The sequence below is a fragment of the Poecilia reticulata genome, linkage group LG11 (assembly GCF_000633615.1).
Source record: "Poecilia reticulata strain Guanapo linkage group LG11, Guppy_female_1.0+MT, whole genome shotgun sequence".
Lineage (NCBI taxonomy): Eukaryota > Metazoa > Chordata > Actinopteri > Cyprinodontiformes > Poeciliidae > Poecilia > Poecilia reticulata.
Window position 1 is genome coordinate 20,783,546 of NC_024341.1, and position 69,349 is coordinate 20,852,894.

Here is a 69,349-nt window from a genome sequence, read left to right on the forward strand (position 1 = left end):
AATTATGCAAAAATTTACTGTCATTTTTGTGTTGCATCCCGTGTAAAATGTGTGGAAATTGAAATATTTCTTTCATTTTCATGCATTTATCAAATGCATCTGGCATTTTGTTCCATATGTAGACATCACATCTTCATGTTTGGTCTCTCACTCTGCACATAATGTTCTGCAAACGTGAAGAAAAAAAAAATCTATCTGCTTTTGTAACAAAAATGAGAACCGTCTCTGTGATAAGTGGCAGAGAAGGACAATATTGTTTAATTTGATTTCTGCAATAAGAACTCGATGTTTTCATCATGACTGCACAAGTTAAAACGGCAAACCTGGACGTGCATGATGTGTGACAATGCAAAACTACATATTGGCTGCAGGGTTTATAAAGCATGACTAAACATATAGACATACAGCCAGTGTTTTAGTTTACTTTCTGCACGTTTCACAGTTGACGCTCTTTGCTTGCACAAGTGCACACTGCCACCAATTGTTGCAGAGCTGCTACTGCCTCATTTGGGCTGCTTCCTGTCACATCTGAGAAAAAAGATGTCACTCAATAATCAGAAATAAACGTCGGAAAAGAAGCTGGCAGCACAAGCATTTCTTCCGCTGCTCGCTCCTTTTCTAAGACCCGAGCAGGCCTCCAACCTTTCTGTCTTTTGTGTTCCTCTTTTCTTTATTTACAGACCAAGGATGCTGCACAAAACAAAATGGTGGGGCAGCAAAGCGCTTCCACATCATCAGGGTCATCTCTGGGCTCAATGGATCGACACAATGCAGCACGTCATCGGCACAAAACCCCACGCCAGCACTGGCTCGTCGACCTTCACCCCCCGTGGATTCAGACCATGAAACGGGCTCGTCGGTGATGGTGAGCTCATGCGGCTCTGTGCCGGGCCGAGCTCTGTCGGGCTTTGGGGTGCTCTTCATCAATGGAACTCCAACATGACTCATCTGTACTGAACACCCACCTCCTATCCTCGCAGTGCGAAGCCAGCCTTTGTGGTGCTGAGAGTGTCTCATCCAGCACTTGAGAGACGAGCACCCTCCGTATATAATTTGTATTGCTTCAAACGTCAGTGAAATGACATCAGACAGAGGTACAAATCTGTGAAAAGAAACAGAAGGTTGTTTTTCCACTTATCTGCGTTAGATTTGAAGTAATTCGTACCGTGTGAATAGGAAAGGCTTAATCACCTTCACAGTGGTCCGGAAGCTGAGCTATTGCTTGGACAAAAGAAAGAAGTGGCAAGAACTTCTTTGTTTTGCCTTAGATGTAAATATTATTTTCAAATTAAATCTCTGTGCAAACTAAGAAGGAATGTACAATTATGAAAACATCCAGAAATTGTGTCCATCAGGAAAGAATAGTGCCTTGCTAAAGTATTCATACTTCTAGGTTGTGTGTTTTTTTTTTTTACATGTTCCCACTTTTTTAATGTCTTCTGCTGTATGCATGACAGCAATTTTCTTTAAGGCCTTACATGTTTAATCCATTGTATTTAGACCTTGACTTTGACTAAGCCATTCTAAGACTTTGGAAATTATCTAAACTATTCCATTGTAGTTCTGGTTGTATCTTTACTGCTGTCTTTCTCAAAGGTTCTATCAGGTTTTCCTCCAGTATTCAGTATCGTCCATCTTCCCTGCTCCTTTACAGAGGAAGGTAGACTTTAGCTATCTAAAAAATTGACAGTCAGTGGCTAGTTTTACATTTTGCCACATTAAATCCATACATTTGGTTAAATGATGTTTGGACTTTAGGAGACAGCCCACTGCAAAATGGTACATGTTTTTGAAGCAGAAGGAAAGGCATGAATGATTTTTTTAAAGGTTTTGCAACAACAAAAAAATCTTTACAGTGCAGCGCATTTGCACTGTAGAATTAAAGTAGGGTTCTTTAATAAAACAATATCACGAGTTTTCTCTCTGAGCGTTGTTCAATCAAAAAGAATGTGCCACAACTAGAAACAACTTTAAAAGCTGCAAAACAGGTTGTTCAGCCAATGGCAGGGCAACACAGAGACACACAGAACAAACAACCATGCATACACACACTTAGATGTTAGAATAATTTACAGAGACCAATTAGCCTAACAGTTCTGTTTTTTGGACTGTGTGAGGAAGACGCAGTGCGCATGCATGGGGACAGCATGCAAACTCCTTGCAGGTCGGGATTTGACCCCATGACCTTCTTGTTTAACAAAACAACAGGTAACTACCAACTATACCACCATGCAGTCCGCAATAAACCCAATGAAATACAATTACATTTATGAAAAGTTCAAGGGGCATAATTATTTTTTTCTGCGGTATTTATTTTCTTGATGGTCCATGTTGTTATGGTCACATTTTCCTGCAAGGCGCTATGTTATCATGCTGTTCATTATATGCAATATAATGAAAGTTGGATGTGAAGCGAAAAATAACTTGAGTTTGGAAAAAACCTGATTGTTTTTGGCCAAATTCGTTAACATCATACATCCATCAACAAAGCAGCGTTGTTTATTTTTATTCTTTTCATTAAAGCACAAGTAAGCACATTTAAATGTGTGCAACTGCTCTCCAATACACAAATCTTTGCAACATTTTCAACATGAATTCCTCCACTGTAGTTCTCCCCCTCGCTATGCGGTGGCAGCGCTGAGCACACGCTCCTCTCTCAGCTGGAGTTTCTCCACGCCCAGTTTGGAGACGTTTACTTCAAATTTCCGCTTTTCTCACCCGAAGTTGTTGTTGTTGGGTTAGAAGGTGGCCCAGGTTTCGCGTCTTTCGAGGCGGAATTTAGTTGTGTCCGACAGGTAATGGCGCGACTGTTTCTGAGGGGAAGCCTGCAGAGGTGCATCGCCACCCAGATCAGGATGTCATCTGACCAGGTAAATGGTTGGGGGACTTGTTCCATGAGGTTAGCATTAGCTCTCCTAGTTTATCTGTCACTCGCACACAACAAAGTCAGTTTCCTGCTTTGACACTTACTTTACRCTGTACTTCTTATATTAGTTACGTTATGGGTGTTTAAAGTAGCTTCTTTTTTTTTTCTTCTTCTTCTTCTTTTTAACATGGATTTCACTTTTTAGCCAGTGCGTTAAAACAAATTACTTTTGCATAAAAACATAAAATGAAATTGCTTATTATTCTTTAAGATTAACGTTCTTGTATCCATTACTCCAGTCCTGTTTGCCCAGCAATCGATCGTTGCACCTTTCGTAGAGAAAGTACWATCAAGTTTTCTCACACTGTGTTTAAACACCCACTTTGGTCAACAATCGACACAAGTCTGTTTGCGTATTACAACTAAATATAGTAAAACYAACAAAAGTAAAGGCTGCGTGCACGGCTTTGGTTTRGCCTCCCCATCTCTGACAGACATTTCAGCACCCCCTCCCCCTGCCCCCCGCAAATGTACACAGTCTGATTTAATACTGGGCAGTATTGCATGTTCAAATCTTCTGCAGTCAGGTGTATTTAAAATGATGCATTTGAAGGAAAAATAAATGATCAAAGGGAAAATGTGCAGTTTTAAAAACTGGATTTCCTGTGTTGCATCATGCTGGACTGCGGATTTAGACACAAGAGTGGTGAGTTTTCATGTCGAGGCGTTACCGTAACTACCCGAATACAGACGCGCTTTATATGTGATGACTTTTGCTTTGATCCAGTAAATATGGTTATTGATCCGAGTATGTGGGAAGGGAAATAAAATGCACGCTGTTGCGTTTACTCAGACATGAATCTTAAGATTGGGGGAGAGAGGGAAGTGCTTAAGAATCAAGTTGGACTTTGACCAAATAAGTCACACTTTGAACACGTGTGCAGCAAACATAGGAGGTAATCCACCAAGACAGAAAAGCCATGACTGGAGCACATCTGACTGTGCAGAACGGTTCTGTATGCATGCACACTGCATATAAAATAGCAGCGCTCCTCCTGTCTGCAGACGTGACAAGCTAAAGGTTGTGAAAAGTCCACCTGTCTCCTTGACCTTCATGATTTCGGCCCTCAGGAGAGGCCAGCATATGTTGCACTCAGTCTGAAAGACCTTTAATGCTTTGTCCGCTGTTGTCAATTCAAATAGTGCACGGAAATGCAAAATGACCACAAAAAAAAAAAAAAAAGATTGATCTGGTTAGTTTAACAAGAAATATTAATTGGTGTCTGGGATTATAGATTTAACAATAAGATCTACTAAAACAATTTATAGATGCAGACTTTATTCTTGTTCATGCTACATTTTGTTTGCCTAAGTATTTGGATTCTTTTTACTTAAGTTTTACACCAAATTACAATAAATGTTATTTCAAGGCACTGCACAGAAACAAATGGGTTCAATTAATCAGAATCCAAATGAATCAATCCTGTCCGTCCCTACATAATCAGTAATCATTAAACTATAAATTTGATTTATTAAATCTCATATGCACAAGGTATGGGAAGGTGGTATTTGTAAACGCTCTCACCAATTCAAGCCAACTGAGGACTTGAAGCAGTTGAGCAAAAACTGGGTCAGTGAGTTACGCTTTTGTGTTCACAGTTCACAAGAAGCAGCTGCAGGTGGGAGCTATTCTTCACCATAATCTGTTTTTTTTTTTTTTTTTTTTTTCAGGTTTCTTTTGGTTAATAATAGAGAAAGAAGGTCAGCTTTTCTTTTTAAACCAGAGAGGAGAATTTCTTTTTTTTTCATCAATGTTTTGATGTAAAGTTGGATAAGAGTCACAAAATACCTAAAGCAGGGGTGCCCAAAGTTGGTCCTCGAGGGCCGGCAGCCTGCATGTTTTAGTTTTCTCCCTGGTGGTAGTAACAACCTCCTCAGCAAGTCAATGTGCTCTTTAGGCTTTCAAATGAGCCATCATTTTGATCCAGCTGCATTAAACCAGGGAGAGAACTAAAACATGCAGGATGCTGGCCCTCGAGGACCGACTTTGGGCACCCCTGACCTAAAGACAGTTTAAAAATCCACTAGAAAAATACAGAACTAAGTCTTAATCTAACTTTTAAAGGGGCAGTATTGCATAAAAATCCTCCTTTTTGAGATTTACATTGCGTTATAATGTTGTTCCCTAATCAAAAACATATGTAGAGTGTTGCTTTGATTATTTAATGCAGTGTTTCTCAACCCTGGTCCTCACCGCCCCCCCTGTCCTGCTTGTTTTAGGTATTTCCTTTCTGCCACACACCTGAATTGTATCGCTGGGTGATTAACAGGCTTCTGCAGTACTTGATGGTCATGCAATCATTTGAATCAGCTGTTCTGGAATAGAGGCGCATCTAAAACATGCAGAGCAGGGGGGCGGTGAGGACCAGCGTTGAGAAACACTGGTTTAATGTATATTTTAGAAATCCTTTTAATCTCCTGTGGCACCACCATTCAGCTGTGCAAAACGCCTGGGTGGATGTAGCTCCGCTTTCGAGACAGAGCTCCTCCTTCAAGCTGCAGTTTCCAAGCTCCCCTTCTCCATAATTTCCCCATTCAGCTCCTTCAGAAGAGCGATTAGCAAACACCTGGAAGAATTGGGCATCTGCTGAGCTCATTGTACAAACTTCTTCTCAGTGCAACGCTGATAAAAACATTGTTAAAGGATTAACAGAAAACCAATGTTGCGCTGACTTCCTGAAGGCGAAGTTTCAGAAAAAGCAGGAGTTTTTGAAGAGACAGAAACCAAATTTCAGGGCGTTWAGCTACAAAGTCAAATTTCTTAAGTCATATTTCATGTATACAGTGTTTTTATAACAAATGAAGGTAACATAGCTGCTTATAAAATGGCACTATGCCCCTAGAAAATACATAATAATGTCCCTTTAATAGAGAATACTTGAGTTTTAAAAARGTTATCCGTAACACAGTGTCAAAGTTTAAAAACTGCACTACATATAAGATTTGTTCTTTGAAAGGTAATATCAACTACTCATCTGAGAGGGACATTTTTTTTTGTAATAGAATGAAGCCCCTATGCATTGCGAGACTCAAATCATTAACAAATGATTCAACTGAATGCTTTTTGTGTCCATCAGCTTGGTGAGCTGGGCAAAGGAGCAGGAAAAGGCGGCGGAGGAGGAGGATCTGTGAGGACGGCAGGAGGCGGGTTCGGAAAGCGGGAAGCGGCAGAAGAGGAGCGGTACTTCAGGTGAGCCACTGGTTATCCTTGCGGTAACTGTGCCAGGTGAGCCTTTTGACCCCTCTGAATTTTGTTTACTTGCAGGCAGAGGGAGAGGGAGCAGATGGAGGCTCTGAGGAAGCACCACGGAGAGGAGATTGAACATCATAAAAAGGAGATTGAGCGCCTACAAAGAGAGATCGACCGCCATAAGGGCAAAATCAGAAAACTGTCGCACGACGACTGAGGCAGCGAATCCTACTCTTGATTTATTACCCGAGTCCAACCACTCGTTGAATTTCATTTGTTTCCTCTGCTGGTCAAGGCAGATCTTGTGATCCTGAGTTGTTATACTGACCTCATTCTAAGGGCTGAAACAATAAAGTGATTCATCTTCCTGAATTGTCCAGTTGTCAGCTTATTTAGTGTTCTTAGTATTGGGGGGGGGGGGAAACTCCAGCTTGTCTGGTGTGTATAGAACAGAGCTGAGCTGCATCCATTGTCTATTCCCACTTATCAAAGCTCTGGTGCACATTTCCATCAGTCATTGGTGAGAGGCTGGGTACCCTGTGGCCAGCCTATCAGAGATGCAGGATGAACTACAGAGCACACATACAATCACCACTAAGAGCCATTTAGAGAGACCAATTAACCTAACATGCATGTTTTTCAACTCGAGCAGCTGGTGAACCCCCACTTCATTACAGAGAACATGGTTGTCGTGTCTTCTTCTTCTTCTTGGTTTTTATTGGCGGTTGGCAACAAACTTTCAGTAGCATTACCGCCACTTACTGATATGGAGTGTGGTTCGTGATGATCTATATACTTCATACCTAATCCCTATAATATTTCTGACTAAACATACACTCACACACACACCTACTTGTATAACTTTACTTTTATATAGCTAATATACCTCTCTTCATTATTCTTTGCACATTCACAACCATCTTACTCTACTCAGATTCTATGAAATATCTTTGTTTTTTTAAGAAACTGAATAATTATTTGAATATGTCTACTCCCCAAATCCCTCCTCCAAAAATCTGATAAATTAAACCTTTCTTTAATACGTTCACACTCATGCATGTTGACACTCATGTCAACATGCACCTTCTCTCATCTTCATATTTATAACACTCTAAAATAACACGCTCTATTGTTTCAAATTTCTCACAATAATCACACTTTCCAGTTTTATGCTTTTGTATTTTAAAAAGTGAATAATTAAGCCCTGTATGTCCAAACCTTAACCATATTATTCTGTCCTCCTTCCAGTTTCTTCTTTCCTTTCTTTTCCTTTCTACAAACTTTGGAATTTTATAAAACCATCTTCGTGTTAAACCTTCATCCCACCTTCTCTGCCATATTTTCATCAACTCCTCATTGATTTTACTTTTCCCTTCAGATTTACTTGTCCTAACAGTAAAACTAATAGGATTATGTATTGCCTTCTTTGCCGTTTTATCAGCCCGAGAACATGGTCTTATAATGAAACCCAGCTTTTAGCTTTTCCACAACTTTATCTGTCCTGTCTGCTGTATTCCTTCGTCTTTCTGAAGTTGTTTGTTTGCTATGGTTCAGTTTAGTTGTTCATAAAGCAACTGTATTTGTACTGAGATTAAATTACAGATTTTACTAATTAGGTGATTTGCTGTGTTTTTTGTTTTGTTTGTTTTTTAAGGGATACAAGAGTAAAGGAGGCTGAATACATAAATCCATGTTTTAGATTTTTGTAGAAAATCACAATACAAATTTTTCATTTTGATAAAATTTGCTCATATTTGTCTTAGTTTAAATGTTTAATGTATAAAAAAAGTGCAAGAAAGTTTTAATGTTTACATTAAAACTTCCCAATGTTTGTAGAAGAGTGCTTTCYTTTTGACGGTTGCTGTTGCATTTAAAGGTGTTCTGTTCAATTCTTCGCCACATGAGGGCGCCTACAGTCGCTTTCGATAAAAAATCGAACCCGCCATACACTCATTGCCCTTCATCAGGTCTCGTTCAATGTCTCGCGATGGTTGGTTAGCGGCTGCGTTGTTCGGGCGAGCCGACGACGAGACCGTTGGTGTCTGGAAAATTGTCTCGTGGGTTCAACACAAACACTCGTCCTTCTGCTGATTTAGTCCGTAAGGGATTAGAAAAATTTTACGTCCTGAAGCGCGTTGTGGTTGACTGCCTGAATTTTGCCCGTAAGTTTTGCTAACTACCTGTTTTTGCGCCCTTTGTGTGTTTGGCTTGTGGACGGTGTCTCTCGGCACGGTGAGGCCTGTTAGCTTCCATACCTAGCTAGGAGGCTAGCAACTGGTCCTGCTCTTGGAGGAAGGATGGAAACATACTTGAACGATGCTAATGTGCTGAAATATGCTAAATAAATTATTCGATCGTTTGTATGTATAATCTAGGTTATCTAGTATTATCGCATAAGATGGACCTTGCATAAGAAACGTGTTCATTTAGCTTAGTAGCTGGCTTGCATGTGAAGGGGGCGGGACTGTAGGTGCCGATGGTTTCTGTGAGAGCCCGGGCTATTTTAACTCGAAACGGAAGCCATACCACGTTGCTTGCAGTTATTAAAACTATTAGAASAGTTTTCTTTACAGGTTGCTCCAACTTGCTTATTCCACACTTTTTATTATAATTAAGAAATTCCAGATTAAAATATGGATTTTTGATAATTGGGTTCTTAAGACCATAAACTGAATTTATATTATAAAAATAAATTATCTCTATTTTAAAGAAAATCATAACTTTGCTGAACCAGAATTTAAGATTATTTTTTTCTACTGCTGGCTTATTTTTATTTGTATGCATTTCTGATTCTACATTGTTTAGACCAGAATAAGATTTAATCGTTTGTCTTTTTTTTCTTGCAGAAGAATGGCTGCTGCTGAGGTGAATGGCAGCTCTGCTCCAACAAAGGAGGAAGAGGAACCCATGGATGTGACGACAACACATACAGAAAATTATCAAACTCTCCTTGATGCTGGGCTTCCTCAGAAAGTGGCTGAAAGTCTAGATAACATCTTCCAGACAGGTGGACATTTAAAACTGAACTAAAGAAGAATACAAACCGTCAAGTGTGTTTCATTTCATTGTAGCTAACATGTCTTTTTTTTTTCTTTTCTGCAGGGTTGGTGGCATATGCTGACTTGGATGAAAGGGCTATTGATGCTCTGCGAGAGTTCAATGAAGAAGGAGCTCTKACTGTCCTGCAGCAATTTAAAGAAAGTGACTTATCCCATGTTCAGGTGCCTGCTTAGTTTCAGAGTATTGCTTTAGYAGCGKTTTTTTTACTTATTGCTRTCTGTACTAATTTGTGGGGATTTTTTTTCTTGGTAGAATAAAAGTGCTTTCCTTTGTGGAGTCATGAAGACATACAGGCAGCGAGAAAAACAAGGAAGCAAGGTACAGGAGTCGACTAAAGGTCCAGATGAATCAAAAATAAAGGTATTTAGTAACTTAAGTAGGATTTATAGTGCAGAACTCCAAGAGTAAATGTTGACGTCGCATTCCCCTGCAAACACAGTTTTATTATTCTTTTGTATGTACCTTTAGGCTCTGTTGGAGCGGACAGGCTACACTCTGGATGTGACGACAGGGCAGAGGAAGTATGGCGGTCCTCCTCCTGAGAGCGTGTTCACCGGCACGCAGCCAGGGATCGGAACTGAGGTCAGTAGTTGGTCTAAAGAAATAATATCTGTATTGTAGCCATTACTGAAAGRAAAATTCTAATCAATTCAAACTTGAATTATCTATAATTAARAATACTTCTCTCTTCTGTCAGACGGATAAAGAGAAACTACAAAATCTGAAACCAACACTGTTAACCTCTGCCTTATAAAATGACCTCATCATGCATTTCAACATTAAAGCTGTAAATGTGTATTTTTGTTCTCATTCAGGTGTTTGTTGGAAAGATCCCCAGGGATTTATATGAAGATGAGCTTGTGCCACTGTTTGAGTCTGCTGGTCCCATCTGGGACCTGAGGTTAATGATGGACCCCCTATCTGGTCAGAACAGGGGTTACGCTTTCATCACTTACTGTAACAAAGATGATGCGCAAAAGGCAGTGAAGCTTGTAAGTAGTTGTTGTGCGATCAAACTGAGTGATTTTTGTCGTTCAGCTGTCACTAAACTGATGCCATTTTTTTTCCTACTAGGACGAGTAATGACCATTTATATTTCATTTCTTTTTGTTTTGGCCTATAAACGTTTTGAAAAACTGCTTTGACTCAAAATCTCCTCTACTAGATAAGATTCTACGAGATAAAATCTGATAAGATTTTGCAAATGTGTTTTTGTTTCCAGTGTGATAACCACGAAATCCGCCCTGGGAAGTACTTGGGTGTGTGTATATCTGTTGCAAACAATCGCCTGTTTGTTGGATCGATTCCAAAGAACAAGACAAGAGACAGTATATTAGAAGACTTTGGCAAAGTCACAGGTTTGTTCAGTTGCAAAGAAACAATTGTCTTTTAAAAAGCTCATAAGTTTGTGGTTTGTAATTATGTGTTACAAACCACAAACTTATCGTGTTTGTAACAAAAACTGCTTTTGAATTATGTTACAGAGGGGCTACAAGATGTGATCTTGTATCACCAGCCAGATGACAAGAAGAAGAACCGGGGCTTTTGTTTCCTCGAGTACGAAGATCACAAGTCTGCAGCTCAGGCGCGCCGCCGCCTAATGAGTGGAAAGGTCAAAGTTTGGGGGAACCCGGTCACAGTGGAGTGGGCCGACCCTGTTGCTGAGCCTGACCCAGAAGTCATGGCAAAAGTGAGCGGTTCACATTTAAAATCCATTCCCAGTCATGTGTTTTCCAGGAACTTACCGTATTTACTGTAATCGCAGGTGAAAGTGCTCTTTGTGAGAAAACTGGCTACATCTGTGACAGAGGAGCTTCTGGAGAAAACCTTCTCTCAGTTCGGGAAACTAGAACGAGTGAAAAAGCTGAAGGATTACGCTTTTGTCCATTTTGAAGATAGGGATGCTGCTGTAAAGGTTGGAAATTCTTTTCRTGTTTGAAGATTTTTTGTGTATTTGATTCTGTTTAAATTAGTAATTAGTTGTTAATGATGTTCAGGCTATGGAGGAAATGAATGGTAAAGAGCTTGGAGGGGAAGAAATCGAGATCGTCCTGGCGAAGCCGCCAGATAAGAAGAGAAAAGAGCGCCAAGCAGCCCGTCAGACCACCAGGGGTGGCGGGTGAGTCAGTGACATGATTGATAGGGCTTCAGCTAATGATTACTTCAGTAATCAATTATTCTGATGATTAATGGAATGGAATAGAAAAACTGGCAAATTCTGCAGATTTAGCATTGAAGCACTTATTTTATACAATACTAGAAATGCATTAAAATAAATCAAGTCCTTTTTTAAAAAAACAAAAAAACATTTTATTGCCTAAAATGCAATAGCATTGCTTCCATGTATGCCAACCGGGTGAAACCAAAACTGCCACTTGAGTTCTGAGTAAACCATATTTACAGACAAAGCAGTTTTTTGTTGTTGTTTTTATCTTTAATGCCCAACATAAAACTTTATCATTTTGACTTAATTTCTGCTCTGAGAGTATTTTTCTTGTAGCAAATGGTCTTTTTTTGAGTCTATCCTCCAGTTAGCAATTAAACTGAACCAGTTGATGATTAATTGTTTCAGCCCTAATGATTGGTCAGTTGTGTGACAGGTCTAATAGTTATGTCCCCCTCAGGTATGATGACTACTACTACTACCCCCCTCCTCGCATGCCACCACCGGGCCGAGGAAGGGGGCGTGGTGGCCGAGGGGGCTATGCTTATCCCCCTGATTACTATGGCTATGAGGACTACTATGATGACTACTATGGCTATGACTATCATGACTACCGTGGTGGCTATGAAGACCCTTACTACGGCTATGAAGACATGTACAGCATGAGGAGCCGTGGTACTCGCCCCACCAGGGGTGGGCCTCCGCCTCCAAGAGCCCGTGGCGCTCCTCCAACACGAGGCCGGGGCGGCTTTGCCCAGAGAGGGCCACCCCTTGGTGGCCCGCGCGGCGCTCGAGGAGGACGGGGCGCGCCCTTCCAGCCTCAGAGGGGCCGTGGTCCTCGCGGTGCCAGAGGCAATCGCGGGGGCAACGTCGGCGGAAAGAGGAAGGCCGACGTATTTAACCAGCCTGACTCCAAGCGCCGTCAGACCAACAACCAACAGAACTGGGGGTCCCAGCCCATCGCCCAGCAGCCCCTGCAGCAAGGGGCCGACTATTCCGGTAACTATGGTTACAGTAATGACACCATGGAGTTTTCACAGGATTCTTATGGGCAACAGTGGAAGTAGTTGCACCTAAAGGTATTTGGCAACAACAAAAAAAAGAGGAAAACTACAAAAGAAAAAAAAAAGGAGATTGGCCACAATTTTTTGATTGACTTTTTATTCTTCTTATTCTTCACCCCTCATGAAAAAAAAAAATCTGTATATACATATATCTCAGAAAAATGGACAGACTGCAGAATTGGCTCAAGACGATTGGCTGGAAATCCTTTTGGCTGAAGAAATGAACGTAACCGTTGTGGTCATTTCTTACTCCTGCGGTTACATTGGGACACATCTTTAAAAATAAGTACAATTTTATTGGAAATTTTTGTTCCTGGTCTTTTTAAAGCCAACAAAGAACACTGACAAAAAAGCGGACGTTCATTCTCAAAAATTTGGTTGGACATTAAATACAACACATGGCCTTGCAGGAAGTTTCTTGTCCATGCTCTCATTTCCCTTCCCCCTCTTGTACTCCTTTTAATTTGTGGTTTATTATAGTAGTTTAGGATCATGCTTGTAAATAAATGCATATGGTTAGAGCTTCGTATTCATTTCTTTTGCAGTGGTGGAGAAAAGAATCCACCAAAGGAAAAAAAAGAATAAAAGTTTTGTAATGTCCAAAGTGTACGCCTAGCATTTCTAGAGATAGATAAATTGTGTTTTCTTTCTTTTTTTAAACTGATAACATAACTTCCATGTTTTCTTTCAACTTGCCCCGTAGGAATTGGTTTGGCTTACCTTAAGAGCCATAGCAGTTTGTTCTCTGATGTTATTTGTATTTATAACTTTTACGTTTGTTCCGTTTCAATAAAACCCAGATGAGCATCAGTCCATTGTCAGAACCTCAAACTCAGTGTTGTGATTTGATCTATAACTTCGATTCTTTGATTCCAAAGAAGAATTTTCTCCCCCTCCTCCCCCCCAAGTCAAAATTTTTTCCCCCTCTAGGGAGAACCGCAAATAAACGTGAATTGCAAGAGTCCAACAGAAAAGGAGACCTTGTCTGGATTAAACAGGGTTTTAACTTCTATCCTTCAAATGTTTGTTCAGTAACACTGCTGCATTTCCTGCACACACCGTTGTTGATGGTGAAATTAACAATTCACACAAACATTCCCCAAAATTGTTCCCATTTCTCAAACTGTTCTCTTAAACCTATTGTCATCTACCTTCTCCAAATGTTTTCTTCTGCCATTCGAGACACAGGAAGAAGCAGTATTTATCCCTCTGAAGAATATGTGCTGCTTATCAGGTGTTTACATGACCTAATCACATTTTGCAGCTGCAATTCCTAACTGACTTGATGGAAAAAAAAAAAAAAAAGACTTTTCCAACAGGTTTGTATTTTCTTTAAACTCCCTAGTCGTACACATTTGTTTCAAATATGAAGTTGGTTGCAGATGAACTCATACTATGTGCACCGTAAAATAAATGAAAAGCTGAGAACAAGTTTGAGTAATGGTGAGCACTTTAAACTCAAAGTGTGACGCACACTGACTTGGAATAGATCTTCGACGTTGATTTGACTTGATCTTGTTGCTTTCAGAGAATCTATTCTCTCCTGTTAAAGATGCCACGGATCTGGCCATCTTGAGGTTCATCATCGTTTAAACATAATCTCGCTCGCAGAATGCTCCACCTGAGAGAATGTGTTAACCACGACGAATAACAATTCTCTAGCCTTTACCTGTTGGTGTCATTGTTTTGTATTTTGTTTCATGTGTCTGTCCTCTTATTCCAACCTGCCTAGGTGGAGAAGCAAAGCGAGCGGCACCACTAGAGTGAGGAACTCACCTGAACGGTACTTGAGGGTGAGCCAGCCTTGTACAGAGTACTGCCTCCTCTCCTGTAGTTGACTATAATCACTTCAAAAGCTTGAACATAAATTTAGTTCTTTATTTTTGATTTTTTTTTGTTTATATAATCAGTTATTGATATTACTGTGCAAAAAAGTTAAACACCAATTCATAATTTGTTCCAGTGCAGCTCAGACTTTCTTGCCATCTTTTAAAAGTCGTTTTGATCAACAGTTCTCCTGTCCTACCGAAGGATGCCTTGAGTTGAGAATATGCTGCTGTTTTTTTTTTTTTTGTTTGTTTTTTCTCCCTTCATTCACTTTTAGGATTACATGAACATAGACTAGTAGAGAACAAAACGATTGTCAGGATCAACAGTGTCTGAAAGTCATTAAAAAATGGGGGGGAAATCCTGCAAACATCTCAAACCTGACAGATGCTGTGTTTGGGTTGATTACCCAAGTCAAATTTTTGTCTGTCTGAAAACCTTAGGATAAGTACAGTTAGAGATACTTAAAGGTTCTTCTGGACAGTTGCAACAGAATGCATTAAGTTCCTTTTTAAAATGGGTTCTTTTCCAAGTTGGAGTAGGAAAAAAAAAAAACATTCATCCGTTGAGTTTAGGAACCTTTTTTTTTTTTTTTTGTGATTCATCAATCATTGGTCATTAATAAAAAATCAGTGAATTTTCCTTTGATCATGTCTGATATCCAAAACCACAAATGAGTCGTCATAACACAAAGAAAACAAGATATTGGTATCTTGATAAGTGTCTGTTTTTGTCTAAATGATTGGTAGAATCAAGATTGAACATGAAAAGCAAAGCAGCGAAAGCTTTATAAGACCACCAGAAAGTCCGAAGAACCATCTAAGACCAATTTAAAAGCCTACAAGAAAGTCTGGCTTCTTTGAAACAATTCTGTTTTTAAAGATTATGTACTAAAATCTTTTGCACGGTAGAGTACCTTTTTATCAAGGTTCAAAGAGGATGAGTCCAAGTTTTCCATGCTTAGGCTATTAATAGAACGTATCACCAGTATGTATTCCTTTGAATCTGCTAATGTTTTTACATTAAAACAAAAACAAGTTTGAGGACAATTTTAGGAATTAAATTGCCCTTGGTTCAAACTCTAATAAAAACCAACATCGCATAATGTCTTGGGTTTGGTAAACAATGCCACTGAAATCATGCATACATGTGTTGCATATCTTGGCTCACTGCACCAAAATCACTGCAGCTGTCTGCAAAGGCATTCTGCAAGTAGGAGGAGCTGGATATGTACCCTTCTTGGCCACTAGGGGCAGCATCATGAATGCAACGTGACTAGTGATCCCTTTCTTTGTCCGAGGCAGCTCTTAGTAGATTGAGTTAATTATCAAGTCTGTTCGAAGCAGAGAGCCTTATTATCAGTTTTTTGTGGTCATCACTGGAGAAACGGATTTAAATATTTCCGAGATTGACTGATTGCAGAACAATGGCTGCACATGAAAATRGGTGTCTTTAGCTTTCASCACCACCAGATGGCAGTATGGGGGCTGCATTAATTCACTGGTAAAAGTGGGGTGCGGGATGTGTGGGGGAATGCAACAAAAGAAGGCTAGTTGTTAATGCTGCGGTGTCCTTAAAGCACATTTTCATATCAGAACTGTGTTTTATGTTGCCTCTTGTCACCAGGCAGTAAAGGAGCTGCCCACATCCATGTGAATGAGTTCACAGAATTGGAAAGAAGTGATTGGTAAGGCTTCRTTATTAACTAATTCTCAGAAAAATGAAACGTGCCATTTAAACTGATTTTAGATGTTTGTTATAAAGGGTTTTCCTTGGAGAAATAGAATCCAAAAGGGACAACTCCTCTTTCTGCACATGATCTGRTATTGATGGTCATGCTGATTCATCAGCATCTTTCTGTCTGTGGCCATGTCTTAGTTCCAGGTCAGAGAAGCGATTTCCAGCTGGTGCAAGCCAGATCCGTTGCAGGTTTTCACCCACCTCAAGATGGATCTGACAGAGCTCCAGAGTTTTGGGTAACCAGATTTCCTTAAGGTAAGGGAGAAGGGTGAACAATCTAAAAGCACTTATTCAGAGCAAGATTTACCTTTTTATCCATGTGTACATAGAATGAAAATAAAATGTAAGCTTTAGTTTTGGAGAATGAGTCAAAATAATAACTTGAGTTTTCTTCTCTATATTTAAGGGCGAAAGGAGGACAAGCAGACCCCTCAACATRAAGAAATCTATGCTCCTTATCCAGCTTCAAAAATTACGATTGAAAGGAAAATCCATGCTTTTAATTGTACTTTATCTAAAATGTGTATTTTTTTACCTTTTTAACCTAGATCATTTTTTTAAAACAATTTTTTAAAATTTATTTTAGAACGAAAGGGGAAACGACTCCCTTCACAATAACTATTCCCAACTTCAACCTAAATTTTAATGCATGAAATAGTCTTAAGTAATCAGTTGCACCTTTTTTTTATAAAACCTTAACATGGTGAGTCTGATAAATGTTGCCTTGTAGAGAATGAAATAAAAATGAATTGTGCATCAAATTCTGTATTACCGTGTTTCAATATTTTATGTTTATAAATTAATMTTTTTTAAGACATGACTGTGACCTGATACTGGTCTTTATATATATATATATTTTTTTTTTTTTTATTTATTTTTTTTTGGCCAGTTTGGATTGTATTGGAAAGATCAAGTGTGGATGTTTTGGCTTGTATAAAGCSATTAACTGGGCCCTTTAAAAAGTTGTGAAATTCACCTTTGGTTGTGAAAACATTACAACTGAGCATCCTCTTCAGTCAGAGGTTACTTCCTGCAAGACTGACTGCTACAGGAGAGCGTTCCTTCCCACATCTCTTTGGACAAACCTTGATAAGTAACATTTAATGTCTTTTTGGGTTTCATAATTTTATTTTTTTTGGTCTATTTTGAGTTGGCACTATGTAAAAATAAACATAATGAGCATTATCAATGAGTAGCTACAGATTTGTAAATTAGGAAAAAAGGCTAAATAGACTGGTCGTCAGTACACACCCACCCATCCATCCATCCATTTTCTTGCACCCTTGTCCCTCAGTGGGGTCGGGAGGGTTGCTGGTGTCAGAACACACCGTGAAGTGTTATGGCAACTAAAACGTCTTATGAAACCAACTGCGACCTTTGGCGTTTATAAACCTAAATATTTTTTACACCAATGGAATACTTTGTTTTGGCGACGGATATATTCAACAGAATAGTTTGTCAGAAGTTCAGAAAGGACCCGTATTGAATCACAAGAAAACCCTGAACTACGAACTGCGCTGTCCCGGTCTCATCTGACGTCATCGGACATTCGACGCCTTGCCCCTGGAAGGTTTTGCGAGTCACATGACCCAATACGTCACATGTAAACCTGAGCGAAAATGGCGGCCGCTGGAGGAGAATCTTCCTCTCAGAGTGTGTCGGATGAATTATTTCAAAACTTTTATACCGAGGTATGAAATACTMAAACATTTTCAATGTTTTTGAGAAGCTTGCTGCCTTATTTGATTTCTACAAAAGTCTGTGTCGATAACGCGATTGTTCAGGTCATATTAGGCCTAGTAGGTGTGAGCATCAGCTAACGACTCATGCTAACATTTACTGATGGGTTGTTTTATCTGCAAACTACTACACATTTGTATTATTTCGTACTTGCTTACAAATACATTTTTTTTTATTACAGACTCAAAGTCCAAATTACGTAAAAAGAAAACGAATGCAATAAAAKAATATAGTAGAGCCGTCATTTAAGTGTTTCACTTTAGTTCTGTTACAAGACTTTTCTCCATAACAAACATAAACACGAACATGGTGATTTTGTTTTGTTTAAATAAATCCTGATGGTTTGTGTTGTGGACATGTTTTTCGACAGGTGAAGCAGATTGAAAAGAGGGACTCTGTGTTAACGTCTAAGCAGCAGATTGACAGGTTGCTAAGACCTGGATCATCGTACTTCAACCTCAACCCCTTTGAGGTAACAGATGTTTTCATGTTTTTACCGATTTTTTTTTTTAAGCATACGACTTATATTGTTTGTTTACACCGTAAACGTGACTAGCTATTGGTTTAATTTCAGGTATTGCAGATTGATCCAGAAGCAACAGACGAAGAGCTGAAGAAAAGATTTAGGGCGGTAAGAAAAGATTTGGGKTTTTTTAWTTKKWMMWTTTWAAWKGRMYTWAMYTKKTATAGCACTTTTCCAGTCATACTGACCGCTCAAAGTACTTGACACCAGATGGATGATCAGGTACAGACTGCGGATGAATGTTTTAACCTCCATCTCCCTCTTTTTATTGCATAGTTATCTATTTTGGTCCATCCAGACAAAAATCAGGATGACCCCGAGAGAGCACAGAAAGCTTTTGAAGGTATAAATACTCTTGTCCAGATATCGCTTGTTAAAGATTGTAGCATTATTCAGCTTTATCCTGCTGTTTGCTTTAAACGGGTTAAAGCAAACTCAGCTGTCTCATTAGCATGCGTCTGTAAAAAAACCAACCTGTTTTGGTCGGTGATGCAGCTTGACACACACAGCTATATCTTATTGTTTCCCAGTTGTGGACAAATCATACAAACTCTTACTGGAGCCTGAACAGAAGAAGCGAGCAGTTGATGTGATCCAAGCAGGAAAAGAATATGTGGAGCATATGGTGAGTGGCATCTGTCAGCTTACCTGCAGACACATTTCACCAGCTCCCTTTTTGCATCTCGTCTGTAAGTTATTGTCTGTCATTAACAGGTAAAGCAGAAAAAGAAGCAACTAAAGAAAGACGGGAAACCGCAGGATGTGGAGGAGGACGACCCTGACATGGTAAGTCAGTCAACCTCTAAGGGGATATTACCTGGTTGACCAGTTATGAATATAACAGATATTTTGTTACGCTTTTTTTTTTTGTTTCTTCCAGTTCAGACAAGCCGTGTACAAACAAACCATGAAGCTGTTTGCTGAGCTTGAAATAAAAAGGAAGGAAAGGGAAGCGAAGGATATGCATGAAAGGTAGAGAGCCATGTAATTAGAACCTGGATGTTGTCGTGTGTAGGACTGCATAAAGGTACATGTTAAATGTTCCTCTTGTGAGTTTTTTATTCTTAATAAATCCTGTTTAACCAGGAAAAGGGCAAGAGAAGAAGAAATCGAGGCAGCRGAGAAGGCAAAGCGGGAAAGAGAATGGCAGAAGAACTTTGAGGTGAGCTTTGCTGTGTTTATCCATACTGGGATCATCGAGTTGATTTTCGTATTTTCAATCATTTCATTTTGAAATTCTGCAGGAATCACGAGACGGACGCGTGGACAGCTGGAGGACCTTCCAAACCAAAGGAAAAAGAAAAGAGAAAAAGAACAGGTCTTTCCTCAAACCCCCAAAAGTTAAGATGGAGCAGAGGGAATGATGCTGGAAAACTGTCAAACTAAAGTCATTTTCTGTGAATCCCCACCTTTTTGTCTGCAGTCAGCACAGCCGCAATCTGATGCATCACATGACAGGCTCCTTATCCCGACAAATGTAGTTTTGTACTTCATTTTCTATTGTACATACTTGTGATTAGAGTTAGAGACGATGCATCTTCCATTAATGTAACAAACAAAAATGTCTTGTTTTTCGAACCCTAATAAAGCTCGATCTTCAGTCTACAAAGTTGGGAAATGTTTGTTTTGGTACTGCAAAGTTTGGACATTGCACATCTGAAACGATATGGTGAAAGTGTGTCAACTAATTTAGGATATCAGCATTTCCAGTGCTAAATGGACTATTGGAGAAAAACAAAAGCACAGTAAAGTATTTTAAAGTGTAGAGCGTAAATGTATTTGTCTAAATAAAGATGCCAAACACTCATGGTGTAGTCTTTACAGTTTATATTTAATTAGAAATACAAACATTTCTGATCTGGTTCAGATTTTAAGCTACAAACCTAAAAATCTTGGTTCATATATATATGTATATATATATATAAAAAGCTACAATTATAAACTTATCATATGATTGGCAAATGCATGAATACAGTCCAAAGACTTTTCAAGTGTACAAACATGTCAAACGACATAAGCTGTTTTCCTTCCCTCCATTACAAAACAAAATCAGTCACTTTAAACAGATTTCTGCAGCAGGTCTCCTTGGTAAGGAATCTTCCCAGAGCTGCTGACTGTCCTTAGCTGATGCACGTCACATAACTTTGCACTGCTCTCCGCCTGCAGCGGAGACTGCAGGAGACCCGGCGGCGCCTCCTGTCAGCCCGTCCAGACTGAGGCCCTGGAAGGCTCCGAAGAACGAGTCGTCCTTTGTGGCTGCCGCTTTCCTGGCTGCAGGGGTGTGCTGTTGGTAGAAAACAATCACAATCAGGATTACAACCTATTAAACAAAAAGAAAAAAAAAAGAAAGAAATGTAATTATTTACCCTTGGAAGGCAGTGGTGGCTCCTGAAGTGATTTTTCCGTACAGTTCTCTCGGCGTTCTTCTTGGCCATCATGGCCTGCTGACGTTTCCTTTGGCAAACAACACAGAGCCACATTAGGCGCGGCACATGGGCAAGCGGCTTATTCAGGTACCGTACAGCCTTATCCTCATTAAGCTCAGTCTGCCTGGCAAAGAGTCTTAGCCAGATAACAAGACAGTAACGTATGGCTGTATAAAAATAGAAGATTCTAATAATAAACATTTCCCTGTCTTCAACGTAGACCAAACTTTTTTTTTTTTTTTTTTTGCCGTACCTCTCTTTCTTCAGTTCCTCCTGGTAAACCCTGAGCCAGGAATCTGGGACCTTCTGGCTGCTGCAGGGAAGGCTTCTCCTCCGGCTGACGCTCTTCCTGCGCGTGAAGCTGAACCTGCGGACGGACTGGCTCCCCTTGCTTCTTCCTCTCTTCTTGGCGTTTTTTGTGCCGGACACGCAGCTGGTGAACTGCTTCAGCGGCGCTCCCAGCGACATGAAGGAATCCATTTTCCAGAGTCGTCGGCGTGTAGATTTAGCTCCAGACGGTCTCTGCCCGGCTTCAAAGTGARGTCTACCTGCGGGGGGAGATGAAAATGTTTAGTAACGAATCGATAAAACACACCCCGACACAATCTGTTCTAGCTTAACTGTTTTTATTTAGTTAACATCAGATTACTTCAATAAAACTAAAATCTACCGACCTGTGATGTATCCTGAGCAGTTCAGCTCTCTGTTAAATCTGTAAAAGCAGCATGTCCAGTTGATGAGCCGTTCCCCCGTTGTTCTGCTCGTTCCTCCTCTCTGTCTGGACTTAGTGACGGTTCATCTGATGACTCTGCTGGTCTTGAAGGTTTGACAGGATTATCTGAAGACGCATAAGACGTTCATCTCATTAACAGGAGTCACAAACAAATCTGCGCCGGAAAAAGACCTGTGTGTTCACAGCTGCCAAGTAAAAAGAATAAAACAATTTTATGTCTAAATGCCATTTTAAAACATTACTTCAGGAACTGTAATGTATTTAATCAATTTAGTTTAGCAAACATATATATAAAACTGACAAAACTGTGTCATTACAAGCCAGACAGGTAAAACTTTAAGACACTGAAGGACAGAAGGTGACGCTTTGATGACGCAGGAGGGATCGTCTTTTTACTCCAAAGACGTTTTCATTGACTCGAGGCATTAAGCGCCCACATCGTTACGCCGAGTGACATTTCATTCACAGGTTCATTGACTGAAGGAAATCTGTTGAACTCAAGTCTGGAAAGAAATGACGTTGTCCTCACCTCCACAAATCCTCGGCAAAAGCCGTAYAGTTCTGCTGGAGAGACAAGTCTGGCGTTATTAAAGCTTCAAAAACCCGAGCTGCAAAAGTGAAGTGAAAAGTGGAACCTGCTCACATTTTGTCTCGCTATAAGTTTCCTGGGGGTTTACGGGACACAAACACAGAGGAGAGCAAAAATTGCGATATTTCTTACCAATAAAAAACCTGAAAGGTCTGGCATGTGTTTTTATTCAGACCCTCTTAAGCCGAGATCAATAAAAAATAAACAGTTTGCACAAGAATAACAGTGGAAGAAGCTGCTCCGGTCAGATGAAACCAAAATATTTTTTCACATACATACGACCAGCATAAATGCCCAATACTGTGGAAGAAAAAGCTACAAATGAAACRTGGTAGTGGCAGTGTCAGGCTGTGGGGATACATCTTGGAAGATGGATGGAGCAAAATAAACATAAAGACAGAGAAAACAAAACGATGACACTAAATTATATTGTGAAATGATTTCGATCAAAAGATATACATCTGTTAGAGTAAAATCCAGGAATAATGGGCAGACTACCAAAGTTGGTAGAATTGTAATCCTAAAGACTGGATCTACAAATTATTGACTCTGGGGGAACTGCATAAAAAGGCATGCCACACGTTTCAGTTTTATTTGTAAATTAAAACCATGGATCATTTTCCTTCTACTTCACAATGCTCTAGTTCATTTTGGTGTCTTACATACATTAAACTTTACATAAAGAGGCTCCAAAAGGTGTGAACACTATTACAAAGCAATGTACTTTTAATGCAAAGCTAAGCTTAAAGTAAAAAAAAAAAAAAAAAGTCCAATGTAAACAAAAGCCGGAAGGCGCCATCTTTAAATATTAAGCGAGTTATAAATAAAGAGAATGTGAGAGGTTAATAGAGCAACAGGAAGATTACCAACAGATGGACCAGGTGCGCCGCCTCCTCGACTTCTGCTGCCGCTGCAGATCATCCACATTTCTTAATCCCTGGCTCATGACACGGCTGCTGAGTTTATTTTAGGAGAGGAATAAAACACAAGTTACTTCCAGAAGGACTCAACAAGACACCACTGAAATATCTACAGGTTCAGACTTAAAAAAAAAATCCTTAATATGAGCTTTGGATCAATTTTGAATTTGAAATGACTAATTACTTGTCAATAATCAATAATCYGTGATTACAGATTATTGACTTTTTTTTCCCCCATTACGTTTAAAAAGCCGTCAATAAGCAGATGGACTCTGACACAGCATTTAAAGACTGAACATTCAAACCGCCAGAGGCTCAAACTGCTCAGAGCATTGGTAACCTTTGGCAAAGAAGACTTTAATTCTACACAATAATACATATGTACAGCATTATATACGCTTTCATTTCATACAAAAAAAAACAAGTCACATTCAGGAGGATAATGTGGACTACGACCTATAATAGGAACTGGGAAAATAAATACCACCGATCGGAGCTGTGTGCTTAACCCTAATGTAGAGACTTCTCACGTGAAGTGTGGAAAAGGCAGTTTTGTTTTTTATGAGAACGACCCCCAAGAATAACGCTCAACTTAACTGTAGAGCTGAACATAAACGCATCACCCATCCTCATTCACATCAATATGCTCGATCACGCACACACACACACACACGCATACACACAAAAATAAACACTCACACTTAGAAAAACAATGCATAACAAAACAAACGGGTAAATAAGTCAGGCTACAGAGAGGCCGATGTGAGGAGTGTCCAACGACCCGCCAACTGGGTCAGCTTTCGTAGAGGGGTCAATCTAATTTTTTCTTCTTTTTTTTTTTAGACATGAAATATTAAAAGAATGCAAAGCAACGGCTCATCGACAATGTTAACAAAAACATGGGACGCATGTTTATGCTCCAGATTCCAAAGAAAGCGAATATTTTGTGTATATTTGCTCTTTTTAGAGAATTAGAAAGTTTGTGGCTGAGATACTGATTATACAGCTAGCTATCTATCTCCTTTTTACCCTTTTCCCRGACTTCGGCACTGGGRGAGATTTCTGCTTCCGAACYGATTCGTGTTTTAGAGACGGAGAGTGTCGATGGCGTCATTTTCTTCGGACAGCGGGAAGAGAGGTGTTCCCCAGTCGACAGGAAGACAGAAGCTGCATAGAGGGCTGTTTGGGTACACATCTTTCACCTTCAATTTTATTCAGCCTTGTTTCTTGGGCTGYCGATCACTAGAAAAGATTCGACTCTTCTCCAGCCTTGTACTGCTTATTTTGGTCTCTCTGCTGCAAAAAAAAATAAATAAAATAAAACATGCCACTTGTGCCGACGGGAAAGAACAGGGGAAGGTCGTGCTGGAGGAGCAGGAAGTCAAGGTGTCCATGCTGTTATCGCCCATCCCAGAATCTCCAGTCCAAGGTTAACTGAACAGTTCAGCTGCTGATCTCCACTGTCAGTCGGTCCGTGAAGAGCAAAGGTCACCGGCTGATGTCGCGGTTGCCCTCCCAGTTCTTGCTGCCGGCCGCCTCGCCGGTGCCACTGTTCTCGAAGAAAGGGTGCTTGAGGGAGTCCGACAGCGTCAGCCTCTTGGACGGCTCGTACTCCAGCATGCTTTCAATCAGGTCAAACAACTGGTGGTGCTCCTCTGCTTCGGACAGCAGGTACCGCTGGTGAGGAAGCAGAGAAACAGACGGGGGAGCAATGAAAGCGGGCAGACACGACGCCAAACGTCCCCCGTTACTTCGACGCTGCGCACTGGGGTTTTTTTTTGCAAATGCTCCCACCTACCCGCAGCGGCTTGCAGTTTTCTCTGACATATTTTCCCGCCGACGAGCTCTCGTCCCAATCTAGTCGTCCGCGATAGAAATACTTCTGCTTCCTGAGGGATGAATGTGTGTGRGCAGCTTTAGGAATGTAGACAACACGCTACATGCAACAGGAACATTAMAGGGGCAGCGTTGTGTATTTTCACTTGCTTTAAAAATGCTGCACACAGCAAATATAACACTTGACATTGTAATTTAGCACCTTGAAATTGGGCCTCTGTCTCTATAAAAACTCCTGCTCTTTCTGAAGCTCTGCTTTCAGGAAGTTATCACTTTACTCCTCTATTTAATCCTTCAACGTTTTTACCAGCTCGTATGACGAGCTCAGCTGATGCACAGTTCCGCCAGGTGTTTGCTAATTGCTGCTGGCTAGTCTGAAGGAGCCGAGTGCTGCTCTGTGAGGCAGGAGCTCAGAAGCTTGGACACCGCAGCGATGTGCACAGCTGAATGGTTGCCATGGAGATTAAAGGATTTCTCAAATATGCSCGACAGAATCAAGGCAACAGTCMGGGTATGTTTTTGATGACATGATGAAAAGCTCAATAAATGTTGATTTCACATAACACCGCCCCTTTAACGTCTCAAAAACACGTCGCATTTTTCTCACCTGGTCTTACGAATCATCCTTGAGGGCACTGGACCCAGGATTCTTTCCATCATGGCCAAATGCTCTCTGTTGTCATGAGTCTGGAGGACGGACGACAAACAAATGATGACATTTCAGGAAAATATTTTAATAGTTATGCTCTCGCAGAAATTATGCTTAAAAAAAAACAAAAAACAAAGAGTGCATTCCTTTAAGGGTGACTGGAATTTAGTTCACACAATCCACAAGATTGTTTGCTTCTACAAACTGAAAGAACGCCTGAAAGTCATGGACATTGAAATGAATCAAGTTTGCTGGAATGATCAAATGTTTACCTGGAACAAGGTGAAGCCCAAGTAGTACTCAAACAGGATGCAGCCGATACTCCAGACATCACAGGGGTGACTCCAGCCTAGTTCTAAAGTAAACAATAGAATGTATTTAAATTAAAGACAGGTGTCATATAATGAGTAATTATTGTAAATACATAAATAACTCAACATTTTATAATCATCATGTTGCCTCATTATTTAAGGTTTTCACTTCACTTTCAACAGAGAAACTATGATTGAGGTCGTAGAAGGGATTCCAAGTGATTCCTATGTTATTAAGAAAAAATCTTTGTTTTCATTTCAAACATGGAAACAACTCGGTCGCACCATGTCTGTGCATTTCCAAAAGCATTCCCACTGAGTATGTGTCTCGTGTAAACACATAAACACAGTCGCCTATTACATCAGCTCACCTAATATCACCTCGGGGGCACGGTAATGCCTCGTCGACACGATGGTGCTGTGGTGCTCGTGGTCAAAAGTGGCACTGCCAAAGTCCACGACTCGCACTGCTGTGCTTTTGACGGTTCGCTCTTCTCGTTTCTGCGAAACACGACAATTAATAAATGAGTAGACGCCCACCAAGCTTAAGATGGACATGAGCCCCACAAAAAAAAAACAATTACTCATATTTAAAATAACATTTTCTTTAAATTTATGTGATGCCATGCAGGCTCTTGTTCACCGTGTGCTCTTACCTTCTCGACGTTATACGTCATCGTGAAGTCAGAGTTGACAAACAGGATGTTTTCTGGCTTCAGATCTGTGTGTGTCAGTTTATTATCATGAAGAACTACAGAAAAAAGAGAAAGAAAAGGACGGCTTTTTTAGTATCTCAAATCTAAAAAGCATTATAAAGTTATCATTTTGTATAACAAACCCTCTTCTTCTTACGAGAGAAATGTATTCATATAGTTTATATTAAATCATTTACTTTTTTTTTTAAACACCAAATGTTAAAAAACACTCAGATAAAAATACACAGAGTAAATCATAAACATTTACATGCATAAAAAAAAACTCTAAAATATAAACTGTTGTCCTTTAATCAGTTAATAAATGAGGTCCATTTAGATAATGCATTTAGAAAAATTGTTCCACCAATTATCACCAATATTTATCCACTTACATACAGACAGAAACATTAATAATTTTTTCACTGACGTTTATGGAATAAAAAAATTTATAATAATTTAAGCAAGCAGATTGCATTCATAATCCTTTCATAATCCTTTTTTAAACAAAGTTCCTACACATTTTTCACTTAAAAAAAAAAACATTTTTTTTCTCCATTTTTAGATTTTCCAGATCTTTGAGCTTATAAATAATGTGCTTAGTTATTATGGCTGTGTTCTCTAAATCATGAACCACGTCACAGAGGAAGGCTTCTGGTTTTAAAAATACACACATCCGGTCTAAAGCTCAAATCTTTTAAAAGCAAATGTTTTGACATCTTAAAACATGGAAAAATAGAAAAGTATAATTTAGGGAGATACATCATGGCATCTAAAAAAAGAAACAGCTCCAAGTCTGTAAAAAAAAAAAAATGGTAGAAAGGATTTTTCCCATATTTTCCAGAACTGTGTGTGAATCCTGGTCAAAGATTCTCATGACAAAAAAAAAAGTGACTTACATTTCACAGCAAGACAGAGCTGGTAGGCCATGTGTCTGACTTGACCAATTGAGTAGGGTAGATAGTTGTTTTCCTTTAGGAAGTCGAAAGTGCTCAGAGCTAGCAGCTCAAAGGAGATACACATATGACCGTGGTAGTCAAACCAGTCGTACATCTGTACACACAAGCTGCAAAGCAAAGAGAACAAAACCAAAGATGCATCAGTTATTCCCCCAACACACAACTGCAAAAATAAAGCAGTTTTAAAAACGTTGAGAATTACACATCATCAAAATAGTTCCCATTAAAGATGGATGACTTCTGTCAAGTTTGTTAAATCTACCGGTAATCAAATGATAATTTCTTCATCATTGTGCTTGCCATTTTGTTAGAATTTACCGTATTTTCCGCACTATAAGGCGCACCGGATTATAAGGCATACCTTCAATGAATGGCCCATTTTAAAACTTTTTTCATATATAAAGCGCATAGAATAGACGCTTCAGTTTGGGTTGCCAATTTGTTCCATACTCTATTATTACACATCCACATTTGTAAAGAAGTGGTCCCCTAGTACTTTATATAGTAATCTGCCCCAGTCGTTGTTTCACTCACAGTGTTGGTGTTGCGATATTGTGCCCAACTGCTTTCTGGGTAACGCAGACCAACCGACACGCTGCCGCCGCAGTCTCTGTCTCTCTTCCCCTGCCCCTCCCTCCCTGGGCTTTAAATGTATTATCAAACTTTATTAACAAACCAGCGTTCTGACAACTATCCCAGCATGCACCGCGCACCTCTTCTTCTACGGGGAAAATGAAGTCGGCGGCTTCTTACCATAGTTGCTAGCTAGACCTGCTGTGGCTCAATATTGGTCCATATATAAGGCGCACTGGATTATAAGGCGCACTGTCGGCTTTTGAGGAAATTGAAGGTTTTTAGGTGCGCCTTATAGTGCGGAAAATATGGTAAATGCATTTGTGTAAAAAAAAAAAAAGAGAAAAAAATCATATTTACTTGAACACTTACAATCTGTTATCAGGATCCTTTTCATTTATCTTCTCTAAAACGTTAATCTCAAGTCGAGCTGCTTCCTTGTACTTCTCAACATTCTTGATGATTTTCAGAGCAATATGAGCTCCTCCCCTGTAAGAAAAATTATCAAAATGTGTCTTATTCAACCAGCTCCCAAATCTTCTCTGCGAGATTCTTGTCAAAATCTCTAGTTCATTTTGTTGGTACTTTAGTGCTTTATTGTAAAGTAGAAGGAAAAAGATATGCATATTTTTTTTAGACCAATAATCTTAAAAAAAAAAAAAAAAAAACTCCAACAGAATGCAAAGTAACTGTGAACACCGATTTTCAAGCCTTTATTAACAAGGCTTGATTATCAATTAGACTTTGACTAGGTCATTCTAGCACGTAACCACTCCATTTTAACTCTGTATGTTTATGAGTTACAACGTTTAATTTCCCTTTGAGATCAATAAAGTGTTTTTGAATTTAAATTGTCCCATTTCAGGTTTTCTTCCAGCACTGCTTCATCCATCTCCCCAACCACTCTGACCAGTTTCCCTGGTCAGGTTAGAGCAGCTATGTGCTTGTCCAGTACACTTATGTTGTAACACTAATGTCAAAAAAGACAATCCAGGGCTGTGAAAACTTTTTAGGGGGCACTTTCAAGACTTTTAAGTGAAAGACATGATGTAGAAACATTTTTATGTCTACGCTCTTTCCCAAATTGCCTTACAAAACTAAAACTGAATAAATAACACAGTAACAGAGGCTAAAAGCTGTTTTATTTCCTAATTACAGGGGAAAAACCCACCTGCGATGGTCAATGCAGCGCATCACCCTCCCAAAGGTGCCTTCCCCCAAAGTGCTGACAACCTCGTCTGCAACACAATGAAGACAGAAAAGGAAAAGACATGGGGAAGTGGAAAAAGAAAGAGCGACAGTATTAGACATGTGGACACAGGGAGGGAAACGTCACGTTAAAGTGCAGACAGGCGAATCTGTGCTAGCGCCCATCCCCTTCCTACAACAGCTGCCTGTTGAATCTGATTAAAATGTGCAGCATCTGTTTAATACAACAGGAGCTTTAGTGACCAATTTGCAGCTACTGAAGGTCAAAGGACATCTTTTTTTTAGATTGTGTTGGCTTCTGTTTAGGAAAAAAAAAAAGGCTAACATTTAAAATAAGATCAAAATACTCTTCTGAAAGTACTTCTAAACAAAATTACTTCTACAAAACGTTTTGACTGCGTCATTTCTAAATACAGATGTCCCGTTTAAGTTCTCCACTATAACAAAATAAATAAATTATACCGTTGCAGCGAGGAAAAACTTAGGTTACAGATCTAGACTCCGTAACTTATTATAAGCTAAATCAGAACAGACACAAAACAGCTACAAATTGGGTTCAATGTTTAGGGAAAATCAAATAACCTGTGAAACACAAAAAGATGCTCCACAGCTTAAAATCCTTCTATAAATCCCCCTAAAAAAACATTCATCGACAATTTGCAGTCCACCCTGCTGCTTCAGCTGGAGCGGAGAGCATTCTAGCAAGGCATCATCATCAGGCACTTCCATGTCATGTAAATGCTCTATGATAATACTCATATGCAGAAGGGTTACGATAGAGTAGTGGCAGTGAGTACATCTCTCTTGCAGGACGTCCCCACTCCGACAGATCAGGTGCCCTTCCTCGTCGTCCCTCACACTCAGTGCTCGTGTCCGACTGCCGCTCCGCTGTTTTCACACCCGAACCGCCATCAGCAGGTCAGAGCACGGCCGAAGGGGGCATTTCAGAGGCAGCCGTGGCATCAGGCGGCACAGGTGGATGAGGAGGGAGGAAGAGGGTGGTGGTGGTGGTGGTGGTGGTGGTAGTTGTTGTGGTTGTAGGTGGGTTTCGTGGTCATGGGGCGATTCACGTTTGACACCACGTGTAGGAGTAATATAAAAACGATAGGGATATAGTGCAAGGGAACAAGTCAAAGATCACATGTTGTCCTCTGCTCCTCTTCCCACCCTCTAAGTTTAAACCAGAGTTGCTTACAAAACAAGGAAGCAACCTGCATATCCATTCATCAACTCAAAAACACCAAGATAAGACAGTGATAAAAACCTGATGCATAACATCTGGGGCAGATTTCAGATTAAACAGCATGGAAACATTTTTAAAAACAATCCCAACATTTCACTAGAGCAGATTCTATCCCCCCCCCAACTCAAACTACAATCTCATCATCAGGTCTGATTTATCCACAAAAGAAAAGAGAGAGAAAAAAAAAGAGTAATATCAATAAATCCAACTATTAAAATCTAAATTTCTCATTGTCCTTGGCAGAACATTTTCATTTTTTTTACAGGATTTGTTTAATTAAATTCTAATAATTGCCAAAAACTGTTATTCTAATATTCCCAAAAGCAACTAGAATAAAAAAAAACATAGTTTTAACATTTTATACACATTTTAAATATTTAGCATGAATAAAATAATAAGGACAGAGTAGTCAGAGAATAGAATCTGAGTTCAAAAGTGTGTATGGATATGAAAGAGAAATTGAACTATTCCTCACAGAAATTTAACCAAAAATGAAAATGCTCTTCCAAAAAAAAGAAGAGAAAAGAAAAGAAATAAACAGAGTAACCTGTATTAGCAAAAACCAAGTAAATAAAACAAATCATAAAGAATGTAATACTTACCAAGTCCATGTGCTGTCAAGAAAAATGGTTAGAGAAAGACAGACAGAGACAGAGCAGAAAGAAACTAGAGCTGGAGGGAAAGGTTGAGGAGCTAAAGCGAGTCGTACTCACCGAGGACGAGGGGCTATAGGACCTGGTTCTACGCCGCCTTCGTTTGTGCTTACGCCTGCTGCCCTTCCGCCGGTACGAGTCGTCCCGCTCACGCTCTCTCTCGCGGCCATGTCGGTAGTCGTACATGTTCGGGGAGAAATCTCGAGGATAATAGCTTTCGGCTGCTCCGTGCGGCTCCCTGTCCCTGTCCCGCTCACGGCTCTGGTCCAATCGTCTGTATCCCTCATAGTATCTTCTGTCGAACGGCCGGTGTTCTGTTGAGCGATTGTCATAGCTGCGGCTGCACAGAGACACACAGACAAAATGCTGTGTTCTAAAAACAGAAGGAAAAAAAAAAAAAAAACAGAAGCTCATGCTATTAAACACAAGATTCACCAATCACAAATTAAGCAACACACTGACTTCCAGATTACAATTCTGTTCGACTTCAAAATCTCTTCAGGAACTAACATTAGATTATTTTACTTTCTCCATAAACAAAGTCTTTACACATGCTACATTGTTAAAAGATTCATGTAAGTGTTTTTTAACTTTAAAAAAAGCCTGTCATAATGAATTATTTAGTTTTGAACCCGAGGAGGTAACCCCGTCTACAGAGAGCAGTCTGTGTTACACAGCTCTGCAGTTAAGTAGGATTTCACAAAAATCTCAGAACATTATTAAAAGCTGACATTTCAGAAGTGCAGAAGTAAACCTATACTTCCCTCTGTATATTCCCTGTAAAGTAAACAGAACCTTAAAATTTCTAAAATATTCCCATAAATCTGGACTCTTCAAAGGACAAAACAAAATAACTTTGCTGCAAAATTATTTCCCTCAAAGTTGCTGTAAAATGATTTTAATTTGCCATAAAGTTATTTACAGAAAAGTTAAATAACTTTGCTGTAAATAAAGTTACAGTTTAAGGAACAATAAATATGCCGGCTTTAAAATAGCTTCCCCTCCAGCCGCTTTTTACACATCGTGCACTTCCTCTAACATTTTTAAAATCACCCACTGATACTGAAAGTAGTTTAGTTCTGCTCCCACAAGGAGTCTTGTTATCACCCCGACACGCTGCTGATCAAAATTAAGATTGCGTTTCTAATTTCCGACCACATTCAGGGTCGGTCGAAGATGAAACCGAGCGATTCTGGTCACCGTCTCACTCCTCCTTTACAGCAGAACACGCTGAACACGTTTTCCACAATGCAGCTCGTACCTCCTTGAGCGTAGATAGCTTCCTTCTTGTCGGTGCCCTCGTCCCCTTCTGTCACGATCTCTGTCACTGCTGGTGGAGTTAGTGGGTGTCCTTCTGTGTCGATATCTTCGTCCTCTGTCTCTGTATCTGTCTGGATAGCTGGTTCGACTATCTCTGTCTGAAGATGTGTATCGTCTATTGTGAGGCATCTAGGGAGTTGATAGAAAGAAAAAAGTATTTTAAGGTAAAAAAAAAACAACACACTGACAATATGCAGCCAAGATTACACTGAGATACATTATTTAATGTCAGCATCTGAGATCTAATATTAGATCGTTGAGGGATGCTGGACATTTCGCCACTTTGTTACTTCCTACATTTACAGTTTTGGTGTATTCAAACTCGCAATTTAATTAAAAAGAACACGTGTCGCTAGGTGCTCCTTTGAGAGCTGTGGATGTAAGAGTAAATGTGTACATGGGGTACTTTACTTTTAATTTCAGGTTCGTAATTTGTCAAATTTCATAAGAGTCAAGTGGCTCAAACTAGGCAGATATCTGGAAACGGTCATAATTACTAAAACTGGAGTTTCCCCATTTAGGGACAACATAGGCTTTTTCTATTCTCAAGCAGAAAATCTTCAGAAAACAGATTTATAATTACATATATAATTGATTAATAATTATTGTTACACCAAGAAAACAAACTAATATCCCATAGTTTCAGTACATTGGTTACAAGATGGCTATGGGTGGGAAACAACTGACCCACAATACCTATTGACAAAACCAATCCAGCCAAAACAACAAAGTCTTCACAAATATGCAAAACAGAAGAAGATAAGTCACTGGGTATCACTCAGTCCTGGCCTCTCATCGCTCATGTATGGTAACAATGTCATTGCAATACCACAGTTGCAAATGACTGCTTGTATCCAATATTTGGTACAATATTTCAGATGCCGTGAAGAGAAATATCTGCTTGCCAATGACTTTTGGCTGCTTGGAAGGACTTGCACACAAAGCTAATAAAGAGTGGAGAGAACATTATAAGTGCTTCACCACTGTCACCACCAATATTTAATAATAATAACATCAAAATGTCATGTTTTCCTAATATTGTGCACCACTAATTGATTGCTGGATAAAAATCCTTTAATACTGTTGGTGACGTTTTCCAAGATGGCTTGAGGCCCCCCCATTGGAGAACTTTCTAGATGCGGCCCTGAGAGGTTGCAGATTATATTATCAAATTAAATTAAACCGGATGTAAAACTGTCATTACACACTTTGTTCATAGGACTCTACTGCCAACAAGACGTCAATCGAAACCAAAGTATTACTCAAAAATGAATACAAAAACATTCCTCATGTTGAAACTTTAGTGTGTAGAATAATAGCCTAAATATTATTTTTGTCTTGGACATAATCACATCTCACAGCAAACCCACGCACCCGTCTGCAGTGCAACCTCTACCAAGTGGAAGCAGAGAGCCTTGGAGCAAAAATAGCATCTGCTGGAGAGGCATGTTGGAGCTAGACTCGCAAATATGTGGACACATGCAAAAATGCATGTATATATAACGCCGCTGCATGTTTTAAATAATTTTTTTTTTTTTACTTCATAGCTTTATACAAGTGTAAAGAGAAAACATATCCCCAATGTGTCGATTTGATATTTTAACACATATTTATGTGGACATATTTAATTAAATAGGATTCATTTTCGAATCCCTGGCTCATAAAATAACAAGAGCTTACAACCTATGTGTTTGACGTACCACACTCCAACCACGACATTTCGCTTCAATTTTATAAAAATTCAATTTGGTGCTAATAATATACGCAAGAACCATAATATAAAACATAAACACAAAACATAAGCTGGCTTATAGAGCGAAGCAGCAGCAGCCTAGGTGCTATACTAGCCACTAGCTAATGTAAATAATTTCACCGCCATCTTAGCTCCACAGCAACTAATGCTAGCGGGTGTGCTAGCGGCGGTTTAACTGGTGTGAAACTGGTTAGAAGAAGATTAAAAATAGGTATTAACCGTTTTCGCAGCGAGGCCTGTGCGTTTGTCCCATAAAAAATCCGTGGTGGCGTTTGGGTTTCTTCACTATCTTGTTGCTGGCCCGATGTTAAGCGCTACTTTGCTATCGCGTAGCCAACGTTCAGTCCAGCAAAGCAAGTTCTGGTTCAAACTGGAAAGGCTGTAACGCCTCCCTGCGCTCAGAGACAGTACTGTTCAAATATAAGCTACAAATAAGGTTTGAAAAAAAACATATCTAGTTTTAGGTCGGAGAGAATGAACAAAAATAATACTTGTTTGCAAAATGCCACAATAATGTATTCAAAATCAGAAGTTTGCATACAGTTCCACAATGTTTGGTTGCATTGTCTTTTTCCTTACACACACTTCTAACAATGGTTTGCTGAAATTCTGCCCCATTCCTCCTCAGAGAACTGGAGTAACTTGAAGACCCTTTTGCATCCAAGCTTCAGTTTTCTGGCTTATGTCTTGAAATATTGCCTCATCATGTTATTTCCTCGTGGAAATTCATTTTATGAAGTGCACCAGTTCCTCTTGCTTCAAAACAGCCAAACACCATGATGCTGCCACTCCCATACTTCACTGTTTGTATGTTTTTTTCTCAAAATATAACTGTAATTATGGCAAGGTGGTTCGCCTTTGATCTCATAGGATCAAAGAACCATCCTCCACTTGACTATGGAGTCTCCCTCAAATAATTTGGCAAATTCTAGTCAAGTCTTATGGGTTTTCTTTATCAGCAGCTTTCTCATTGCCACTCTCCCATAAAGCTTTAAATGGTGAACAACTCAGGCAATAGATGTTGTAGAGTATTGCAACTCCTTCTACTGTAGTCGTAGGTCTCCTTCTTGCACAGTGTATAACGGCGTTATGTTCCTTACAATGTTTAATGATGAATTTAACTGAACTACAGGGTATATTTGGTGCTTTAGAAATTGTTTTGTATCCATCCCTTAGCTTACACTCATCAATAACATTTTCTCTGATTTATTTGGAGTGTTCTTTAGTCTTCATGTTGCAATGGTAGCCAGGAATACTCTTTAACCATTGAATGAACTTTCCACACATAGGAGTTTTTATGCAAGTCACTTGGGACTCATTCACTGCACTGATCTCCATTCCACTTACTGCGAGACTGTTAGCAGCAACTTTCTGGACCTCTATTGATTTAGGTCAGTCACTTTAAGGGGGGGGTGAATATTTATGAAATCACTCATTCTATGTCAAATATTTTTATTATAATCATTTCGTAGAAATGTTCACTTTGACAATAAAGAAATCATTTCTTGTGAAAAATGGCAGATTTGGATTGATTTGTTAAAGCAATCACAGATAAAACATCCAAGGGGTTGAACATTTTTTACAGACCCTGTACCACACAAAAAACAAGATGGTTTTTATTTAACAATACAGACCACACAAGAAGGTTTAAAAAAAAAAAAAAAGCATTTGCAATTGAATAGAAATAACTGTCTTTTAGAAAAATAACGAGTTCTCTGCTATTTAAATGAGGTAGAACATTCAGAAGATCGATGATACTATTCCAATCTACAGACGCAGTTGTGTCACTTCGACAATGTGGTTTCAAAAATGTATTAGCTTAATGTGAATTTAGCTTCCTTAACGGCCCAAACTCTCAGATGACTCAAGAAAAGCTGCAAGTGGAACAGCCAAAGTCACATAATGCCAGAGGAATTTTGGAAAACCACTGCAGCGTTTCCACCAGGAGCTGGGAGCGCCAGCAGAAAGTACGCTGTTCCCCTTTTCAGACATGGTTTTTCTCAACCTAATGTGTTGATTTTAATGATCCTACAGAGCAAAACAAAACGAGTAACAGAATTCGGCTTATCGTAATACATCATTGCGATCAATTCCTAAGTTTGAATGATCTAAAATAAATAATTTTACCAGTGACTAACGAGGTTTCTTCGCCGATTCCGCAGCCTACTTCTTGAACATGCTGTGCCTCATAATGACCATATGTTCCAGACGCAGCGAGCCTCGGTAGAGCCACTCCTTGTGTTTATCACTCTGAAGATGGAAATGAACAGAAACATCTTGCGCTCAAAAGGAAAAACATGATCAAAAGTACTTAATAAACGTCAACTAACCTCAAAAATGACCTCAACCAAGCTGCAGTCAACAGCCGTGATCTCACACTTCTGCATGACACCTTCATAGTCAGCCTTTATAACCTGTCCAACTTTGTACTGGGTCTGCGGTGGGTAAGGCCAGTCTTTCAGATAGTCCTTCATGAAGGTCCTGTGAATTTCATCAGGAATGTCGTCTAAAGGGTTGTCCACTGTCAAAAAAGATACACAGTTTTTGTGATGGTAAGACGACAGATGCTGTGTACAAAAAAGTGAATAATTTGAGTTATACTTCAAGATTGGCACACAATTTCTATATTCAGTTGGATTTGGAAATGGTATCATAACAATATTTCATATTGCACTACAAAAACAGAACTTTATCAAGTACTTTGGTCTAGTTTCTAGTACAAATAACTTTTCAGAAAGAAATAGGAGCTTGTTTTAAGTCAGTAATTCCTTAATATTGATGAAAAAGTACTAGCTACAAGTGAAATAATGTACCAGTAGAACAACACATTATTCCCATATTATAAGTTTTAACTTCCAATATTATAGGATGTTTATTTCGGAAAATAAAATGCAGCCACATATTAATTTTTTTTCTGGACTCATATATAATATGGATTATAATATGGAAAGCAGTAGCTTTCTTTTTTTATTTTAAAGTTCATTGATATAAGGGGCTTTTGTACATTGTTCAGGTATAATTGGATCAACATTTTAAATCAATTCAAAGTAGAAGTGTGAATCTTTCACCGACTAGTGAGTCGATTTGATCCAGAAACTATTTCTAATTCAGAAACCAATTTTTCTATTCAAACCGTCTTGAGATTCAGTTTAATTTAGTTCACCAAGAGGAGGAAAAGATTGTAAAACAAATAAAACATTTATTTAAAACAATTCTATGAGGTTCCAAGCTCAGTTCACATTTAAACAAAAAATAGGTTTGTGCATGAAATTATTACTACCAGTATTAGCTTAGTTGCTTGTCTTTTTCTTAAATAAAAAAAAATATATATATATATATATCAAAGAATAATTCAAAATAACACACGGTGGGCGAGACGATGTGAGGGATACTCACAAATACGAGCCGCAAACATGCACAACTGAAGCACATTTTAAAATAGATTTGTTTTGAATTGATTCAAAATACTCAGGAGTGGGAATTACAACGCTGATTCTTTTTCTGCACCTGCAACTTCTAAAATTTTATTTAGTATCTTTTGCCAATAAGTTATTAATTTTCTTAACACAAACTTACATGGTCTGTACACCAGATGAAGCACAGGCAACCCAACGTACACGGGAGTGTGGTCATCAATATACACCAGGAACCTAGAAAAGACCAAACATTTTCATCAAATGGGTGAAGGAAATTATGTTCACTTTAAAGTAGAAGAAATTAGCTTTATATAAAGGTTTAAGTTCAGCGAAAGATTCAAACCTCATGCGATTTTTTCGGCTAGGGAGCTCGGCCATTATGCCGGGCTTGTATGCCACTTTCTCGTTTGAAATCTTGACCACCACACGACAGCCTATAGAAAGCTCGTCCAACTTTGGCATGTTGTCAAAGGCGAGGTGGTGACCGGACACAAGGATTTTACCCTTCTCCTCAAAATTGACCTTGTATTTCACCTTTCCACCTTCTGAAATGAGAAGAAACACAGCAATACACTTAAGAGACTCAAATTAAAGCTGCTTTGGACAAACCTGTTTGGGAAAAAGGAGACAATTTCTTCTACTGTCCAAAATATGTCAGAAGGAATCTTAAATTTAAACATAAAGTTTCTCACCACAGAGAAAATTATATTTTCAAGTCAGCAAACTCGGCTCCAACTCATCAAATCCTTTGTAAACAAGTGTTTTTTAGCCGGTTTTTATAGGGAGGCTGGACATGCATAAAAGCCATAAAGTCTTGCCTTTTGTTACTATTTCTGCAACTTTTCCTCGTTGCCAGCACAAATGTTGCTTCTTCGCCAGGACGTTCATGTTCACTTCGATTTCTCGTTTGGGCACGCTTGGAGGAGCAACGGTCTTTTTAAAGGACTGCTGGCTGGCAGAGAAGTCTGCAGTCAATGCAAAAGAAAAAAAAAAAAAAAAAAGGCACAAAATGTTACTAGCAAATCTAAGATATGAGAAGATTATGACAATGTACGAGAATGGTTACGTCTTCTACAACAACAATGTGTCGGAAGAAACCGACACATTGTTGTCTAAAACAGTTTAGAAATATAACATGTACAATTTTCTTCCTTAGTGTTATGCAATAATGCTGAGCATGCAAAATAAACTATTTTAATCAGTAATAAATTTAATATAAAACATAATAAAATTATATGAGTGTTTGATCAGCTCCTGGCTTACTTTTTGTCTCTGCAGGTGGTGTGAGTGTTTTGACCACACTGACTGTTTTGGACGACTCTTTTGCTGACACCGGCGTTTTGGATGGCTGTGTTGTTGATGGCGGCGTTTTGGATGGCTGTGTTGNCGGCGTTTTGGATGGCTGTGTTGTTGATGGCGGCGTTTTGGATGGCTGTGTTGACGACGTTTTGGCGGATTCAGACGTAGCGTTTCCTGTGCTGGGCTGAGCTCTCGTCTCTGTGGTTTTCCCTTGCGTTTTTGTTGCAACTGCTGCAGTGGTTCGGGATGTCTTTATTGTCTTTCTGGTGAGGGACCTCGTTAGTTTTGTAGAGAGGGACCGAAGTGCTACAGCATCTTCTTTGCCGCTTAAATCATCACTATCTGAAGTTGATGGTAAGCTCGACGATCCCGACACATCACTCTCCTTGTATTTGGGTTTTTTGACGGTAGTCGTTGATCTCTTGCTCCTCCTGGTCTCTGGTGAAGATATTCTGCTTCTTTTGGAAGCCAGATTGAGCTTTGCATGTTTTTGTCCATTTTTATTAATTTTTCTCTTCTTTTTGGATCCAGTACTAAAATCTGAGAGTGAACAGTCTGACTCACTCGCCTCTTTCTCTGGTTCCCACTGAGCATCTGACTCCGGAGAGCTTAAATTATCCTCGTTATCGCTGTCAGAGTCAGACGAAAGAGATGGGATAGCGGCAGAAATCTCAGAATCTGTAAGTTTACTCAAAACCACCACAGGTTCTTTTTCTAAAGCGACACAGAGGCTTTTTTGAACAACAACTTCCTCCTGACATTCTTCAAGTTCTGACACTGGTGACTGTGAAGTTGAGTCCCTGGAAGCTGAAGGTCTGCGAATACGATCCCCCGAAGAAACAAACACAAATGGTAAAGTACGCCCTAAAAAGTAAAAGGAAAAAAAAAGAAGGAGCAAATCAGTGGGATTCAAATCCCAGTTTCAATCTCAATTGTTTCAATCTATGAGGCGATTGATTTCTCTCTTACTGCAGCTCGTGGGTTCTTCTCCGTCCTCACCGTCTGAATCCAAGTCTGTGTACTCCCATCCCAACTGAGAGTACAGTTCCTTCACAGTGTTCTCAAATGTCACAACAGACCTAAAATATAACAGAAAATAAAATGAACAAAACAAAGAGTGCAGGAAATTACACCCTGAATATAGTTTTTAAGAAGTGAAGAGTCTCCAGTTGGTTCAGATGATGTTTTCTAATGAATATTGAGTATGCATAAAATGTCTAAACACCCTTAAAAGTTGATCACATTGGTAACATAAAATATCCATCATATTAAATGAAATTATATCTTCTATATTCACATTTTTTCCTGTATACAGACTCCAAATTGCCACAAACCAGATCACAGTAAGCATGTAGAAGATAATCCTCCACTCAGGAGAAATCAAATTTAAAGAGCAAAACAGCTACAGTTTTATGTTCACTACTATAGATTCTTGTTTTTTAATCTCCAAATAGCTCCCCTCTGCTTTCATCAATCAAAATTCAACTAGCAAAAAAACCACTAAACATCAGTATGTTAACCCCAATGAGTTCAGTAAAATTTATAGTACATGATTAATGTGCCCGTTTTTAAAAACTGTTGATTTATAATGTGTACATAGTACATTTAGTCAGTCTGAATATGGTTGTATGTTTTGTTTGTCTTCTCATGACATTGTTTTATGTGATGTTTTCCTAACAGGTTCTCGTTGGAAACGAGAATTTGATCTAAAACAACTTGCAAGGTAAGATAATGGTGAAGTAAAATTGTTAAAAAATTAAATTAGGCTGCATCAGAGACACACCAGAAAGGTTCAACTATGATATAAATCTAACAATAAGTAAAAAAAATAACAAAGTTGCTAATGCTCTAAAACAAGGGAGAAGAGGATGAGAGAAGCACTCGTCACTGCAGAATCAGCTTTGTCACCAAGTTTGTGTCCCCAGAAAATAAAATTTTATTTGTTTCACAAGATACAACAAATTAGCCAAGATCCAAAAACGTGTTCTAATTTATTCACAGTGAAAAATGTCATCAACGTCTCTGTGAGAACCTGTCTTTTAAGAGTGCAAGAATATGGCAGCAATACGAGTAAGACATAAATTGACAATACTTACTGACAGAGCTTTAAAAATCTGGTTGCCTGTGTTTGCCTTCTTTCTAGTAGAGACTGCAGCAGCCGGTATTTCATAAGAGTGCCAGCAGTGGGCAGCCTGGGTTTGTGAACCTCATCTCTGATCCAGCTTTGGAGCTCTTCTTTGCTTATCTCTCTTTCTTTTCTCTCCATCCGCACTGCAACAACTCAAGGATCACAAGAACAGAAGTGAGATAAACATGTGCTCCACACAGCTTCCCGTTTCCCTTCCTGTCCATCTTATGGGCTTCAACACAACGTTGTGCATAACTGTTAAACTGAATTGTTCATTATTCTCATTATTTAACAAATGAAAGTTGTAAAAGTACGGTATTTTCTTGCATTCATCCTGATTTACGTGGAATCAAGTCTATCCAAATGCCATCTGAAGTCACTTCATTAGTAAATAGAATTCACTGGCATGTTATTTAGTCTCAGAATAAATACAGCCGTAAACCTACACTTCCCTGAAAGCACCGACCGCACAGCGAAACACGATAGTGGCAGAATCATTCTGTGTGGATATTGTCACAGAGGAAAAAGTCGGTAGGAAGGGAGACAAAGCTAAACACAGGATAATCCAGGGAGAAAACACGGAAGAGGTTGTAAAGTATTTGAGATTGGGTTACAAGGTATAAAATTAATATTGAGTTCCAGTTTGTCATAAATGTGTTTTGCAAAGATGAATGTGGAAAATCTTTAGTTTCCAGATGGAAATGGAAATAAGATCTTTTTACAACTTTAAGGTGGGTCTCACCTCGTTTTTAGTGGTGTAATTTATCAGAGCAGCAGCTCATCAGCAGCTGAAAGGAACGGTTAGATAAACTCATTGGAAAGGCCCATAACCTACTTTACGCATTGTTCTCGCGTCGTATACGTGAAACGCTCACATGTATGACCCTGAGCGCTTTCCGTAGGCCAGCTCCAACTCAAGAGTGCCCCAGTGCAAGTAGTAGGAGACAAATGCAAGACACGTTTGTTATCTTTTTAAACTGTTTACCCTTGTGTGCATATGCACTTAACTTTATGATGTGACCCCTGCATTGATGTGACCAATGAATGATATTTATATTCGATTCGAATTAACTTCTAATAAAATGTCATTTGGGCTAAAAGCCCCAAACCTCTCCAACCAATCAAAGCGAGTCGACTGCTGTTGTATCGTAAACGAGGGATGCTGTCGACGAAACAAAGAAAACATTGCTTTATCAGATGCTGTAAATAACCGTCTGACCATCTGTATCTCTATCGAAACCTTCCATTGAGAAAAATATTTTTTTTTACGTGAGCGTACAGCTTCTAACATTTCTTGAACCAAATTTTACATCTGGCCTGAAACTATTTAAATCGCTACCCATACAAACATATGTATACAGTTACGTCATGTTAATAAGTTTCATCAACGTGGACATCTTACCAGTAAAAATATTTTTCAACAAGTCAACTGCAACTTTCTCTCTTGCTCTTTCCTCTTCGCCCCCCGCTTCTTCTTCTTTAGGGAGTAGGGAGTAAAACTAGCGCTTTTGCATGGCAAATGATGAGGTGGCGCCACCACCTGGTTGGGAATGTTCTTTTGTATAATGGCGGATCGTAAGCAACTTTAAGGTGCATACCGCCACCTACTGTATATGAGTGGAATTTCAACGGTAACGTAATAATAATGAAAGCCTCAAAACTATATTTGAGTTATTTTGCGAGGAGTACAATATTAATGTTCTTTTGGTAATTTTGGTCAGTAAAAACACTACAACCACTCACACTTTCATTAGTTTTGTTTTCTTCTAATTTCTCATTTTAGTCTAAACTTAGCAAAACCATCAATGTTTTCGTCACATTTAGTTGCATCTGCGTTATTTTTATTAATTCATTTCTAGTCTTATTGGCATTTGTTGCAGCTTTATTTTTTTTAATTTATTTTAGATAAGACTTTTAAGCATAGTGCATTATTTTTAAAAGGAGTTGGGGGTCAGGATCATTGCCAAAGTTTATCCTGCTGTATTCATCCCAAAATGTCATGATGCATGTTTGGGACCCCCCATATCAGTGGTGGAGAAAGTACTCAAAAAATGTACTTAAGTAAAAGTACAAATACACAGACAAAAATGTACTTAAGTAAAAGTCAAAGTACCACATTAACATTTTACTTAAGTAAAWGTAAAAAMGTACTGGCTTTTAAAAATACTTAAGTATTAAAAGTAAAAGTACTTGCTGAATGCATTACCTAATCACTAATATCATTAAGTGTACCGATCATATGATCATATGCCACAGATAAAGCATGTTTTTATTGTGTTTATTCTGTAACATAGTTTAGATTTAGATATATGATTCTATGCATCATAATTTCAGGGATGGAAACATCCTGTCTCCTGTCTTACATAACATGAACTTCACTTTTTTTGCCACACATTTATCTTGAAAGAAATCCAACTGGCAGAGGAGGACATGGAACCAAGGAGCCACGTAGCAGAGTTGTAGTCTGGACCACTGAACCCAAGACCAAATCAAAACCAGCACCCCGTGCTATATGACAATAAAATTTAGTGCACCTATCAAAATTGCTTCTCAAATTGATCTGAAAGATTCACTTTCCCACCTAGATATTAAATACTTAGAGCTGAAATAAATTTAATCAGTATCAATTCAAACTCTTCTTCATTCTGTTTTGCTTTCATCTCTGTGCCACAATACACAGAGGTTTCCTGCCATCCCTAAAGAAATAACGCCCTGTGCGGTTGCCCATATTGCCAATGTCAGAAATAATTGTCTGCACCATTAAACATGGCAATTAACAGCGCTCAACTATGAACACTGTCCAAGGCCCAATAAGCAAGAAGTAACCAAGCAGGAGGAGCACCGTGACTGTTCTCATCCTCCCTCCTGCTGCAACGTCTGCCACCATGACGGGTGACGAAAACAAAGAGCAATGAGCATGCTCTGTGTTCCTACGTTCTTGTTTTATTTATTCACCAATTAAATATAAAGATATTTTAATGAAATAAAATAGCTACTGCAGTGTACGCAGAGCATTACAAGAACAAAGAACGGCTCTCAGTGAGGCTTCAGTCCTATAGGACTTAGTCAAGATCCGTCCAGAAGAATCAGATCGTCCATGAATGTCATATTACAATATTGCACTTTGGTCACAGCGTTGTCCCATATCTGCGACATGACAGTCATCGCAGATGCAACATGTGTCTCAGTTAATACAGCTAGCTTTGCTAGCATCACGTCCACGGAGCTTACCTGTCCAAGTGACGTTAAAAATTGGACAAAGTCCCACCGTCTGTGAAAGCGAAGCGCTGCTGATTTTACATGTCGCCATATCTTATGATTTATGCAGCGCTTCAGTACTATTATATTACTCCCGCTCAGAGGAAACCACTGCGCATGTCTTGGAGCTCAGCGTGCGAGTAAAGGTGGAGCCGATGGGTGACAACAGACACTAAGTCACGTTATTGCTCGGATTTTACGGCGCCACCTTAAGACCCTGAACTTCACATTTTAACGGAAAAAAAACACAACGCGACTTGGATGTAACGAGTAACGCGACAGTTTGTAGAAATGTAGTAAAGTAGAAAGTACAGATACTGTAAAATGTAGTGGAGTAAAAGTAGAAAGTATCCATTATTAAATCTACTTAAGTACAGATACACGAAAATTGTACTTAAGTACAGTAACGAAGTACAAGTAACGAAGTACTTGTACCAACAAAACACTAAAGTACTTGTACTTCGTTACTTCCCACCACTGCCCCATATACAGGTAAGTTCTGGGTTGCTCCGTAACTTATTAACCAATTTTATTTCATCTGTGGCTCATTGTTTGAGTCGGATGCTACATCTGGACGTGATCGGGTGTCCAATTTTAAAAAAGTACAAGAACCTGAGAGTGGAGCCAGAACTATGACAGAAGTTTGTTGATGTTTACAAATACTCTGGGGTGTAAGGTGAAATTTGATGCCCCGTCAGATTTATTTTTGAACATTGAAGTAGATTGGTTTGATCAAGAATGGATTGATCTGAAAATAAAGAAATTCAAATCTGAAAACATCTTTATTCCCAATTTTCACCCAGCTGAGATTAAAGTCACCAGAATAGTTTTCATCAAAAAGTAAAACATGAGGCAAGTTGTGTAAGAAACTAGTTTTATTGCCAGCCTTTGAAAATTAGGATGAGTAAACAAAAATGACCAAGAACCAAAATTACAAAATATTTTAAAAGAAGAGTCACAAATGGACCAAAAAAATAATAATTATGACAACATAAACAATTAACATTCATAGTTCATTTGGGACAATTAGAGGGAAGATTGAGTAGATAACAAAAATGAAGGATGCAGGCTTTTCAGTTAAATCAGATAAAATAAGTGTCAATCAATATCTAAAAAGTGACTGTCAAATCATATTGTTACTATGCAATAAATATACTTTCAAAATAAACGCAATCACATTTGAATAAAAACACTTAGAATATTAATATTTGAGTTGCTTGCTCTTCTGTAATCTTTCACAAGGAGCTATATATAGTCTAATACAAACACTGCCTGACCAAAAAAAGTTTTGTCAACTGGATTTAACTAAGCAAATACCTTGCTGGATAATTACTGCATCTTTCTGCTGACAACACATCATTTAAGAGCGCTGATTTAATGAGTAGCTTGTTTCTTGAACTATCATAGTGAAAGATGTATCCTCTGGCTGTGGAAAACATGTCAGTCTGTTTAAGAAGGGTCAAATCGTTTGAATCAAGTGGAAAAAACAGCTAAAGAGATTACAGAAACTGCTAAAACTGGGCCAAGAACTTATTGGAAGGAGAGTGAGGAAGCATCATCTTTAAGAAGAAATGTCACCAATGACTGTGATGGGGGATATCACTTAAACATCACTGATATCAAATCAAAGAAGAAAAAAACTGTGTAACTATGGGCCATGGTTCATAGTGAAAGTAAGCATATTTTCCCATGCAAAAATTGGGACTGAACAGCTGTACCACCATAAGAAAATCACTAATCAGTCAGAAAAACTGGAGAGAAAGGCTTCAATTTGCAATAGAGCAAAAAAGACTGGACTCTGGAAGGAGGTCATATAATCTGATGAGTTCAGATTTACCCTCTTCTAGAGCGACGGGCACATCAGGGCAAGAAGAGAGGCAGGCGAAGTGACATGGCCGTCGTGCCCAGTGTGTCCTGTACAAGCCGTGAGGCAATGCTATGATCTGGAGTTGCTACTGGGGGGGTCAGGACAAAGTTGAGCAAAATTATGAGGTCAGCAGATTACCAGAATATACTGAATGACCAGATTATTCCACCAATGTTTTGTCTCTTCCCTGATGACACGGGGAATATTACAAGATGACAAGGCCAATATTCATCAAGCTGAAATTGTGAAAGACTGGTTCAGGGAGTCCCACCAAATGGTTGGACCCTCTCCATCATCAGTACAAGATATTGGCAAAAAATGAATGCAACACTGGATGGAAATAAATCTTGTGACACCGCAGAGGCTTATCGAAACAATGCAACAGCAAAAAAAAATCAAAGCTAAAGGCAGACCAACAAAACACTAAAGTGTGCGACCTTTTTATCGATGGTTACCTTTTTTTGGCCAGGTTCTTTCTCTTAAATGGTAAAGAAAATAAATGCCTTTACAACAAAACCTGAAGGAAATCCAACATGTACAAAATAATCCAATGGGGGATATCAGAAGCATGTCTCAAATCTTTTTTGGGGTTTTTCTCACCATTCATGTAGCAATAGCAACTAGTGAAAATCTACAGAACTACAAACTTCATTTGGCCTTCAGAGTAGCTCAAGAGCAGTAGAAAACTTCATAAAACGGGTTTCAACTGCCAACAACCGGATGCAAGCCTTACGTTACCAAGTTGGGTGTCGCGGTGTAAAGCGTGACTGAACTTTAGACCGACAGAAACGTGTTCTGAGTGAAGAACAATGACTCTTTATGTGGCAATCCAATGTATTGACTGCAGTGTATCTAGTGCAAAGTTTGGTGCAGAGACGATTGTGTGGTTTTCTAATAAAGCTGCAGGACATAAACACGTTTTGGACAATTTCATAATCCCAACTTTCTGGGAACGGTTTAGAGGTGGCCTCATCTCATCTTTGGGACCCTTGGGATGAATTAGAACATAGAAGTTGGACCTTCTTGCCCAACATCAGTGTTTGACCTCACAAATGGTTAAACATTCCCATAAACACGCTCCTAATCTTTGTGGAAAGACTTCCCGGAAGAGTTATTATAGGTGCCAACATCCTAAACGGAACGGATTAAGGACCGGATGTCACTCAAGTTCATAAAGGTTTAAAATCATATGAGCAAAACATTTGACAACATAGTGTAGCACTGCAATTCTGTTTGTGACCACACAAGATATACCTAAAATGATTCGTAATAGATTTAAGGATATATCTTTAATATTTCAAAAACATATTTGAGATGCTAGAATAAGGAAAGCTTAATATATTGAATTGAGACCTCTTGATTAATAGTTGGGTAATAAAATGATTGGTTAACATGAAAGAATTCCCCAGCTTTTGGAGAAACTAAGACTCAAACATCACAAGGAAAAAAGGTCAGAGTGCAATGACATCAACAGGGTAGATAAACGGAGAGCAAAGTCAGTCTGAATTGATGCATATTGTTACACCACAGGGGAAAAAAAATAAAAAATTTCACGAGCTGTTGAAGAGAAGATTGAGTGAAACTGGTTTCTACATCGAGTATCGAATCAAAAATTAACTTGTTTTGCTGCTATGCAAGCCAGCTGGCAGATTTGCGTCACTGCAGTGGGCAATGCCTGGTTTCCAGAAAGAAGGTACAACAATGTTTAAAAATTAAAAACAAACAACAAAAGAACAGTTAGCAAAGATTTTTCAACTGTATCAAGCAGAGCAATGCAGAGCCTCCACACATTGCTGCACACTGCCATTCAGCTTTCTGAAGGGCCATAAGGCTTTTCCCTCGCTCACAGGAAAAATTCAGCTGTTTTTGGAAATATTTACGTTGCATTTTTTAAATTCACGCTGCCATGAATAGTGTCCAGACGAGATCTCCAGATGACCATGTCATCAAAAATTGTTTTCAAAGTTCCAGGTACCTGGTTTCAGCTCCGAAAACATACTCTGGAATCTATGGGACTGTTTTGCATTTCAGTTTAATTAATGTAAGTACATTTGTACAATTAGGGAGCAGGGAAAATTAAAATAATTCATCGTCATGAAGAACACGGGGAAGGGTTTGCCTGGGGGGTCTCATTTCAGTCTTTTAACATAAATTTCTGTTAGGCTGAACTGTTACAAAAACAAAAATAAACAAAAAAAAAAAAAAATGACGCATCCCTCTTAGGAATTTGCATTTATCATTTCTACATCTATTTTACATATACCTGCATCTATGGATTAATCAGAGTCAGAGTCGTCCTTGGACTCTAGCTTGTTCCTCTCCTCCCACAGTCTGGCAATGTGCTCCAGTCGCACAGAGCCTCTGAAGATCCACTCCCTTCGCTGATTTTCCTGAAAGATAAAAAAATATATATACATGTTAGGAACACAAAATTAAAGGCATTGATCTAAGATACCAATATAGTTATGCGCTTGCTCGTGTTATTATAAATAAAATTTTAAAAAACTAGTGCAGAGGTGAGGATGTATAAAAAGTAAATATTAAAATTTTAATTTCAGTTTGAATATATTTTACTTTGAGCTGATTTGAGTTTCTAAGAAGGTTTAATAATCCTTCACTTCACTTCCTGTCAATTTTTCTAAGCCATTTTGCAAGATTGGAAAGACAGGCGAACATGCCATAAAAAAAATAAAAATCAGATCCTCATTGGTTAGGAACCAAAAACAAGAATACAGATACTTCTCAACACTTGTTCCATATGTACATTCAAAGCAAAAGAAAAAAAAAGTTTAAATGTAAGGTATGGGACGTAAAATTAAAAGTCTTTCTCCTTACAAATTACAAGGCTGAAAAACAAATCCTTCACAGATGAACGTCTTGCATGCGAAACTGTTTAAAGACAGGTAAAAAAAAAAAAAAAAACAATAAGCAAAAGAAGAAACACTGACCTGAAAAACAACCTGCATTAAGCTGCAGTCGATCACAACAACCTCACACATCTGCATGACTCCATTAAGCTCCACGTTAAAGCTCTGTCCAGCTCTGTACTTGTTTAAGTGAGGGTACGGCCAGTCCTTCAGGTACTGTCTCATAAAGCATTTGTGCGCTCCGTCGGGAACGTCGTCCAAAACATCTTCCACTGTTGGGAAGAGAGCAAAAGATTAAAGTGTGCATGAACAGATCCGTCTGAAGAAGATAAGGAAGCGAACTTGTACTACAATCAAAGAAACAGGTTCAATCTGTTCTTGCATGCAAAGAGGAAACTAATGTGATTATTGCATCTAATACAGTGTTAATATTGTGCACAGCAATGTTACAATATGCAATATATTCTTCATGAATTAAAAAACAAAACAAAAACAAATCTGATGATACAAGTAATGCAAGCACCTTACATTAAAATATAAAGTACGTAAAATAAGAGAATGTTTTGCATAACGTGACGAAGCTTTTGTTTTCTCCAGAGAACCAGAGCATTTGTTGCTGTGAACTTACAAGGTCTGCACACCATGTGAAACAAAGGAAGCCCGACATAAACTGGTGTGTGGTCATCCATGAACATCAGAAACCTAAAAATCCAAACAAACGAGTCAAACAAACAAAAACCACCGTCACATTTTTAAAGGTGAAGCCATGTACCGTTTGTATTTTTCCTCTTATTAAAAAAAAACAAACAAAAAAAAACACACACCTGAACTGATTTTTCCTGCTGGGCAGCTCAGCCAGTATTCCGGGTCGGAACCGGTACTTATTATTTTGACAGCGGACCACCACTCGGGCCCCGATGTAGAGCTGCTCCACCTTGGGCCTGCTGTCAAAAGCAATGTGGTGTCCGGATACGAGGCACGTCCCCTTATCTTCAAAGCTGACCTTGTACTTCAACCGCCCATCGTCTGTTAGGAGAGGAAAGTAATAAACTGATCAATTCATCAACTCGCTTAAAAAAATAAAATTAAAAAAACTTTCTGCTCGACTGCATCTCAAAAATGTCTGAAAGCTTGCTTTTATTTTTTCTCCTTACATTCTGTTGTCTGATAAAGTTGTAAAGATTTGGAGGTTGTTTTTTTTTTTGACTGAAAGCTTTTTGGATTTAAAGAAAGTGTTATTTTAGATAAATGAATAATAATGCAGGAAAACCCAGACTATTCAATAAATTAGAATATTATTGAAAAGCCCATTTGTTTTAAAAACACATTAATTAGATTAATTGCACACAGATGGATGATTGAAAGCCTTCGTTTCTGTTAGTTATGGTGATTTTTTTTCCACCAATGGCTAATAAAAACATGACATTTAAAATTGGAATATTACATCAGACAACTAAAAAAGTGATTTTAAATGAAAGTAATACTTGCTACTTTCAATATGTACTTTTAATCTGACGGCTGAGACTCGTCGGGACGAAAACTCTAATATACTCTAATTTACTGAATGTGACTGTAGTTGGTTTCGCTTTAGATCAAAAGACAATTACAAACAAAGGCACGACCCGAATATAAGGGAACACCCTCTGATGCGACACGTAAGCTGAAAGCATCAGGTTTATACATTGTAATCAGGAACAATCATCCTGATAAGGCAATAGAAGTCACTACCAAGCTCATCAGGGTCACATGAAACCCTGGCCAAATGCTACAGTCCCTGTAAGGGTCGTTGTCACCAAAGATCCTTAAAAAACCCAAAACAATGCTGAACACACACAAACCGTTTCGGTCACATGTTTCGATGTGAAGCTGCCTGGGAAGACGGGTCAAGATGTTGTCATGTTTCACACATGTGGCTCAAACCATCTGTCCTCCATGTCTAAAACGACCACATTATTATTTTTATTTGAGTGCTGACCGGTTGAGTTGGGCCATATTCATGTGTTTCTCAAACTCATAATGAGTGACCATCTTCTTCTGACTCCTTTTCACATCTCCCGACCCGGTTGGTGTCCAAAATTACTTTTTCAAAATGACTAAGTTGAAAAAGACATGGAACCACAACAGTTTTATATTTTTAAAATCAACTTTTTGAGGGTTTTTTAAATTATTATTATTTTATCTGCTCGATAAAAAAAAAACTCTTTCCTGTTCAAATATTGTTTATCTGCTTTACACACACAACAAGTCACTGAGCAAGACCATTTTAAAACATAAGAAATCAGCGTCCATTAAAAGAAAAATGTCTTTTATTTTATTTTTACAGATAAGCGTGGCTGAACATTACAGCTTTTGGGAGTTTTTTTTTTTTTTATAACTTGTGTTTTTTACTGAAGTTTGCAGATAAATGTAAAACAGATGGTACTCTATGAGGAAATAAAAATTGTTTAATTAAAACCCTAACTGCTTTAATAAGTTATAATTATATTTCAAAGAAACATATTACTTGTGATTTTGGTGTCAAGTAGATGTTAAATTAAGTAGAGGTTGGCTATACTACACACAATGGATACAAACTTGTTTATTTTGTAGGCAAATTAGTGAAATTAGAGATAATTAGGAATAACTCCACAGCACTCAAAAATAAGTGGATGCACCATATTGTAAATTTTTTTCAGTAAGATTAGGCTACTGTGATGTAACTTCTTTACACGTTTACCCTCAGATAAATGGTAAATGGACTGAACTTATTTAGCGCTTTATCCAATCATTTTTGACCACTCAAAGCGCTTTACACTAGAGTCACATTCACCCATTCACACTCACACATTTATACACCGATATGCAGCTCGGTAGGCAATTTGGGGCTAGGTGCCCAGGGGCACATCGACATGAGGCAGGAGGAAGCTGGAATCGAACCTACAACCTCACGATCGCAAGACGACTACTCTACACACAGAGCCACAGTTGCCCCACAGTTGCTCAGAGTATCGATCGGGATTTTTATTTTTATTTTTTGCATCTTACCTTTTGTAATTATTTCAACTATTTTACCACGCTGCCACCTCATAGGTCTTCTACGAGCAATAACCATCATGTCAACATTAATTTCTTCTTCGGGTAAGTCGGGGCGGATCTTGTCACGTGAGCAAAGGGAGATACCTGCTGACACACAGAGGTCGTTTTTTTTTTTAACCACAGCGGGGAAAATACAACGTACCCCAATGTTGAAGTCCTCCAGCATTTTTGCAGTATTTACTTTAACTTGGGAGAGACGCAACGTCCTCGCAGTTTTATCGTCGATCTTACCGTTGCAGTTGTGACTGGTTGTAGGCATCCTTATCAGGTCACAATTGGAGGAGTTTGAATATTTGAGTTTGCTGTTTATGACCCAGAAATCCGAATCGCTGGAGTCCTCCTCCGACTCCCACTGCGTGTCCGAATCCGAGCTGCTGAAGGACTCGTCTTCGCTGTAGAACTGCGGAGGCGTCGGGGGTCTCAGCGCGCCGATTTTATATTCGGGCAGCTTAGTCAAAACCACAACTGCGTCTTTTATGAGAGTGAGGGAGTCGCAGCCATTTTCAAACTTTGTTGCCTTGCTGGGAGTCTCGTGTGTGGAGGGAACAGAGTCCCACGGAGAATCAGGCTTATTTTCTACCAAGAAAGCAAGTCCAGGTTAAAAGCTTCAACCAGCATAAATCACAAAAACATTCTCAGCTCAGTCATTTTCAACCCAACTCATACTTGCATACTAAAGTGCGTTGACGGCGATTACCTCTTTCTTTATCAGGATTCGTTTTCCTCTTGTTTTGTTTCCTCCTCCTCCTCGACCTTGAAAGCTTCTTTGTTTTCGTCTTGGGCTTATCCACCTCCATTGCTACTGCAAACATAGCAAATAAAACAAGGGAAGGGATGTAATAATAATAGGCAAAAAAATTAAAAACAAATGTGTTTTTAACTTATTCTCAAGCTTTCTTTTAGCCACTTTTTTTTCTCCTGAACTCACAAGATATCTCTGAGATGGACCTTAAGAGGCATAAGCAGTGTTGGTCAAAAAATGTCTAACAGTTCAATGATTCGGTTTTGAATAAACTGAGATTTTAGACATATCATTCTGGACATGTGCATAATAAATGCAGGAAGTTTAGGTTTTATTTTGGTTGTAGTCATTAGTCTGCTACTGCCAGAGCCTGGATGATACTCCTGTGAAGAAGATCCAACAAAACTTAAATCCTCTCTTTCTGTTATTTCCAAAAAAAAGATCATTAGGAACCAGTAGAAATGCTAAAAACTTTACCATACTCGGTGCTTGTTTTTAAATGTTTACTGTTGACTCGGTGACTAAAAACAATCACTCCTCCACTACCGTGCTTGTCTGTGCTTTACAGAAAAATCTCTCTCCTGTGGACGTCGCTTCAGATGGTTCAGAGTAAATAAGCAACTTTACAAACCTAAATTGTCCTTCTGTGGTTTCTGAGATAATCTCTCCCCTGTGAATCTTTCCAAAACAAAAAAAATGTTTAAAATTATTCGATGGTGCAACTAGAGCAGTTTGGCCTTGCGTGGTTTTCTTGGGTTGTTCGTTCCAATAAAGACTGCCTCAAACGTTTTTCCATTTGTCAATATCCTTTTTTATAAATTATAGAATAATAAACTTTAATCTGGTTTGACAACTTTATAACCATAATGTGAAGCAACTCACAGCTGAAGTCTTCTCTCCTAAAAAATAAAATCTGGATGTTCCAGATCAGAAAATTGACACATTTTACAGATTTGTGTAAAATGAATCATTTTCCACACCCCTGTAAAATTGTCAACGAATAAAAATGCATCTGATTAGTTGTATCTGGTCGCTACTTTTACACTAAAATCCAATAAAAGCAGCACATGGATTCTCAGTTTTGGCTTCATCTGTGTATAAATCCTAACAATGTAATCTGTTCTGTGCATTTTTACACTAAATGGCGCATTTAAATGGTAAAAACAGACCTTTATTGTGTTCTGTCCCTTAGAAGTAAGTTATAGAGGATGTGTTTGGTTTCCACAATTGCTACGTCTGTCCAGTATTTTGTCAACCAACGTTCCTGTTTAGTAAACCCGTACACATCACTCGGGTGATACCATTAAAAATTCAAAATAATAAAGTTTGGAGTCGGTTGATTTGAACAAAAAATAATCGGTAAGTTGGGCAGTGCTTCACATTCACATGAAGAGGATTTAGTGAAATGTTCACCGTGAGCTCAGGAGTTGCTTCATTGTTAGCTTTAGCTTACTTGCAAAGCAAAGCGGCGCGTTTCTATTTACAACTTAAACTATTACAAAGTGACTAAACGTGCAATAGGTAAGACGTTACACCACACTTACCTTTCATGTGTTCAAGCAATCCACCTCGAAAGACAAAGGTCTTTAAAACACACACACACACGAGCAGATACGGTTGTTTTTTTTGTTTTTTTGTCGTTGAAGGTACTTTCAACCGTTGATGCTAGCAATGAAGCTAACGCAATCGACAGTAACCCTTAAAAATCAAAGGGTTGAGGAAAAGCCATCGACTGTGCAGATTTTACACAAGAATTTAACAAAGCCCCACTTTGGATACCTCCGTTGTTGTTGGTCTTCTTCCTTGTTTCGGTCGGTTATGGGTGTGATAAAGAACAAAACTGTGCGACACCGCCATCAGCTGGTATAAAAGCAGATTTAGTGTTTACTTTCAATCAATAGCATACATTTGTTTAGTTTCAAAAGGATACAGTAATGTAATAAAACAAGCTATTTGAACACGACTGGCTGACAAAAGCAGAACTCTTTTCCTAACTGTCTTTCTGTACGGAGCTCCATTAGTGCCACATATAAAGAATCTTACAGAGATAAAGAAATCTCTGACTTGTTTCTGGAAAATAAACTCGGTTTAGATTTTTTTAGTTTAGACACAATCTCATTGAAAGAAAATTTATCATCTATGATCACACCGTAAAAGAGTTGATCATCTCAATCAACATTTTTATTGTAGCAGTAACCAAGGGTAAGGATTTACTTCCAGAAAACAACATGAGCTTGTTGTTTTTTGTTTTTGAATAAAACCTGTCTGAGCTGAGTCAAATGTAGCTGAATTAGATTGAAAACAAACTGAAAAGATTTGCAAGCTTGCACAAGAGAATTTGAATAACAAATTGATGGTATCATCTGCATTAAAAAGGATGTGAAAACATGAAATAAAACTCAGCCAGATCCTAAGTGAATGTTCGTTTTTTTTTCTATGCTATAAGAAAAAAAAGCCATATGATCCTTAAAACTTTGGTTTTCAAGAGTTAACAGCATGCAGACATAAGAACAAAATATAAACTTTAGGGAAAATATAAAATATACATCCGACTAAAAACAATACACAAGACATCAATTTATTGCAGCAACCTCTACTATATATAGTAGATTTTGAAACAAGGTTGTAGAGACATCATCTATCAGCTAAGTCAAATATTTCAACTTTAAGGAGCATTCCAGATGAATTATGTGACTAAAAACCTTAAAATTCCTTCTTTTAAATATTGAAACTGTGCACTGTCAGATTTCAGGGATTGTGCACAGTGAAGATTAATTATTAAAGCCAATTTTTTTAACATTCTTTGGACAAAATTTGAGTTTAAAACGCAATTTTAAATGTTCTTAATGCTCCGTTTGCTGATCAGAGCCAAATGATCTAGAAGCTGGAAAAAGTTACATTTAAAAGTTACAAAATTAGCAACTTGAGATAAAACTACAGCTGAGAAAATGTACTGTGCTACAGAATTTGCCATTTTAATTTGATATTTGAAACCGTAAGAAACTAGAGAACAATAGTCAACTTGCCTTAGCAAGATATATGGCATGACCACATTCAGTTTGCACTGGTTTCCCGTTAGAGGGCTGGCTATATTAGACAAAACGTAATTTTTTTGTCTAATAAAAAAAATTACTTGTGGAATCTGTAATCAAGTCTAAATAGCAAAAGTAATTAGTGTAATGCCTTATTAGTGTGTAATTTAATCCTGACTCTCTTGCAATTAATGGCTTTATAAATGTATAAACATGATGACTTTCTTTAACCTTCTCAGAAAACACCACATGGAAACTAACTATTCGGCGCATTCACTCCCACAACCCTCAGAAACTTCGACGCAACCGATATTATAAACCCATTCATGAATCATTGATAAAAACTTGGGACTATAAACTCCCAAATACAACAGGATATCCGAGTCAAGTTGCGACTCTCCGTCCTTCAGTTGGTGCTCTGTGAATTATTATTACTCTCGCAAAACTACAAATATATATATATTTCAGCTTGGTGGAGTTTGAAAACACAGTTCATGCTGCAAAATCACACACAAAATCTCCCGTCAGAGTKGAAACGTGACTTCCTCCTGACTGCCTCAGTTGATCTGCTCCTCCTGGTAGGTGGAGGTGGAGATCGAGCCGTAGGGATCCACCACCGTCTGGGCGCAGCGCACCACCGTCACCAGGAGGAAGAAACAGAGCAGGAAGAGGAAGAAGAGGGCAAACCCGAGGTCCACATCCACCTCGAAGGGTGGCGCCTGGTACGCAGGCTGGTCCATGTGGGCGACGCCGAGTCTCGTCAGAGGAGCTCGCCTCTCTCACCTCAAGTCTGGGGTTATGTGCAGCTGAGATGATTGAAAAGACTTTAAAAGAAAAAAAACAACAACAACAGAGGAATAAAATTCTTCTTAATAAAAGCACAAAATGTCTTTTTCTGCCATCCTAAATTGCTACCCTGAAGTATTTTTTTTTCCTTCCAGTTTCTAATTTAGCCCCTGATCTAATCTACGTGATCAATGAGCTCGTCTAAAACARATCAGATTACTGTGTGAATGTGTCATCACTGCAACTGCATCTATCTGCTGATATAAATCCATGAAATTCAAGCAGAGAGACGAGAGAAGATCATCTTCACAGCCGAGTTCAGAGCCGTCATGTTAGAAAATAGGCTACCACCTCATCACTGTTTCACTGAGAGAAAAGTTAAAAAATAAATAAATAAATAAATAAACACCAGGCAAACTACATTTACGTCAATTAAAATCTTCAGTTTTTCGTTTTTATTTATGCGGAAGCTTACACTTAATACATGAAAAAAAAGTAAATAAATCACCTTTTCTGATTACTGCTGTCCGCATCCAGCCTGAATTAAAAGTTTTGGCAGGTTTGTAGTGTCACACAGGTGGATGCAGTTTACTTATTTAGTGACTCATGAAGGCATTTGGCTGGGAAATCAAATACAAACCATTTTTTGCAAAAAAAGAAAGAAAAAAGTTTGAATACAAGACTCATTTAAGTATCATTTCMAAGACATGGYATAATGGATAAATGAGGCCCTTTCAAGATTTTTGTCCATTTTTGTCTCTTTAAAGGGAGTATGTGTTTATATTTCAAATCTTTATGTTAGACAATGTTGGTTTTTTTTTACTTTCCTAATTCAAATATACAGCTTTAATCATGTGAAAATAATTTGACATGACATCCAACATTGTAGTTGTTCTGATAAAACTAAAGCTAGCGTCGTTTATAAAAAATATAYATTAATTTGGCCCTATAATAGGTTTCCTGAYGCAGCTATGCTTTGTTATCAACTGTTGGGTAAAACTAATCATTTTATTTGAGTGTTTTATCTAAATGTGTTCAGTTACCAAACTGTCTCTGACCAGTTATTCTTTAAGGTTCTTTCTTTTTCTATCATGTAATTTCCCACTCATCCATCTGTTCTGTTATTTCAGCACTGTTCCACTGAAGGTCATCATAATAAAAGCCAGTTCCCAAGCAGAGTTGAGCAGATCTTTGATCCCGAGCGGGTTAGAGGTTGCGGATCTCTCCCTTTGCGAAGGAAGGCATAAAAACCTCATTGGTCTGGTGTCTGGTTCTTTACAACCCCCCCAACATTAACCATCTTTAAAAGTTTTGAAAAGCCATTCGAGTTCGACTTAAACAGAAACAAAACCTGTAAATAACAAAAACGCCATTTTTTCTTTTAGTTCCAGCATCAACTCTGCAAAAAGTTTCAAAGCCGGTAACTCACCATCCTGGAAGCATCGTCATCTGGGTTTTGTTGGCCGAAGAGCCAAAAGCCCAAACCTCCCAAAAGCTGTCATAGTTAGAAGCTTATAGCATCAAAACTCTGCGTTGCTGCAAGGTTTCCTTATTAACGAGGCGACACTAGACAGTAATCTGCTACCGAAGCCTTTACCGTCCCTCCTCTTGCAATATCATTACAGGGAAAATGAGCAGCCCACAAATTAGCTCCTGCACTCAGGAGATACATGGATTCAAGATACACAAGCGTGCACTCACACCTCGCGACCTCCCCCCGGGTGTAAAGCCTTTATTAATACTTAAGCAGGAATTGAATAACGGTCTACACGGTTCACAAGTGGATCAAACACCCCCCTGCTTTTGTTCTCCTGTCGGGAGACCTTTGGTTGGACTTCACAGCGTCCTGGCTCACGCAACCGGGAGGTTTCGTTTCACAAATGTAAGAAGAAGAAGAAGAAAAAAAAAAAGACAGGAAGAGGAAATTGGGAGAAAAAAAAAAGAGGCAAAGTCAGGAGAAAGCAGGAAAACTGGACACAGAAAATCCAGAGAAACTGGAGCCGCGTTTTCAATTAAATTGCAGAGCCAGATGCTGCAGCCGGGTGGAAATTGACCCCGCTGCTTTAAAATGGAGATTGTTGCATTGAGGCGGCCTGGTGGCAGGAACAGTGTGGAGGATAAAGTGGAGCACAGGATGGTAAAGTGATCCCGCTCCATATGCAATTAGATGAGGAGGACTTCGAGCCTGCAGCCAAAATACAGTAGAGGAGGATGGGAGGAAAAAAACTAGACAGTTTTCTTTAAAAAAAAAAAAAAAAAAAAAGCTAAAACTTTCCACCAGTAATCCACTGAGAATCATAAAAAATGCAATCATGGCCAAATCTTCAATATTTTAAGCAGTATTCTTTTTACTCTAATAAATAATGTGCTTTTTTTTATTACCCCAGATTCCTCAGATTTATGCAAAGAGTCCACAATGCAGTGTTAACCAAATTCTGACTGATCCTTTTTACCTTATTAGTATTTAGGTCAGGATTTATTTAAAAAAGATAATCAATCTGCTTTTTGAAAATTTCATATTTTAAAACTATAAAACGAAGCACAAAAATCTTACTTTGTGGCAATATGACCCTGTTTTTTTGTTGTTTTTTGGGGGGTTTTTTGCACCTCAACTACTTTTAACATTATCAGAGCAGGTATATTAAAATGATTGTTTTTTTTTAACCTGAAATAACTAAACAAAAAAAAACTTGATCACATTTTGTATTTACCCAACTAGTCATATTATTTGTCTACAAAATGCAAAGAAAACACAAAGCAATCTTCAATGAAAAAAATTTTTCAGTTCAGAAATAAAGTCCATAAAAACATTTCAACATCATCTTCAGAAATAAATGCAGCAAAAACAAACGTTTTCCACACGAATTTATGTCATCCATGTTAGAAATGTACAACTCTGGGAGGATAAGAACACTTCAGCAGAAGCAAAGTTGTCAACGGAGAGCTGCGTGTGATTGGTCAAGAAGAAGATTTAGTTTTTCTAACAATTTAACAGTTGAAATGATGAAGGCACTTGCAAATAACGTCTTAGAAAGTGTAAACAACAATTTGGCGTTACGTTTTGTTTACTCACTACCATCTTTCTTTGCTCATAGCTAAACCAAAAAATTCTATCAAAACAAATGAATATTCACGTGAATAAATATTTTTWAAAAAACCTAAAAAAAAAAAAAAACGATTGAAATTATTTTTTGAACCTCCAAACAAATAATGATTTGAAATCTGAATCAAACACTGCAACTAAAATGATTCACCAGTTTTTTTCAGTCAATACTGATCGCCTAAGAACCGTAAAGTGCATCTCAAGATGACCGTGACATAAATAATAATAATAATAATGATGATAAAAAAAATAAAAACAAGTATACTAAATGGATATGCTTTGGATTACTCCGGCCAGAAAAGAATCAACATTTACTGATCGACTTAATCAAACACTTTGCTCCCAAATTGTAACGTTTTGGCCGCACTAAGAGAATTAAACGATGAAAGAAAAATGAGAAAACTTAAAAGATTTTTAAACAAAACAAACATTTAAAACAAACCATCTCTCAGAAAAGTGAGTATTTAAAGACACATTTCTCCAAAGGCACATTTCAGTTCATATGGCAAGCTAGGCACCTTCACTCGCACTATTACAATTATTATTATTTAGCAATTGTTTCGTCTTAAACCTCGCTGGAGGCGCAATGTTTAGCCGAAAAGAGCCAGAGCGAAAGAAATGCAGCAGAAACCTTTATTTTATGTTTTTTTTGTAATTGAATAAAAATTTGGACTAAAGGCAATTTATGGTCCATAGGAGGAAAAAAAAAAAAGAAAAAAAAAAAAAGAAATCACCGCCACATTTACAGTAGTGCTCATCACATCATCTCTGGCGTCAGTGCGTTTATTTAGAGCAAAAATAACTCAAGTTTTTAGGTCGACACTCGAAAGAGCGTTAATGAGCTGTGTGGGACGGGAGAAACCATCTGAAGCGCCGAGTTTCCAGGAAATATTCCCATCAAGAAAACAAAGCTGCGAGCAGGCGGACTGGCAAAGAGGAAAAACATAGAAGTGGAAATTTGTTCTGCTGCTTGGAGGCAAACGGGATCGTAACGGCTCCTTTTCTATCTTAGTGTAATCCACAGAGAGGCCGAGCCATCCCCTCGGAGCTGACTGCGTTTCCTAAAACGTAGAATACAAACGAGAGTAAATCTGAGCGTGATGCCTGCTGCATGTTCTTCAGCTTCCAGATGAGGGCGCCATTGTCACCTTTCTTTTTTGTTGTTGTCTTTAAATCACCCAGTCTCTCCCTTTCTGCCCAGTCAGTCTCTTTTCCTGTGGTTTTTGAGGGCAGAGCGACCGTTCTGCACGTGGCCGTTCTTCGGCTTGCCGCAGTCGTCTTCGTCGTCCGACTCTGTCTCCTCCTTATCGCTGCGCTCGTCCTCCACGATGTCCTGTCGCAAAAACAAACACAAAGCGGAACGGAGAACGTGTTGAATGTCGGTCGGCTGATGCGACTTTGTTGCAATGCCTTCATCAACTCACCACATCTTGTCCCCTTATTTGAAGAGTTTGACTAATTTATTCAGTTTTCAAGGCCATCATTTTACAGCTAAAAATCTGAAAAGTGTGGCGTGTTTTTGTCCAATTTGACAACAACATGCAGACTGCTGCAAAGTGAACCTAAACCCCGGATCTTTAGTAGCCTGCCACACAGGTTTTTTTTTCTTCTGTAACCATTTTCACCAATTCCAGCAGGATCTGCCAACTTCCCGCAGCATGATGCTGCCACCACCGAATTTTATCATGAGGACGGAGTTTTAAGAGTGATATGGAGGCAGGCCTGTCACAACAGCCAATTTTTATTGCGTTAAACTATGATATTAACTAACACCATATTAACATATTAATGCAAGTTCACCCCCTTAAAGATCAACAATCTTTAATTTCAAAAGAACATTTAAACTGCAACACATTTTAAATATAACAAGTAAACAAACAAATAAAACTGAAACCATAAATAAAATACATTATGAAATCTCTCCCTTTAAAACATATTAATCATTAAGTCCAGACAAGGAAAACAGTCAAAACTTATGAATGTTTTAAAATATATGAATAATGTAAAACTAATTTGTCCTTTTTAATATCATTAAACGGCTGCGTCTCTTTAAAAATGAGGCAAAGCAACACAAACGGGCTTGCAAATAAAAATTACTGCGCTCATTTTAATTTGTCGTGCGACTAACTGGTGTATTGTTCACTGTGACAGGCTTACATTCAGGATTAGTTTTCTGGCTCTCATAGTGTTTTGTATAATTTAGGTTTTTAGTTCCTTGCATGGCTTGTAACAAACTGCAAAGAGTTCTTCTTAGAGCTTCATTTCAGCAACAGCTCTCCATCTATTCCATTTCGATTAAGGCCAAAGTTCTGGATTTTCAAACAGCAGCAACAGATTCTTCCACCTGAGCCGAGGATCTCTGCGGATCCTCCAAAGTTGCCGTGCTCTTCCCTTTCTCTCTCACAAGATGCTTCATCTGTCGTCGTTTCTTTCCTAGAGTCTCTAACAAACCTCTGACATATTCACAGAACAGCTGGAGTTTCATTTTGGAGTGTCAGAGTGAAAGTTGCTACATTTTGATTTTTACGTGCAAAGAAACATGCACATTATTACAATCCCAATAAGACACTGATTTCTGTTGCTTTTTCTTACATTTCCTGGCAGGAATTTGATGACCATGCGCAGGATGAGTCCCGTCCAGAAGACGTGCAGAATCAGCAGCACCACCAGCAGCCCGTTGAAGAAGTAGAAGCCGAAGAAGGTGGAGTAGAGGGACAGCGGGTACACGCCTGTTGCATATATGATCCTGGAGAAAGAGCGAACAAAGGGGTCCATTCAGAACCGGCGTCAGTTATCCTCTGGAGCCCGTTGAGAGCGGGCCGGGAGCTCAGACAAAGAAACATTGTTTGAGGAGCAGGAAAAAACAAAACAAAAAAAACACTAAAAAGTTGTGAAAATGTCAACAAATTTATATTTCAAGTAGGGATTTGCTGCTTTAGTGTGAAGAACGTAATCGCTGGCCGATACAACATTGATAATAAGTATAAAATGGCGACTCAGTGATTCCTCCCACACTGAGCGTCTCTGTTGAACAGCTGCTTTTGTGGCAGAGTAGGAAGTGACATCCAAAGAATGAGAAAACTCACACCGACTTGTTTATGGGAGACTGAATGCTGAAGAGATAGTACAGTGAAGGAGCATTATCACTAAATCAAAAACACTAAAAAGATCGAAACGCCAATCTGTCATTCTCCTAAATGTTTCCAAACTTCCTAATGACAGGAAAATGTTCATTTTAAAAATGTAAGCATGAAAAACCAAAATAACTCAAGGAATTTGGTTAGTTGTTTCCATTTTTAAAACTAAACAACTTGGCTCACAGTGCAGAAAACAAATGAGTTTAACCTGGAACAAATATGGCGATGGTACCAAATGTGTAAATAAAAGATGCAAAAAAGAGCAAAAATATAGAAATTCAGCTCCGCAGCCAACGCTCACACATTCCTATTGAACATTACATCGAATAAACCTGCGTGTGATGCATCATGCGCGATGTTTTTCCGTTTTACCAGAAGGGGAAGATGATGAGGCGGGTGATGATGAAAACTGCAGCGAACACGGTGAAGATGAAGTTGCAGGTTTTTTTCCAGCCTGCGTAGTTAAACATTTTGGCCGACTAGAAAGAAAGCAGAAGGAAGGAAGGATATTTTTTTATTTTATTTTATTTTTACCTCTACAGGGCAGAAACTCTAGAAATATCGAAGAAATATTCATTTCTGCTGATGTAAAACTGTTCAATTATTCTATCCAAGAGAAGATATTTGGGAGCGGAAATGGGCAGAATGAATTGTTCTTCTGTCAAACAGTTAATAAATCATTCTCACACTTGTAATCTACACTCAGTGATAAATTATACAGCATGGATTGATCCATCAGTGACAGGCTGCTGCATCCCAAACACACAAAGCAACATTGCTGCAGGTTGTTCCTACCAGGAGATGCTGGACTATTTAACGCAGCTCTAAAAATAATCAAAGAAAATGTTAGAATTACCTTCATAGTTGCTTTTAAAAAGCATTTTATTGCACAAATATATCTCTCTACACATAAAAGCTTATTAATACTGTCTGTTTGTACCATTTAAATCTATTAACAATTGTAACGTTCTCACTTCATGTAACTGTACAGCTTCTATTTTTATCGTTATTACTGTAGTTTGCACACCTGTTTGTTTCCACTCGCCTGATACTTTGTGGCTGAAATTTACCCAATAACAGGACAAAAAAGTAATGATCTATTATTCTATTCCCAAAAAGCACACAACCAGATTAAATTTCAGTTATACAAATCCAGTTTGTACGCTGCAAAAACACAAAATAATGCTGAGTAGTTTTTGTCTAGTTTCTAGTGCAAAGATCTTAGTACAAATGAAATAAAACAAATAAGTTTTCAGCTAGATATAAGAACTTGTTAATATTGATTTTTTTAAAAAAAATAATAGTTCTACTTATAACATCATATTCTTCCAATGTTATAAGTGAAATAATCTGCCAGTCGAACTAGTGCTTTTTTTTTTTTTTTTTTTTTTTTAGTGCACTAAGGTTTTTGCATTAGAAAATAGAGTAAAAATACTTTGTTAGATTTTGTGTTTTCGGTAAATCCTCCACAAGTGAGATCAACTTTGAGGTTTTCTGCAAAAAATTATTTAGGCGTGTCTGGTGCGAAACAAAGGCTGAATGTGTGGGAAAGCACAGGTACGGTGGAGGAGGTGTGATGCTGTGGGCGTTTTTTAAAACACAGATCCCTCTCAGTGTGGCATGGCTTAATTCACCTTGAAAAATCAGGAAATTTTAATGAGAAATCTGATAACTTCTTTTAGTGAAGTAAAACTGGGTTGTCGGCCCAAAACATAATTAAAACCAACTTAAAAATGGTTCACCACACACAAAATCCACCATCTAACCCCTTTTATGTTGTTTTTGGTTTAACCCTTTGGATTTTATAACGCATACATTTGTAAAACAGCATAAAAAACAACAACCATGTTTGGCCTTTTGGTCGTGTCATACCTCCATAAGATAGTCAGAGGCGTCGTGCACCAACATGATCAAAGTCCCGGCTCGGATGTAGTTGACCAGCCAGGAGAAGCTGATGAGGAGGATGGTAGCCACATGGTGAACGATTTGCTCTTTGAAATCCTTAACAGGAAGAAATAGGTGATGTTAAAAAGCCAAATGCACCCAAGGATTGGTGACTTATTGATCGAGCTGTAAACATTCCTCACTAAAGCAATGCTCCAGGATCCAGTTTTCTTTTTATTTATGTATGATTTACTCTCTGCATAAAGCAGAGCGCACAGCTAGAGAAGCTACGCTACATTTAAAAACAGTCACGTTAAGATAAGACGTTTAGCTGGAAACGACAAAAACAAACTCTCAGATTAAAAAGGAGACTTCAACACGGTGGCATTCTGCTGAACTTTAGCCTGCTTCCTAGCTAAAACCCTGCTTTGGTTTGAGAGATCATCAGCCTCCACTGGCTTGAGGTTTGCAGCTTCAGCGCTTTCTGAACAACATGTAAACCTCCTGCACACATTAACCTGACATGCCACACATGAGCAGCTCAGGAGATCGTCTTTACCGGGRGCTCGAAAAGCCGACGAGCTGCAGTCGATGCGACGCGTCAGGATTTCACGAGCAAATCAATACCTCAAACCTCAAAACGCGGCACAAACACAAGAGATCATTTTCAGGCACTTGGGAAATTATCACTCTCGACGGACGGTTTCCGAGGGCGAAGGTGCGCAACGTCAAACTATTTAGACACAATGCGGCTTCACTTGCCTTCCGCTTGACATCCGATGCCAAGCTGAAAACCAGGGAGACGTAGAAGCCGAGCTCGATCATGTAGTACCAGTACTGGGAGGTCAACAGCGGCTGGAAAGCGAGGAAACGTTCAAATCTCGTTCAGTAAAAACACAGGAAAACACTCAAAAACTTCAGGAGAAACATTTGAATAAACAATAATTACCATTTTGGGGAAGTTTTCCCAAACCAGTTTCACATCGTGGAACCACGGTTTCTACGAAGAAGCAGGACAAGAATGATTTAAGAAGCACGACAAGAAGGACTTTTTTTAAATGTTCACAAATCTACAACTGTTAGACCCGTCACAAAAGAACAATAACTCAATTAATCGCATGAAAAACTAAAAGAAACTCAATAATTTGTCGTTTTTCAAAAACAACCGAAATAATAAAAAATGAACACTGAAGATTCTGTGAAATAAAATAAATAGCCCACTGTAAAAAAAAAAAAACAAAAAAAAAAAAAACGAGAAAAACAATCATTAATGAAAGATTAGTAACTTAGATGTTGATGATTTTTCAGTGAGTTGGGCGGCGCACTACTTACATCAACAAGGACTGCCAGGCCAGCAAAGAAAGCAAGAAGGTAAAATGTAAACCTCCAACTGTAAAAGAATAAAGCAATTATCTCAGAAAACAGGAATAGTGTTTACTAGTGTATTGCTTTATGTAGCAAAACATAAAAAACTTGACTAAACGGTGTTCAAACAAGAGTAGAAAGCCGTTATTACGAGGAGGAATTATTATTTAGCCACTTATCGTATCATTTATCACTTATTGTGAAAAATTCTGTGTCACGATAAGAATTTTTGATTTATCGTTCTCGTGATAAATTTCAGTTAATGTTAAAAAAGTAACTAAAAATCTCATTTTTATTGTTTTCTCTACTATTTTTGTTCCCGGAGAGCATCAATAAATATGAATAAATTTGAAAATGTGACTAAACAAGGTCTTTATTTGTAGCGTTAGCAATAGAAATCACATGTGGCTTCCTGAAAAAGCTTATATGAAATAAGAATACTCTTCAAAAGCAGCATATTTGTGGTGAAGTGAAGTAATAAATAGTTTTTTTTTGTTGTTGTTTATCATTATCCCAATACCGCTACAAAATATCGTGATAAAATTCACAATCCATTATCTACTGGGACGGACAAACGGCAGCTGGGACACTGCTGGGTGGCGTTGGTTTTGTCGCTCACCAGATGTCAGTTTTTTTCCTTCTTCCGCAACAGGTTTTGTGAAACGCTTCCTCCCACTTTGTGGGCGCGGCTTGCAGCTAGAAAAGGAGCCACTCGTGATGAAGTGATCATCTGTGCCACGTGGAAACAGTCGAATACGACGCAATTAAAAGCTTTAATGTGCGACAGGAATGTCTCTCAYGGCGGCTTTTACAACGACAGCCTCAATAAATCACTGTTACTGTTTTACAACGCCGGCTGCTGGTGGGAGCTCAAGGCCGGCGCTGCTCTGCGGTTTCTGTGAGAGACGACTTCCCCATGAAGTGCTGCTGCAGGGTTTGCATGCTTTCACGTTGACACGCTCGCAAGAAATGTTTCATTTGCGAGAGAACATCATGACCTCCAGAAGAATGAAACTATGTGAGCAGTGGGACTCAAAGGAAATGTGGTTCTGATCAGAGGGAAATGGAGGGATTTAGCAGCGTGGACRTAAACCAACCTCGCTTCCTGAAACTTCTTGAGCTTGTTGGGTCGGTCTTGATTTCTCCGTCGCCTGAACCAGCTCTGCACCTGTTGCACCGAGCATCCCGTCTGTTTACTTAAACTCTCTACGGAGCTCTGGAAGGAGACAAGACAGCAGGGAGGAAACTGAACCCAGTGCTGCATTCGGGTTGGAGCGCACCGAACGCCCCACATCAGAATCTACAAGCAAAACTTTTATCTGTTCTTGGCAGTTTTTCATGTCAAATCTGTATTTTTGTCCAGGCTCTGATTTTGAAAGTCTGCGTCCATTTTTGTGGACGTACTGAATGGACGGACGGACGGACAAATGRATGGTTGGCTGGATGACTGGAGACAAACATTTGGTGGGAGTAGAAAAACAAACGGACAAACAGCAAGACATGGATGGACAGATAGATGACAAGTGGACAGAAGGACAAACAGATGACAAGTGGACAGAAGGACAGATGGACAAACGGATGACAACTAGAAAGAAGGACAAACAGATGACAAGTGGACAGATGGACAAACAGATGACAAGTGGACAGATGGACAAACAGATGACAAGTGGACAGAGGGACAGACGGATGACAAGTGGACAGAGGGACAGACGGGTGACAAGTGGACAGAAGGACAAACAGATGACAAGTGGACAGAGGGACAAACAGATGACAAGTGGACAGAAGGACAAACAGATGACAAGTGGACAGAGGGACAAACAGATGACAAGTGGACAGAGGGACAGACAGATGACAACTGGACAGAGGGACAAACATGACAAGTGGACAGAAGGACAAACAGATAGGTGGACAGTTAGAGGGATGGACAGACAAATGTAAGGATGGGTGGATGGCTGAACAAATGTTGGATGGACAGACAAACAAATTGACAGATGGGTGAAAAGACGGATGTCCACAGACTGACAGATGGGTGGATGATTATTGTGGAAAAACCTTTGGATGTAAAAATGAACCAAATAAACATTCAGCCAGTGGAACAGGGAATAAATTCAGCGCTGATGTCTGCAGTGGGAGTACCTGTGTGGGATGTTTAGATTTGCTACAGAAGTGAGACTCCAGGACGGGATTAGGCGACGCACAGACACGGTGCTTGTCTCTCACTCCCAGCAGAGACGCTAAAGGAAGTGCTATTGTCCTACGGCGCAGAGAAGCAGACTGAGCGTCACATCAAACAGTCCTCAGAAGCAAACAAAAAAAAGCCACAGAGATTAAAATGACTCACTGCTCAAATATCTGTCTGATGACAAGGAAGCAGAGTGAGACGGGGAGAACCGCCCACAGGTCCCGAGTTTTAGGGAAGACTTTCCCATCGTGATCCTTCAGGTCGTCCCAGCCGTAGCCTTCTGGGAACCAGATCCAGTCGGCCCATATCATCTCATTTAACCGAGATAACATCCTAAAAGCAAAACACAAAGGAGAGCTGAGAAAACAAAAGTAAGGCAGATGCTAAAATGGAGGATTTGGTCACTTCGACAGGAACCGACTGCGGTGCGAGTCGGCTTCTTGATATCTGACCACTTCCTCCTGAAGCTGATCAGGACCAATGATAGATCATTTCTCTAATGTAATAAGCAACGCCATCAAACAAAAAGGGATGAAAGGTTTGATTCGTAGATGCAGGGATTCAATAACAAATCAGCAGCAACAGAATGAGGAAAAGGTTTTAGTTTTACAGAAAGTATGATCAACCGTTTCAGAGCGCTCATTAGATTCTTAATATTGTGGTTGCCTGAATCTAAAGAAGGAAATTACACAACTAGCAGAGGATGTRGTTATAGTCTGTTGAGCAACATATCCAAGAAATGTCTCCAGTTTTATTTCTACTCTTTCACATGTAAAAAAAAAAAAAGTTTTTCAAATGCTAACATGATTCCAGTACAGTAAACTGCTTAAAGTTGCATGATAAATAGAAACTGYTTTGTATAAGACAGAATAACTGAATATAAAATATTTCCAAAAGGACTTCCTGCGTGTTTAATCAATTGTGCAAACTTTGYGCACAAGGCTCTGTCCACACAGAGACGATTCTAGGTGTCCGTCAACGTTTTTGGTCGTTTCAATCCACACGGATTCAGCGTCTCTGTGACCAGAAATGAACAATGTTGAAACCAGGTTTCAGAGTGGAGCGATTTCAAAACGCGGTTTCCATGCGAGCTGTATCTTTTTTTTTT

The 69,349-nt window shown here is 38.8% G+C and overlaps 7 protein-coding genes across 15 annotated transcripts in view; 3 read left to right on the forward strand and 4 right to left on the reverse strand.

Annotated features, from left to right (window-relative positions):
• The first annotated feature begins 2,682 nt into the window (after nt 1-2,682).
• atp5if1 (ATP synthase inhibitory factor subunit 1) lies at nt 2,683-6,488 on the forward strand. Its single transcript, XM_008422460.2, has 3 exons — nt 2,683-2,870; nt 6,004-6,116; nt 6,192-6,488. The coding sequence occupies exons 1-3, from the start codon at nt 2,799-2,801 to the stop codon at nt 6,331-6,333; spliced, it is 327 nt and encodes a 108-aa protein (XP_008420682.1). The 5' UTR covers nt 2,683-2,798; the 3' UTR covers nt 6,334-6,488.
• Nucleotides 6,489-8,091: 1,603 nt separating this feature from the next.
• On the forward strand, nt 8,092-16,701 carry LOC103472671 (heterogeneous nuclear ribonucleoprotein R). Of its 2 annotated transcripts, XM_017307609.1 has the most exons (15): nt 8,092-8,278; nt 8,963-9,123; nt 9,219-9,337; nt 9,429-9,536; nt 9,645-9,758; nt 9,992-10,168; nt 10,399-10,534; nt 10,661-10,866; nt 10,942-11,091; nt 11,174-11,295; nt 11,801-12,339; nt 14,137-14,197; nt 15,858-15,918; nt 16,110-16,226; nt 16,378-16,701. In XM_017307609.1, exons 2-12 carry the CDS (start codon nt 8,967-8,969, stop codon nt 14,169-14,171), a joined length of 1,863 nt encoding a protein of 620 aa, XP_017163098.1. In that variant the 5' UTR covers nt 8,092-8,278; nt 8,963-8,966; the 3' UTR covers nt 14,172-14,197; nt 15,858-15,918; nt 16,110-16,226; nt 16,378-16,701. The 2 variants fall into 2 exon arrangements, with proteins under 2 accessions (XP_017163098.1, XP_008420683.1); XM_008422461.2 differs by lacking the exons at nt 14,137-14,197; nt 15,858-15,918; nt 16,110-16,226; nt 16,378-16,701 and having other exon boundaries at nt 11,801-13,228.
• Nucleotides 16,702-17,552: 851 nt separating this feature from the next.
• dnajc8 (DnaJ (Hsp40) homolog, subfamily C, member 8) lies at nt 17,553-20,041 on the forward strand. Its single transcript, XM_008422463.1, has 9 exons — nt 17,553-17,662; nt 18,082-18,183; nt 18,286-18,342; nt 18,511-18,577; nt 18,765-18,859; nt 18,949-19,020; nt 19,115-19,206; nt 19,321-19,396; nt 19,479-20,041. Exons 1-9 carry the CDS (start codon nt 17,591-17,593, stop codon nt 19,596-19,598), a joined length of 753 nt encoding a protein of 250 aa, XP_008420685.1. The 5' UTR covers nt 17,553-17,590; the 3' UTR covers nt 19,599-20,041.
• Nucleotides 20,042-23,238: 3,197 nt separating this feature from the next.
• On the reverse strand, nt 23,239-34,496 carry clk2a (CDC-like kinase 2a). 3 transcript variants are annotated; one of them, XM_008422471.2, is made up of 13 exons: nt 34,320-34,496; nt 32,289-32,476; nt 31,088-31,367; nt 29,929-30,019; nt 29,094-29,160; nt 28,295-28,411; nt 27,290-27,456; nt 26,355-26,449; nt 26,070-26,199; nt 25,660-25,742; nt 25,346-25,425; nt 24,701-24,791; nt 23,239-24,579 (listed from the first exon to the last, which is right to left on the reverse strand). In XM_008422471.2, exons 2-13 carry the CDS (start codon nt 32,474-32,476, stop codon nt 24,391-24,393), a joined length of 1,578 nt encoding a protein of 525 aa, XP_008420693.1. In that variant the 5' UTR covers nt 34,320-34,496; the 3' UTR covers nt 23,239-24,390. The 3 variants fall into 3 exon arrangements, with proteins under 3 accessions (XP_008420693.1, XP_008420691.1, XP_017162986.1); XM_008422469.2 differs by having other exon boundaries at nt 31,088-31,400; XM_017307497.1 differs by lacking the exons at nt 29,929-30,019; nt 32,289-32,476; nt 34,320-34,496 and having other exon boundaries at nt 31,088-31,177.
• Nucleotides 34,497-35,535: 1,039 nt separating this feature from the next.
• LOC103472675 (histone-lysine N-methyltransferase SETDB1-A-like) lies at nt 35,536-42,442 on the reverse strand. Its single transcript, XM_008422468.1, has 10 exons — nt 42,346-42,442; nt 40,912-41,095; nt 39,785-39,894; nt 38,780-39,679; nt 38,335-38,481; nt 37,860-38,061; nt 37,677-37,750; nt 36,431-36,621; nt 36,228-36,350; nt 35,536-36,128 (listed from the first exon to the last, which is right to left on the reverse strand). The coding sequence occupies exons 2-9, from the start codon at nt 41,079-41,081 to the stop codon at nt 36,264-36,266; spliced, it is 1,881 nt and encodes a 626-aa protein (XP_008420690.1). The 5' UTR covers nt 41,082-41,095; nt 42,346-42,442; the 3' UTR covers nt 35,536-36,128; nt 36,228-36,263.
• A 5,639-nt stretch (nt 42,443-48,081) lies between these two features.
• On the reverse strand, nt 48,082-54,701 carry LOC103472673 (histone-lysine N-methyltransferase SETDB1-B-like). 5 transcript variants are annotated; one of them, XM_008422464.2, is made up of 9 exons: nt 54,297-54,700; nt 52,708-52,812; nt 52,242-52,586; nt 51,960-52,094; nt 49,760-49,961; nt 49,564-49,637; nt 49,017-49,207; nt 48,332-48,458; nt 48,082-48,236 (listed from the first exon to the last, which is right to left on the reverse strand). In XM_008422464.2, the coding sequence occupies exons 1-8, from the start codon at nt 54,301-54,303 to the stop codon at nt 48,345-48,347; spliced, it is 1,173 nt and encodes a 390-aa protein (XP_008420686.1). In that variant the 5' UTR covers nt 54,304-54,700; the 3' UTR covers nt 48,082-48,236; nt 48,332-48,344. The 5 variants fall into 5 exon arrangements, with proteins under 5 accessions (XP_008420686.1, XP_008420687.1, XP_008420689.1 ...); XM_008422465.2 differs by having other exon boundaries at nt 48,082-48,458; nt 52,708-52,809; nt 54,297-54,701; XM_008422467.2 differs by having other exon boundaries at nt 48,082-48,458; nt 52,708-52,809; nt 54,532-54,700.
• A 4,568-nt stretch (nt 54,702-59,269) lies between these two features.
• cers2a (ceramide synthase 2a) overlaps nt 59,270-69,349 on the reverse strand; it is a 16,481-nt gene continuing 6,401 nt past the window's right edge. Inside the window, exons 2-12 of one of the 2 annotated variants that reach the window (XR_534913.2) lie at nt 68,401-68,574; nt 68,196-68,313; nt 67,157-67,275; nt 66,027-66,084; nt 65,644-65,694; nt 65,457-65,549; nt 64,683-64,811; nt 63,183-63,289; nt 62,266-62,419; nt 60,822-61,006; nt 59,270-60,734 (exon numbers count right to left, since the gene is read on the reverse strand). Coding sequence is in view for 1 of the 2 variants with exons in the window: in XM_008422472.2 (XP_008420694.1) it covers nt 60,875-61,006; nt 62,266-62,419; nt 63,183-63,289; nt 64,683-64,811; nt 65,457-65,549; nt 65,644-65,694; nt 66,027-66,084; nt 67,157-67,275; nt 68,196-68,313; nt 68,401-68,573 (1,134 nt within the window). In the remaining variant the exon portion in view is untranslated. Of the gene's footprint in view, nt 61,007-62,265; nt 62,420-63,182; nt 63,290-64,682; nt 64,812-65,456; nt 65,550-65,643; nt 65,695-66,026; nt 66,085-67,156; nt 67,276-68,195; nt 68,314-68,400; nt 68,575-69,349 lie in introns of both variants that reach the window. The other variant, XM_008422472.2, reaches the window with a different exon arrangement.

Coding starts and splice junctions, on each gene's coding strand:
- atp5if1 (XM_008422460.2), top strand. CDS start 2,799: ATGGCGCGACTGTTTCTGAGGGGAAGCCTGCAGAGGTGCATCGCCACC. Junction 2,871..6,003: donor TCAGGATGTCATCTGACCAG/GTAAATGGTTGG, acceptor TGTGTCCATCAG/CTTGGTGAGCTGGGCAAAGG. Junction 6,117..6,191: donor GAAGAGGAGCGGTACTTCAG/GTGAGCCACTGG, acceptor GTTTACTTGCAG/GCAGAGGGAGAGGGAGCAGA.
- clk2a (XM_008422469.2), bottom strand. CDS start 32,476: ATGCCTCACAATAGACGATACACATCTTCAGACAGAGATAGTCGAACC. Junction 26,450..27,289: donor GCTCTGTCTTGCTGTGAAAT/GTAAGTCACTTT, acceptor TTTTTTCTGTAG/TTCTTCATGATAATAAACTG. Junction 25,426..25,659: donor TGGGCTTCACCTTGTTCCAG/GTAAACATTTGA, acceptor TCCGTCCTCCAG/ACTCATGACAACAGAGAGCA.
- LOC103472673 (XM_008422464.2), bottom strand. Junction 52,095..52,241: donor AACCAGTCACAACTGCAACG/GTAAGATCGACG, acceptor GTGTGTCAGCAG/GTATCTCCCTTTGCTCACGT. Junction 49,962..51,959: donor AGTTGAAATAATTACAAAAG/GTAAGATGCAAA, acceptor CTCTCCTAACAG/ACGATGGGCGGTTGAAGTAC.